Below are 69,921 nucleotides of genomic sequence, written 5' to 3'. Positions count from 1 at the left end.
CTGCTTTGGGGATGGTTCTGGGGGAAGGTTTATGGAGCATTCTCACACCAGGCTGGGGTTAGACTGGATCTGAGTTTCACAGCAAATTAACATTGTGAACAAATAGTCTAGCTTCTTCCCTGTGGACTCTGCAGTGAGTGGGTGCGGGGGGAAAAGAGGAAAGGGGCTGAGACCTCACCTGTACCTGTGAGGAGGGTCGGAGTCAGGGGTGATTAGAGTCTCTTGATTGACCCTGGTGTGGGTCTCTGGGAAACAAGGCACCTTCCAACATCAAGGTTTTGATTTGGGCAAAGAGTTTGCAGAGAACTTAAAGGACGCTGGGGTGTAGCGGGAAGCACACTGCCCTCAGGACTCAGGAGATTGGGGTCTGCTCCTCCTGGGCCCTGGGGTTTCCTTGACTGTCAATTTGTGAGAGTGGGTTAGCTGGCTTTTAGGGCCCCTTCCAGTGCTAAAATTTTGAGCTTCTGTTTTGTGTGTGTTCTGAAGCATGTGGTAATCCTTGCTCTCATGGAGCTTGCAGTCCTGTGTTACTGGACTGTTGATCTCTGCTCATTCCTTCCCACTGCAGGCTGAGGATACTATCTGATAAGCACAAGAAGGTAAATATAAGAGATGGCAGCAACTCAGTCCCTTTTACAGTGGCACATCTCAGTGGCTGGGATGGAAACCACCACCCAGAGAGAATCTTTGCCATGACCACTGTTACTTTCCCTTTGAGTGGTGGAACCACCGCTGATTTCTCATTTGCTACATGCTTTGTGTATGAAATCAGCCTTTCATAATCTCTGGTTTTTCTTCCAGGTTGATTCCAAAGATAGTTCTCGTAATTCCATGAACTCTGAATTTGCAGCTGAAGCTGAGGGCCAGAATGAGGTGACTGAGGAACCTAACAAGGTCCAGAAAAGGAAGAGGGATAGACTTCGAGACCAAGGCTCTACCGTGATCTACCTGAAGGCTATCCAGGGCATTCTGGGAAAGTCGATGCCAAAAAGGAAGGGAGAGGCTGCCACTAGGGCAAAACCAGGCCCCGGAGAGCGTCCCAGCTGTGGAGAAGGACCAGCCAGGAGTGTCAGTGTGTCTGCTCCTCAGAAAGAGAGGGAGTCAGCCCCAGACATCAGAGCGGAGGAGGAAAAGCCTGTGCTGGAGGGGAGCAGCTTCCGCGACAGGAGAGTGGTGATAGACCCTCAGGAGACCCCCAGTGAGGAGCCACTTGGGGACCGAAGGACAGTCATTGACAAGCGCTCTCCACCCCTAGAGTTTTTGGATGACTCTGACACTCATTTAGAAAGCCAAAAGGTGAGTCAAGCTCATGCCAGGCATGGGGTTTTTAGTTTTCTTGATTACATGTATTTGGTCTTTCTCATTTGATCCTAAGTGGTACTCATACAAAGCAGTACTTTACTTACCCAGGACTCAAGGAGACAGGTTGATCGTTCTCTTCTAACATATCTTTCAGAGTTAAGAAACCTCAATTCACTGCTCTTTTTTGGGGGGGAATTATATGTTTTTAGGATATGGATTTGATTGCCATAACAAAGGCCAAAATAACAGTGGCTTAAAGGAAATAGAAGTTTGGCTTAAGGAGGATGGCTCCACAGTGTCAGGGACCCTGATGCCTTCCGTCTTGAACCTCTGCTGCCCCTCAGCACAGCGTCCATCTTGTGGTCTGAGATGGCTGCTCTCATGGGGCTCAGAGTACATGACATTGACACTCCAGCCAGCAGGAAGAGGAGAGGAAAGTGTACTCCCTCCCTTTTAAGAGCTTGGCTCAGAAGCTGTCCACATCGTATCTGCTCGTATCTGTTGACAAGAATCTAGAAACCTGGCCAAAACCTAGCTGCAAGAGAGTCTGGAAGATTAACTTCCATCTGGGCAGACTTCCACCCAGATCGACTTCTGCTATAGAAGGAGACAGTGATCTTGGAGGGAAGCTAGCAGTTTTTAACATAGCTTATAATTGTGCCTCAGAGGCAGCCCCTTTATCTCTTTTAGCCCTTTCTTCTGGTACTGCCTCCATATTTCTAAGTAATTTTGCCGTGTATTGATTTTTCAGTTTTAGACATTTGTGGACTTCCTACTCAGGAAGATGAGAATTTAGTTCTCTTCACTTGCTTTGGCAGGACCCACACCCATAAACATATCTTCCTGCAGCTCCCTGTGTCGTTGTAATGCAGTTTTTGACTAAATCTGTTTAAGATTTATCATCACCATGTTCAGAGCTGAGTCACCTGGTATACTCATTACATTTTTTCTTTTAAAAGATTGGCGCCTAAGCCAGCATCTGTTGCCAATCTTTTTTTTTTGCCTTATTCTTCTCTCCAAAGCCCCCCCAGTACATAGTTGTATCTTCTAGTTGTAGGTCCTTCTGGCTCTGCTGTGTGGGACGCCACCTCAGCATGGCCTGACGAACAGTGCCATGTCCATGCTTAGGATCTGAACCAGTGAAACCCTGGGCTGCTGAAGTGGAGTGTGTGAACTTAACCACTCGGCCACGGGGCCAGCCCTACTCATTACATTTTCTTTCTTGTAAAAGTTTATTTTCCTTGGAATTCATCATTACAGAAGACTGAGGACAGACTTCTCAACAACAGTGATAGAAACCAGAGGACAAGGGGAGAATTTCGTCAAGGTCCTGAGAGAAAAACACTCTCAACTTAGTATTCTGCTCACATGAAGGAGAAGACATATTTTCCACAAAGCTTGAGAGCGCTTGTTTTTTTCTTTAGTTTTCTCTGTACCTGTCTCTAATTTATCCCCAAACTGCTAGTGCCATAAAATATTCCTCAATACTGTCAAAATAAGTAATCTGTCCCATTTTTTACTTGAAAGTGTACATCCCTTAATTGTTTCTTTAAGATTCTTTTTTCCCTGTTTCTTTTCATCTCTGCTTTCTTTATGAGTAATTAAGATAAGTGTGTGTAATGATACGTACTTTTTTTCATTTTTGACATACTTAATTTCTAAGAACCCTGGTTTAGGGTTTTGAGTATTCCTTTCTTAGAACATCCACTTCTTGTTTTGAGCTTACAATACCTTCTCTTTTTTCTCTGAGAATATTAATTATATAGGTTTGTTTTGAAGTTTTCTTCTGCTTTCTGCACTGCTTTCTCTGAGTTTCCTTCTGATTCTTTTTTTGCTTTTTCCCCTGAACATTTTGGTCTCTATCATTTGTGGTCGGGCTCTCCTCAGATGTCTTGGCTGTCTGTCTGTATTTAAAGGTGAAGCATTAGAAAGCCGATTGGAAGTTCTGAGTGGTGGATGGGCCGATCAACTGCTAGGGTTAGCACAGGGCGCTGCCTTTGGCTGATTCTGCTCCCCATCGGGGTCTGTAGCTCGATCCTCAGAGGCTGCTCCTTGTCCCCTGGGAGAACCCTCCACTCCTCTGCCTAGGAGGCACACACGTGGCCGCCAGTGTTCTGGGAGTCAGATTGAAGGAGGTGCCTGGGCTCTCACTGTCCAACATGTGATGGTCCCTCACCCTCGACTGTGTGTCCCTGATTATTCCACAGCCTCCCTGGTTCAACTTTTCCAAATGTGAACCTTAGTCTCTTGCTGGGGGGAGGGGCAGACCCGTCTGCACAGGGTGGGAGCAGGGGTCTGGCATCTGACTTCGCAGACTTCCAGCTCAGTCTTCTATTTTCATCACCAACTTCACCTTCTTTTTAAGAGGTCTGGAACTTCCAATTCCTAAGTCTTTCTGGGGTCCTTTAGTGTGATTCAGCCTGTTTCTGGGTTTTTCGCACTGTAGCCTTAGGTTTGGCCGTCTGTGATCTGCTTATCCAATAACTATTCATCTGTCTGCTCTCTGGCATCTAATTTTTATTTAATTTGCTTTGCTGTTTATTCTGTATACTTTCTCTGTGTGGGTTTATGCTTTTTCAAGTCCATTTCCTATAATTTTCAAAAGGTTTTTTGACAGGAAGGACAGAAACTACGTGTGCTATATTTAGTTGGAAATCCCAAGAACATATGTTTTGTAACCTACGTTGCCCCTTCAATATTTAATGGCCGTGTTTCCTGTCTAGCGTGGATCACCATCCTGTTTGGCTACCTAGAATTCTGTTGTATGGACAAACTTTCCAAACCTCTATACCTCAACTCCTGTTTGTGAGACTGGATGTTCAGATTGTCTCTGTCAGTTGTAGGTTTGGAGGCAGCATGATATAGTAGGTAAGCACATGAGAGTTGAGATCAGACAGTTTGGGTTCAAATCCTGGCTCTGCCACCTGAACTGTGATCATGAGAAAGTCACTTAACCTCTTGGAGCCCCAGTTTCTTCCTCTGGTAAAAAGGCATGGTTCTTCAAATGTTATCACAGTTAAACTCAGAGAGAGATCAGCTAACCTTTTCTATAAAGAGTCAGATAACATTTCAGGCTTAGTGGGCCATAGGCACTGTTGCAGCTGTCCAGCTCTCCTGTGGTAGCATGGAAGCCTCTGTAGACAGTATTGAGTGAGTGGGCCTGTGTCCCAGTAAAACTGTACTTACAACAACAGGCAGTGCGTTGGATTTGGCTTGTGGGTCTCAGTTTCCTGAACCTTCAATTAATACATGAAAACACTTTGTTCAGTGCCTGGTATATAGTAGGCCCTCAATAAATGTAACTTTCAGTTTTACCATGGGTGTCAACCTAGGCAATCTTGAATATAGGTAATCTTCCATTTTCCCAGAAAGAAAATCCCAAAACCTTTTGTTGGCCCACTTGTATATAAGCCTTTCAAGGACGTAGATAACATAATCCTAAGTCTGTTTATGGTGTGATATGGTATGTTTATGGTAATTTCCAGTTACATGTGCATTTTTGAAATCACTTTTTTTCCCCCCGCTCTGCCATTTTTTCCCACTTGCACATTTTATTAAATAATTTTATTAAGCCTTTTCAGTGTGTCTTTGACATGGGCTTTGTTGTCACTAGAGTTACTTTTTGAGTCGTGTAATGTGATTTCCTGACTTCCCTCTTGATAAGAATGAGAGAGTGACTCAGGTCTGAGCTGGCACCTGGGAATTGGTGTTTTTTAAGAAATACCCGTGGATGGTAGAGAAGTTTGGGAAGCAGCCAGCGGACATCATCTGCCCTTCCATCTGAGTTGGATTTCTATTCCAATTTTTGTTATTTTTATTTTAACTTTTTATTATGAACATTTTAAAACATTTATGAAAATTACCCACTTACCCATCACTCATCTTCAACAATTTCTGCCTCACTGCCAGTCTTGTCTTGTTTTGTCTCTGTTTCTCTTTTCTCTCCATGAATTTTGAAGCAAATCCCAGCTAACAAATCATTTCATCCAGAAATATTTCAGTGTGTATCTCTAAAAAATATAGGATCTTTAGGAAAAAACCCAAATATAACTACGATTTTATTATCTCATAGACACAAAATCCTTAATGTCAACTAGCCAGTCAGTGATTAAATTTCCCTGTTTGTTTCGTGATTGTTTTAATTTGAAACAGGATCCAAATAAGAGCCGTAAGATGCTATTTCTAAATAGGTTCTCTCTCAGTGTCTAGATTGCTCCCCTTGCCCCTCAGCTATAATTTATTTGTTGTAAAAAACAGCATCTTTTGTAGCTTCCTGCGGCTGAGATTTTGCTCTCAAGATGTACCACTTTCTGAATCTTTGTGTGATTCTGTCCCTGGAAATTTTATCCCAGGTTGCAAATAGCTGTTCCCATCACATTCAGGCAGTTTGTTCATTTTTTCTAGAGGTGTATTTTTGGGATTGCCACAATGTAACCACCTTCACTTATTTTTTAGATTGCTTTTTGAGTAAACATATTTTGATGGTTCAAAAATTAAAAATAAGAGGTATTTAGTGAAAAGTAGCTTTCTAGTCTGACCCTGTCTTGCTCTGTTCCTTCACCTAGATACCACTTTATAAGTTTCTTGAGTATTTTTTCAGTGTATCTTTATGCATAACCACTGAAAGAAAAGTGGTCTTCAAAAAAACCTGGGGCTGGCCCTGTGGCCGAGTGGTTAAGTTCTTGTGCTCCGCTGCAGGCGGCTCAGTGTTTCGTTGGTTCGAATCCTGGGCGCGGACATGGCACTGCTCATCAAACCATGCTGAGGCAGCGTCCCACATGCCACAACTAGAAGGACCCACAACGAAGAATATACAGCTATGTACTGGGGGGCTTTGGGGAGAAACAGGAAAAAATAAAATCTTTAAAAAAAAAAAAAAAACCCAAAAGTGATCTTTAAAACAAGTTTCTTAAAATTGACATCCACACAGAACTGTGAGGTCATGTCCCCAGGAATAAATATTAAATCTGTTATATTTCTTTGCCTCTTCTCTCCCCTCCTGTTTTAAAAAATGAATTTAGGGAACCTCTGTAAGCATCCAAAATTAGCTTGGTTGAGGTCTGTTTGGGGTCATTTGTCTTCCTCAAATAAAAGAGAGTGCATCTTTTTCTTTTTTTTTTTTTTGAGGAAGATTAGCCCTGAGCTACATCTGCTGCCAATCCTCCTCTTTTTGCTGAGGAAGACTGGCCCTGAGCTAACATCCATGCCCATCTTCCTCTATGTGTGGGACACCTGCCACAGCATGGCTTGCCAAGTGGTGCCATGTCCACACCCTGGACCTGAACCTGCAAACCCTGGGCTGCCGAAGAGGAATGTACGAACTTAACTGTTGCGCCACCCGGCTGGCCCTGAGATTAACTTTTGTTTTAATCTTCAGCTGCTCTTTTGAAGGAAGTATTGCTTTTTTTTTTTTCCCCAAGATTGGCCCTGAGCTAACATCTGTTCCCAATCATCCTCGTTTTTTGTTTTTTTCCTCTCCAAAGCCCCCCAGAGCACAGTTGTGTATCCTGGTTGTAGGTCATTCTAGTTCTTCTTTGTGGGACACCATCTCAGCATGGCTTGATGAGCAGCGCCAGGTCCACCCAGGATCCATACCCGTGAATCCCTGGGCCGCTGAAGCAGAGCGTGTGAACTTCACCACTCGGCCACCAGGCCTGCCCCCTGAAATTAACTTCTAAAAACCGTTCTATGGGAAGTTTCAAACATATTCAAAGTAAACAGACTAGTGTAACGAGTGCCCCAGGTCCCCATTACCCAGCTTCAGGGCTTCAGATTAAATTTTAAATGTGCTGCAATTGAAGTTGTATTGCATTTTAGAAAAGGCTCTTGCTTGGATATTTCTGTTATTCAGGAAGGGAGCAGTATTAGGAAAAGTCTACAGTGGGGAAGGTGTCAAATGGGAAATTTATCATTCATTGGAAGTTTTGTTACCAGTATTTGTTTCCTTTTGGAATGTTGACAGAGGTGTGGAACATTAGTATAAGCAATAGAAACAGAAATTTTTTGTTTCATTTTAAGGAGGTAATCATTATATCCATAATGCTCTTTCATAGTGAGTTTTTTGTTATATTGTATGAATTGTGTTTGCTTATAAAAATATTAAGAAAAGAGATCTGTAGGGTCTCTGGGTCAAGTCATCTGGTGCTGGTCGACCAGATGGCTTCGTTAACCAGAAGAAAGAAGGGCACTAAAGCACAGTTTGGTTTTTTTGTGTGTTTTTTTTTAAGATTTTATTTTTTTCCTTTTTCTCCCCAAAGCCCCCCGGTACATAGTTGTATATTCTTCGTTGTGGTATGTGAGACGCTGCCTCAGTGTGGTGTGATGAGCAGTGCCATGTCCGCGCCCAGGATTCAAACCAACGAAACACTGGGCCGCCTGCAGCGGAGCACGCGAACTTAACCACTCGGCCACGGGGCCAGCCCCGCACAGTTTGTTTTCTTTCATGAGTTGAAGTCTCTGTGTTTACTGTATTCTTAAACCTGATCTGTATCAAAATTATATGGAGAATTAAATACAGATTCCCTGGCCCCGCTCTGGACCTACTGAGTTATAATACCTCAGGGTGGAGTGGGCCTTAAAAAGCTGTTTTTCAAAGGCGCTCTAGTGGTTCTGATATGGAGCTAATAAGTTCAGGAACCATTGCATCATTTATTCTGGAAATTAATTCCAACATTTATGAGCACGTGGTATGTGCCTGGCATCATTCTCGGTGTTTGGGAGACATTGGTGAGGAAAAGAAAAGTTCCTGACCTTGTGGAACTGAGGTTCCGGCAGGGCTACATCGATTTAACACGATGTGTAGGTGCTTCTGGTTACTGTTGCTGCCTAGTGGCATAAAATAGCTGTTCTGTTTTCTCTCAATTTTGTGAGTCAGGAATTCAGAAAGGTCCCGACTGGGCAGGTCCTGCCTGGGGGTCTCATGTGTTTCCAGTAGATGTTGGGAGGCTGCAGTCTGAAAGCTCAGCAAGCCTGCATGTCCAGGATGTTCACTCACACGTTGGGTAGTTGCTGCTGGCACCTACACGTGGCCTCTCCAGCCTGACGTCTGGGGTGGTCTGACTTCTTATATTTGGTGGTTGGCTTCCCCCAGAGGAGCAAGCTGAGAGAACCAGAGGAAGCTATAAGGCTGTTCTGACCTAGCCTTGAAAGTTGCACAGTATCACTTCTTCGTTCTCTTGGGTACAAGTAAGTGACTAGGTTTGCCAGATTCAAGGGGAGGGATCACAGATTCCACCTTTCAACGGGAAGTAGTGTCAAAGAATTTGTGAACATATCTTAAAACTGCCACAATTGTGTTGTTTTACATTTTGAATGTATTAGAGACATGTCAGCAATGAGATGCTTGGCCCTGCTTTTCTCGAAAATCCCAAATACACAGTGTGTTTTAGGGAGCAGTTTTTCTCGAGAGGGCTCACTAGAAAGGGCGGGCGGGCGTAGCATCCCCTTTAGGGACAGAGTTGTAAAACCATGGTCACAAGTTGTTCCCTGAACCTGATATGACTGTTCATAGCTGTAACCTTTCTGGAAATTATAAGGAAACCAGGTGCAAAGTGAGCCAGTGGGCCAATGCAAAGCCTTCACCATGGCCAGAAAAAACAGCCAGGGCTTCCGTTCCACAGACGACTGAGTGTGGGAGGCCGTCTTTACATAGGTAGGATCACCCTGTCCTCTTTTCCTTTCTGCAGCCTAAAGAAAGGGAGGTGGTGCTAGAGCACACCTCTTCAGGAAGTGACTGGTCCGATGTGGACGAGATCTCCACAGTCAGATTCTCTCAGGAGGAGCCTGTCTCGCTGAAACTCCCAGCAGTTCCAGAGCCTTCTGCCTTCCCCACTGACTATGTCATGTACCCGGCTCATTTGTACAGTAGTCCTTGGTGTGACTATGCCAGCTATTGGACCAGCAGTCCCAAGCCTTCCAGCTACCCCTCTGTGGGCAGCGGCAGCGGTAATGACACATCGCAGGCTGGGAGGGGCAGCCGGGGCCTCCTGAGTGATTATCCTGCCAACTCCACAGTGAGCTCCCACAACGCCTCCCGAGACTTGGTGGCCACAGAGGAGGGCAGATCCCAGAATTCGCGTTCATCGCGCTTCTCCAGAAGCTCGGAAGAAGAAGAGCTGAAGGAGAGACGGACATTCCAGGAGGAGACGCCACTGCGTCCTTGTGGAGGACATGGGTCTAGCTCCCTGCCAAGGAGCCATCGGGAGCCCATCCCAGAGGAGGGTTTCATCGATACCCATTGTCACTTGGACATGCTCTATTCCAAGTTGTCTTTCAAAGGGACCTTTACCAAGTTCAGAAAAATTTATAGCAGCTCCTTCCCTAAGGAATTTCAGGGCTGCATCTCTGACTTCTGCGATCCTCGGACTCTGACAGACTGCCTGTGGGAGGAGCTGTTGAAAGAGGATCTGGTTTGGGGGGCCTTTGGCTGTCACCCTCATTTTGCACGTTACTACAGTGATATTCAAGAAAGAAATCTTTTGCAAGCCTTAAGGCACCCCAAAGCTGTGGCATTCGGGGAGATGGGCCTGGATTACTCTCACAAGTGCACCACGCCTGTGCCCGAGCAGCACAAGGTAATGAGCTTCTCTTTACTTTCTTATGGTTTTAATTCCTCTTAGTTGTTGAAACCTCACAATGCGCGTTTCTCTACTTTTGGAACTAAAGACTTTAGAATCTGTAAAAATTCAGTTGCTCTTATCCAGACCAGCTAGAGGTTGTTTGTCCCATGCTTCACAAGCTGTATCCCTTTCAGTTTTATTATGTGGGAGAGGGGCGTACTGTGTGACTTCTTATGGCTAATGATATGAATGTCAAAACATTTGTCTTCCTTCCTTCTTGGGAAGCAACAAATTTTGTTTTTGATTAACCAATTTATTTTTATTCTGATTTTAAAGTTAAGTATGCCCATTGTAGAATGTTTAGAAAATACAAAAATGTGTAACGAAGATAATTTTCCATTCCACCAGAGATAACAACTCTTACCATCTTAATATTTTTCCCTCCCCATATTTTTTGAGCCTGGAGATCTGGCAGTGTGAGAGTAGTTGTGGCATTTCAGTGGAAGTTTCTGATTTGGGAAGGAGCAGGACAAGGAGAAAGACCCTCCCACTCCATCACTGTCCATGGTGCCAGGTTGAATTTCTTGTATGCTGTCCTCCTGTGTGCACGTTAGGTCTGGATCTGCATGGCCGGTATGCTCCAGGTCTTGGTGAGCAGCTGCGTGGATTCCAGCCTGGGCAGAGCCGGGCACACCAGCTTACCCTTTTGGTGCTGTCCTCCACTCAGCTGGGTCAACCTCCACAGTACACTGATGCTGTGCCCCATTGACACTTGCATCTGTGGTTAACTTTATGAATGTTTAAGACAAGGAATCTTTCAGAGCCAGTGGTTTCTTATTTTTCCTTTGACCAAAAAGAGAAAGTTCAAAGGTATCAGTGCTCTTCTGCTGGAGCAGGCAACTCCAGATTTATAGGAGGTACAGATTCCAATTTGAATACAGCTGTCCAAGACAGTCCATAAGCATGCGAAGCTTGACCGTTAATTTACTCAAGAAATAAGCTCGGCTGTTCCAACCTTTCAGATGAGTTTGCTGGGACCTGTCAAGCTTGCTAAATCCAGAGCACGGTGGTTTCCACTTGAGTGTCTGCACTCAGACAGGCAAGTGGGATGTTGTTTGGTGGGTGTTTTCAGTTTTCAGCTGGGTCTAGAGAGTTTCTGGTAGAAGGAGTGTTTCTGTTCAGAATTAGGTTTGTCCTGCACATTCAGACAGCCTCTTGCCTGTGCAGACTTCCTTTCCACTATCAGGACTAGGACACTTGGAATTTCTAGCTTGGGGTGGTGATTTGTTAGCCAGAAGTGAATGGAAAAATAGCTAAATCTGAAGACATAGGAAGAAATAGGTTTTTAAGAAAGTGAAACAAATATTTATTCTGCTTTGCCAGCTGGTTTCCATGGCACAGGGCAGGCGTGGTGTGGAAAGGGGACAGTTCCGGAATGTGTCTCCTGAGGCGACTGGACGGAGGGAGCCGGGGATTCTCTGTAGAGCTGGTGCTGTGGAATGCCCGTTCTGTGCCAGGAGGTAGCTAGGTATTTCACAGTGACTTTTTCCTTTCTGGTTGTTTCCTTTTTCCTTTCCTTTCTGATCGTTATGGTATCAGATCTGCAGTTAGAGGTGGGTGGGCCCTGCTGCACAACAGACTGAACTTGTGATGGCACACGGTGATAAAATCTTGCGGGCGTGATTTGGCTTGGTGAGATGGAACTCAGATAGATGGGAAAATGACACTTTAGAGGAAATAAATTGCTGGCAGGGGGAGGGCACATAGCAGGGGGGAAGACAAAATATTTCTGTAGAACACTGGAGACTCCTCGCCTGGGCAGAGAGAGCAGCTGCCACGTTCTTGTAAATCTAAACTTCAGCACCCAAATGAGAAGTGGTGGTGGCCTGCGGAGAAGAGGTGGTGGCCGCTGGCCGCGCTGGGTGGACAGCTGCGCCGAGGTGCGTTTGCCTAAGAGCAGAGTGGCTGGCAGGTGTGGATGTGTCCTGCGGAACATTTTATCTCGCGAAGGGAAGAAGAGCCTGTGGAAGGACCGTATCTGGTCAGATGATTGAGTGCCGGCTCTGGCTTGTTCTGAGAGAGAGCTCGGGTTCTGTTACCGCATATTTTCTGGAAGGATTGCAAAATAGAGAAAAGCAAAAGAATTGGGCGGAAAAATCAGTAATTATCCTGCCACCCAGAGCAAACCACTGTTAGCCTTCTCCTTGCTGATCTGTGTGTTCATGGGTTTAACCATTGAACTTCCTGTTTAACTCCTAAGAGTCGTGGGTAGTTCGTGTGTGAGTCGCTCACATCGACCAGTGTATTAACAGAATCTCTTGGTATCTGGGGTTCGGAAGCCAGGGAGAATGGACTGTCCTTCCCCACCTGGGCTAGTTGAACCAGGCTACTTCTGCCTCTCTTTGTGTTTGACTGGAATTAATTATTGAGGTAATGAGCATGCAAGAGCCTCCGGGGCCACCCCCTGGAGAGACTGGTTAACTCTGGAGTCCCTGGAAATAATGCATCCGGGAAGCAAGCTTCTGCTGGGTGCATAACGGTCTGCACTTCATTCACTCTGTTCTTTTCCAGCTGGGTTCCTGGGGAGGGCAGGTGCTCTGGATAGCCCTAACCTAGCCGCTGCTTCCAGCGAATTCTTCTTCCATCTTAACATTTTTGAAGTTTGGATGCGTTTTACAAAATATTGTATTTTTAATGTTACTGTCCCTTGGAGAATTACAAGGGACACTTGGTGGCTTGTCCTGTCATAGAATTAAGGAAATTTGTGTTTTATATACATGCTTTTTAAAAAAGAAATTAAGGAAATTTAAAAAAAGAAAGTAATAGTTTTGAATGTTTTTTTCCACTGGTGAAAATATTCCTGTTTCATTAAGTACACTTTGAAAAATATGCTTTTAAACAGCTGTGTAATAGTCCACCTTAAGGCTATCGTGATTTAACTACCCTAAGGAATTCTTTTTTAGAAGCAGGAATTAAATGTTGGAATTAGACTCTCTTGCAATCTCCTGCCTCCGTGGGGTCCAAGGAGGGCAGGTGTGTTAGACGGGGGGTCGAGCCAGCTGTAGACATGGGGACTAGCCTGTCTTTAAAGCCCCTGGCAAGAATTCTGATTCTGGTTCCTAGGGTAATTTTCCTTTAGTTGAAAACACGGGTTAAACAAGAGTTCTGTCAGAATTGGCATTGGCACAGGACTGCTATTTTGCGAGGAGGTAGCATGAGCGTTAGAAGTGAAAATGTCACTCTTAGGTGAGGATCGCCTGCCTCAGGTCACCAAGAGCATCTTATGGTTTGATGTTAAAAATGCAAAGATGAATTATGTTCCACGGTTGAAAAAACCACTCATGGAAACATTAAGTTTAAGATGAAGTAATTTGTTTATAATGGATTAGTACTTTTGTTTTTGTTCTAAACCTGAACTTGTTAGAGAAAAGAATGAGTTCTAGCCCTACTTTTTTCATTTAAATTATAGCAACATGTGTATTTTACTAATGAAGATTTAGAAGTGGCTAGAGTTAGAAAAAAAGAAAGAAAGAAAGAAAGAAAAAGAATGTAGTACATGTGTAGGTCTTCACCTAGAAGGATATCCGATTTTGGTTGAGTAAAGACAGCAAGTTACAGAAAATATATATAATATTTGTTCTTTCCACAAAAATTTGAGCACCTTCTGAGCGCCAGGCGTTGTGCAGGGGTGTGTGTGCACCCCTTTGCATAGGAAGAGGTGGGAAGGTGGGTACCTCTTGGGAGTGGGAGTAGAGGGGGGCAATGAAGGGAAGGACATTTAACTTGTACTCTACGTTCCGGGCCCTGCCCTGCTCCTGGCCCCCAGACGAGCATTGTGTAGTAGTTGCTGTGTGGACTGCCAGATTTGAATCGTAGCGCTGTGCTTCCCAGCTGCAAGTTCCTTGACCTCACTCGGGCCCTCAGTTTCTCCGACTGCACGATGGGCCGGCAGCCGTGCTCCCTCAGGGTGCTTGTGAGGATTACACTGCCTGGCTCCGTCATAAGCACTCAGTAAGCGTTAGCTGTGACGCATTATATAGTCTAAGAATACAGAATTAGAAACAGTGGGGGTGCCCATTGGACTGGATGCTCTGGAGGTGACAGACTTCTGCAGTGGCCCCAGTCCATTGGCGTGTCACTTTGTCTTCTTCCAGGTGTTTGAGAGACAGCTGCAGCTGGCCGTGTCTCTGAAGAAGCCCTTGGTGATCCACTGCCGAGAAGCTGACGAAGATCTGCTGAGCATCATGAAAAAATTTGTGCCCTCAGACTACAAGATCCATAGGTTAGAAGGCGAGCAGTTCAGCGGGCAAATGAAATGAACACTTCCCTTTGTTGTGGACATAGCTGGAAAAAGGAAAACTCGGGAGAACATTGATAATGTTGTGTCTTTATGTAGTATCTTTTCTAAATATTAAGTATTAGATTGAACCATATGAAATTTCTGATATTTGACCATTTTTTACTTATAAAACGGCAACTTCATATGGTCTGAGCTAATACCCTAAATCTCCAGTGAGCGAGAAGGGGCTTTGGTGCCTCCTGTCCCAGGAGGCAAGCTGAAATGGAGTCTCGGTTCTCAGGGTGAGGACTCTTGATCCTGGGAGAGGCTGCTGGCACTCCGGTGACTTAGCGCACAGAGAACGTTCCAGGGCACCTAAAAAGAAATTTTCTTCCTTTTTGAATTTGAAAGCCCACATCCCCCCATTAAAGTTTGGGGTGTGTTTTATCTGAGTGCTATCTGGAGGTTCTTCAGTTCGGTTTGAATTCTGATCTCCTTCCATGTGCCTGTCTTGGGCCTTGGCCTGGCTCAGGAGCACCCGGGAGGAGCTGTGGGAGCCGGAGGAGAGGGGCCGTTAGCTTAGCCTGGCTAGAACTGGGTCAGAAGGTGTCGCCTGGCTGGCTCTTTCAAGGTGAGTGAGATGAGTTAACTGAAAAAACAAGGAGTCTAGAGCCCAGTCCAGGTCTTGACAGGTAGCAGAAGTGGATGCAGCCTTTCAGATCAGAGGATCTGACCTGTGACTGGGGAGCTCACCCCAGAGAGGAAGCACAGTCTCCAGGCCCTTCTGGGTGGGTGGGTTTGATTCTGAGCTGACTTTAAAGGAAATCTAATGGGTAAGATTTCCTAAATCTAGGCTAAGATGGCTTCACGAAGTGTTGTGGCTGGAGGAAGCGCTCAGTTTCAGATCGGTTTACAACGCATGTGCACTAAGAACATGAACAGCTATCAAATTAAGAGAAAAAATTCACCTGAAGTCCCGCTGTCTAGTATTTTTCTTTTTTGTTTCCTTCCGGTTCATTTAACTACATGGACATAATTTTTACCTATTGTGGTCATAATCTTAAAGGGGCCACAGTTTTTAATTCTGCTTCCCTTTCTGTGTTATAAGTACCGTATCCGTGTCTTGTTGCTGTGTGTTCCTCCTGGTGACCGTTTCAAGTGGCTGTGTAGTCTTCTGAGTGTTGGGGGTTGATGGGTGAGCAGCACTCACCAAGAGCCATTGTGGGTCTTACCAGGTCTGTGGTTATTGTGGAGCCCTTCCTTTGGTTGCAGCCTTTCCGTTTCTGGGGATTTATCCACAGAAAATAATTTAAAAGGGCTAGTATGTCTAGAGGGGCTTGGGGGCTGCCGCGAGGGGCTTGAGAGCGCCCTGATCCGGACTTCTCCTCCTCCAGGCACTGCTTCACCGGCAGCTACCCGGTCATCGAACCCCTGCTGAAGCACTTCCCCAACATGTCTGTGGGCTTCACGGCGGTGCTGACGTACTCCTCTGCCTGGGAGGCCCGGGAGGCCCTGAAGCAGATCCCGCTGGAGAGGATCATCGTGGAAACTGACGCGCCCTACTTCTTGCCTCGACAGGTGGGGGTGTCTTCAGGCTGAGTTGAGGCACTGAGGAGAGAGGGTGGGGAGGTGGGCGGTGTCCCCTACAAGGATGGCAGGGCCAGAGCCCCAGTGACTTCCAGGTCCCACCCTTGGCTGTGTAGATGTCTCCTCATTGTTTCTCTGCAGAACCAAAAGTCTAGGGGGCTGAGAAGCTGAAGGGTAACCACTCTCTTCCAGGCAGTGCAAAGCCCTACCCTGTAGAGGGTAGTCCAAGGAAGCGTGGGACCCTGCTCACCCAGAGCCCCCCATGACTAGGACTCTTCCTGCACCCGCAGGTAAAGGGGTCTCTACAGGGCAGCCCCAAAGAGGTCCTTGCCGGGGAAGGGCCGGGGAGGGAGTTCTGACTAGTGGCTATGCACAGAAGGCTCAGTGATGTCCTGAATGCTTGATGTCTTCCAGGTTCCCAGAAGCGTCTGCCAGTATGCCCACCCAGGCCTGGCTTTGCATACAGTTCGAGAGATTGCCAGGGTCAAAGATCAGCCACTCTCCCATACTTTGGCCACTCTGCGTGAGAACACCAGTCGCCTCTACAACCTTTAATCAGAGAGGGTGCCATCAGGAGTCTCCCAGAAAAGGTCAGAAAATTCACATTACATGTTTTTTAAAAAATCAAGACAAAAATGTCTTTTGCTGCATTTTCTTAATATAGAGAAGGTAAATACAGGGTGAGCATTAAGCCTGACTTGTCTTAAGTGAACTTGGTTTGGAGCTTTCTTCCTCTTCTCTTCCCAACCCTCCAGGACGACCAGCAGCCTGACAGAACATAGGCTGGGTTTGAACTCTGCCTGTGTCCCGGGTCAAGGATGTGTTTGGAGAGCCCATTGGAGTGGAGAAAACCAGGCAGGATGTTTTCCTTGAAACCTCATCATAAGGCTTCTACTTCTGGCTGGTGGGGGGGGCAGGGGGAGGGGCGCACGATAGAGGCGGATAAGGGGTGGGTTTTGCCTCCTGGCCACAGAGCTCCAGGGCATTCAGTGAAGAAGAAAGCGGCTGATGGAAGGGTGCAACAGGTTTGCCAGTCCACATCCCTGTTTTCTGCAGCCTGTGTTTTTGAGCAGTCTGTGAATAAAGTCCCTTCCTACTGTCTGAGTACATGTGGGCGTGTAACTTCGTTCCTGGTTCTCAGTGCTAAAAATGAACTCCCAAGTGGGAAAGCTCCTCTGTGGGACAGTCACTGGAGACCTGCCTCAGAGGTTTATTTTCCTGCAACCCGTGGAGTCATCCCCCTTCCTTCCCTGGATAACTCTGCAGTGTGGCTGTCACTGTTGCTGCATCAGCTCTGCGTTGGCACAGGCGAAAGGACCTCAGCTGCTGGTCTCACTGGTTCCACTGCCATCAACACGGAGGGGCAGAGGGGTGTTCGCTGACCAGGGAAAGTCCTGGCAGATGGCGATCCAGACAGATTTGGGGAGTCAAGGAAGAGGCTTCTTGAGGAAGAGGACCCCAAAAAAGGTGTTCCCACTTCCTGATGCCCCCAGGGCTGCAGCTTGGGTGTGTTAAACTGATAAAGGTCCAGGGTGCAGCAGAAGCTACCTCTGGTCTGCTGTCAGGGGGTCCTAGCCGCCCTTTGCTCCATTTTTGCCCCCTTCTGGAGCACTGGACCAAAAATACTCCTCCCGTTTGATCCTATATAACCGCCCCTTGTTTGCCCCCATCTAGGTTTAGAGGTAAACAATTTAATTCTCTGAAGCTCTGCTGGGGCTGCTCAGCCATGTTCTCTTGCCTCTGCAGGAGAAGGAGGCCTGGTGTCTATACATTTCTCCCCTTCCTGGGCTCTCCTTTGCCTTTGCCTCCTCTCTGTCCTTGCTCCATGCTGGAGGTGAGAGCCTCTTCTTTGACTTTCGAGCAGCTGGGTCATCTCAAGTTCTGAGTGTTTGCTCCCTGCTGGTGCCTTGTAAAGGTGTATTCATTACCGGCCCTGGAAGGTTACAGTGGTCAAGGGTCAAGTGTGAGGACACCGGACTTTGTCCAAAAGGGTCCTTTACCCCAACCTCCCACGGTGAGAAGGCCACCCTGAGTCCCTTGTCTGTTTCTTGGAGGCCAGCAGCTTAAGGTGTATAATCCGTCACTCAGGCTGGACTCCTCTAGGTGTTTTTGGAAGGCCCACTTGAGCCTTGTAAAGTAAGAGGGAGTGCACTGAACGTGTCGTATCTGATACTTCCGTCTTGCCCTGGCACACAAGTCGTTGGCCTGGGAAGGAGGCCTTGATTCACTGTCGGCCTTCCATGGATCAGCTGTTTGTGCCTCAAGTTTGCCAGTGTGGGGAATTGGGCCTAGTTCTCCTGCTTGGAAGATTTGGGGGACTGCTGAGTATTTCAGGGTGCTTTATTGACACCCAGGTGAACATCAGCATATCCATCTCCTTCACAACAAGCCCTACAAGTCAATACTGCCTCTTCGGGAAACCAGCTAGTCCTGTTAGAGGATTGAAAGCAGTGACAGCGGATGTCTCTGAGCCTGTGCGGACTCCCTGCCAAGGTAAAGCACAAGGTGCTATAGACTTTCCTCGAGGATTTGGGAGTATCCTGTCTTTGCTGGTACACAGTGACACCTGTGTGGGCATGGAAGCTGGCCGGCATGGCTTTGATTCAGTTTTTGGATGGCTGACATGATTGTTTTTGCTGTGCTGCTGGAATGCCTCTGTATCCCCCCGGGCCATCTCTTTCTGAAAATAAAGTGATGGATCTTCAGCCAACTCCATGCTCTCCATGTGTGTTTGTATTTCTCGTAGTGATGACAATGGTTTAGTTGTCAGCCAGCTTTATAACCTCAGAATCCAAAGGTCTGGAGACATTCTCGAGGATATACATGCCTCTTGGCAAAACTAAACTGGAAATGAGAATGCATGGTACCTTCTTTAAAGTCCTGCTGCCTTTGAACTTGGCTTTCATTATACTGCCTGGGAACTCAGGTACTCCTGCTTCTTAGCCTTTGAAAAGTACGTAGATACCTTTTCTTTGTTTTCCAGAGCAGTGCAGTAGGAGGAAGAAAAATGGAGTACGAGGGGGTGTTGGGGACTCAGTCGTACTGTAGGCTTTGGATGTGAACTCCTCGATGCCTTTGTGTAGACTTGGCAGGAAATTCTGTTTCACTATTTGGAGTCAGTCCTCTTAATTTTGGACTAAGGTGTTCTTGAACACAAGTGCACGAGCCAAAAGTAAACCCGTAAGAAGGAGGGCTGTGTTCCAGGAATGCTAAACAAATCTGAAATCTCTGTGGATTCTTCATCTTTGAGACACAGTCGTTGACTCTAAATTTGCAGCATGTTCATTCACTTCCTCTCAGTTCCTTCCCAGTTCAAAACACAGTTGGCCGCGTCCGTTCAGTGACAGTCTCTTTGTGGCTGGAGATCTGCTGCTCTTGGCTTTTCTGGTGTTTGCATCTTCCTGTATTAAGTTTGAGACCAACATTAATTATTTACTGTCAGCATTTTCATTTTTACTTCACTCATTTTTATAAAGTAAGGGCAAATGGCCACTGAAATACACAGTGATTGAACAAACTCTGTCAAAAAAAGATGGCAGAGAACGGTTGATAGTGGTCGGCCAGCCCCCACGATCACTCTAAAATGCTTGTTTGTCGGTGACATTTGGAAGTGTATTCAGATTAGGAAAGCTGGCCAGGCGTGGGCCTGTGTCTTCTGTTTGCACAGCATCATAAGAGAATTTCTTAGCACACCCCTGTAAGTGTATAATGAGTTAAATACATGTGTGCTGCTATCCTAATGTACTAGATATGTTAAAGCATAAAATAAAAGTGGTTTTGAAGAGAAGTATTTTCTCCAGCAAATATGTCACTCGCCCCAGGGGTAAATACACTTTACTTCAGAGAACCTTAATTTAGTGGTATCCCTAAATGATGCGCGGAGGAGGAGTTTTCAGAAAGCTGACGTGGCACTGTGTTTGAAATGTTAAATTTTCTCAAGTGTGTCCTGGTTCTTGGATAAATTTTATTTCTGCCAATTGTTGACTTGAAATTGTCTTCAGCCCACTCCAGGTTGACCCAACGTATTATGAAGGAAAATGAAAAACAGAAGCAAAAGAAATCCCTTGTATCCTAGGCAGCAGGGCAAGAGAAGTGACATTGATTGAGAGAGTAGAAGATGAAAAAGCAGCCTGAGTACTGCAGTCTGAATATGAGTAGTCAGCGTGTTTGCTATGTGACCTTGCAAAGTTACTTAATTTCTCTGAGCTTTAGTTTTCTCCCTCTTACGTGGGCTTGTTGTGAAAATTAACTGGAATTACATTAATTACATGTAAGTCTAGAACTCAGTGCGTGGTGCACAGCAGGAATGCGGTGCATGATGGCTGTTAGAATGGCTACTATATGCCAGGCGTCCTCATGGGAGATGCTGTGTTCAGTCTTGACAGTAACCCACGTAGGTGTTTTACGTGTGAGGAGCCTGAGAAATTCAATGACTTGGTCTGGATCACAGAGCTGGTATTGAAATTGGAGTCTGAGCCTGAAGCCCATAGCTTTCCAGCACACCATGCTGCCTGGTCCAGAGGGTGCTCAACATCTGTTGAGTGAAGGACCTAGGCAAGTAGGAGAGAATGCTGTGAGTCCTTTGAGAGAGGAGTAAGCCCTTGTCTTTGTTGGAGGAAGCATCAGGTGACCAGCATTCCCCCCAGGGCCTGGCACCCATCCTCCCCCGAGCCCATTGGTGGCTTCTGCTTCACTGAGTCAGGAGCTGGTTTCCTGGGCCGCTTTGACCACGTGTGGGTGTTGGATCCCTCTCTCTAGCTATTGAGAAGAGGCCTGTGGGCATGGTTAGAGATGAGCCATAAAGCTGGGGCGTAGCTAAGCTCCAGGACAGCATGTTAGTCTCTGCACCGGTGCTTAGGGGGCTGAGTAAGTTGGGGGCTGGCTATCTGGAGGCTGGAGAAGGTCATTTCCCTCCACTTCTACTTCCTTTCTCCTTCCCCCCTCTCTCTGCTTAGTTCACCTGCTCTCTAACACCTTACATTCCTTTAATGGTGATAACACCTTCCAATCTGATTATTACTGAGGCTTAAAGGCAGATGCTTTTGGAAGCAAAGACTTGGTGGACTAAGTCACTGTGTGGTCCTATGTTAGGTATGTGTATATAGTCATCTGAGAGATGGAAGAGTGTGTGTGTGTGTGTGTGTGTGTGTGTGGTCTGCCCAAGGGATGGACATGGAGTTGACAACAGCTGGGGCTAGAGAGGTGGGGGATGGTATGTTAAAGAGGAAACAGGACACCTTTTCCATGTGTTCTCAGTTTTGTGAGGGCCCCATCTGGCCAGGTCTGAATTTTCTAAAGAGTTCTACATGAGAGTCAACACTTGCTCTATGCCAGGTAGGGTAATGTGGCTCTGCAGTGTGCTGTGCTGCCTAATAGGATCCTTGCCTCTAAGCCACTTTATACAAGCCATTTAATAGCCTGATGATCTCGTTAAAATGCAGATCCTGATATAATAGGGTTGGGGCCGGAGAGTCTGCATTTCTAAGAGGCTCCCAGAAGATGGTGACGTTTCACAGGCCACGTGCAGCTCCTCCGTTAGGGATGGCAGTTGGGTTTTGGTGTGCCTGCCAAGTCTGATCAATGGTTAGTGCCCATAGGGCTGTGCCTTGAGTGCCAAGTGGCCAGAATTTTACTCGAGAAGATACTTGGCTCCTAGAGCCCTCCGTGATAGAGGCTTTTCCAGAGTGTGGATGTTACTACCCTAACTCTCTGCAGAGGAGTGTCCTACAGATCTCTAGTAGGTATTCATATGTCTGAATGGGCAGGTCAGCAGTGCTTATCTTTGGAGCCTCCTGGTTCTTTGCCTTTCCCTTCCCTTACTGATTCACCCATCTGTCATCACCAGCTCTCAGAAATCAGTTCACTTGTTTACGCTGAAGTGTAAATGACTGATAAGTGACATTCCCCCTAGAAAGACTGGTGTCTTCACTGAATTAAGTTGTAGAACTTAAGGACCAAGGCTCACTTCAGGTGTGAGCTGGAGTTGGACATATTTTGGGACGCCTACCTGTATCACTGAAGTAGCCAAGGCAATGGCCAGCCTTGCCCACATGAGGCAGCATTTGCTTTGCCAGGCCGTGTCGGTGGTGTTGTTGGTGGTGGACAAGGTAAGGAGAAGCAGTTACTTCAGCTGTGTCCAGCAGTGGCTGGTAGCCATTGTTAGCGCCCACCTGTGTATAGCCTCAGACTCATGCCTTGGCATTGCCAGCATCCCCTTCTGATCTTTTTTTTTTTTTTTGAGGAAGATTAGCCCTGAGCTAACATCCATGCCCATCTTCCTCTACTTTATATGTGGGACGCCTGCTACAGCATGGCGTGCCATGCGGTGCCATGTCTGCACCCGGGATCCGAACCGGTAAACCCTGGGCCGCCGAGAAGTAGAATGTGCGCATTTAACCGCTGTGCCACTGGGCCGGCCCCGTCCTGCTGTGATCTTGAGTGTCAATTCAAGGCATGTTGGCTCTGGTAATGTCACCTGGGGTTTCTTTGTCCACACAGTCCTTGCTGATTGTTAGTAAGCTCTCAGTGCAATTTCGATGCACTCAGGAATCTCTGATATTTAAAGGAACATCTGTCTTTCTGCCTTCCTTTCCTCGCTCCCTCCCCTCTTTCCCCCTTCCTCTCCCCCTCCCCCTCCTGTCATACATTCCACCAGTGGTCTATCTGCTTGTAGGCGTTGGTCTAATTTGGTTTTCTAAGCATGCACACCTGCCTTGCTGCATATCCTTTTCTATTCCCATTGACCATGGGCCCCAGACCAAGAATTGTTTGTTTTCAGAGAAATGTAATATTTGCCTCTTTGGTGAAATAAATTCCCATTTTGAACATTCAGCATACAGTTTGAACATTTATTGACATCCTAAGCTAGTGCCACTCAGAGCTGGGAGTTGTTGCAGAAGCCATCTAAAAGCCGGGTGAGCGCTTCTAAGGTTGGGAGGAAAAGAGGTGGGCCAGTCATGTGGGTGATCACCTGTCAGCCGGGGCCTCTGAAAAAAGCAAGAGGTCAAATCAAAATTCGGAGTCTGCCATCCTGCCAGTGGCATCAAGGATGGCTTTTCTTCCACCGCGGTGACATTGGAGGTGCTGTGTTGTAATGGGTGGAAAGCATTGACCTTGGTGTGTGGACTGTGTGCTTTGGGCAAGTCCCCTAAAACTCTGAGTCTTGGTGTCCTTATCTGCACCGCAGGGCACTGTCCCCCCACCCCCCTGCCCTGGTTGATGGGGGAGAAGCGGTGTTGGGGAGGGAGCCTTGCAGATGGCAGTGGGCTTCCGAAGGGCTGTTCGCCTCCTGGCCCGGGAACCTGTTGGGTGGTTTCTTTTTACAAGGCCGGAGGGGCTTCCAAACAAAACCCAACCCTGTCCTTACCTGGCTGCGGAGCCATTTTGAATGCAATTGTGGCACTAATTCCTTTTGTTTGTGAAGTGATTACAGTAAAGGAGCTGTGACACCAAATAATTTTATGTTCTCACAGTGGCTGTTGGCTCCATTTTATGGTTGAGGAAATTGGGGTTCACTGGGGCCCCAAAGCTAGTTAACGTGCTAGTCCGCGGAACATGGTGCCCCTTGAATACGAAGACTGAGCTCAGACCCGCACAGATACCGCCTCCCCCCCGGGCCCCCCCCCCCCCCCCCCCGCCCCCCCTCCCCCACCGGCTCCTGCAGCTGCTGGGAAAGGATTGAAGCTCCATCTGAGAGTCAGGGTGTGGGAAGAAAGCTTCTCTTGTGTCACCCGGGGGATGGGCTCACAGTTGGGACTCCGAGGACACTCTGAATTGACCTGACCCAGGCAAGGACTCACCGTTGGCCTCCTCCCAGAGGATGTCCTGAAGAAATGTCCCCAGGGCCTGGCTGTGCTGGTGGTACTGAGCCCCTGACAGCTTGATTCCAACATCAAAGGGGGTGTTGAACTAGGAGGAGGGGCAGGGAGGACCAGGAGGTGTCAGGTCACACTCTCCCACTGCTCCCCCAAACGCACCCCCATCCCAAAGGAGGGCCCTCAGGGTCTCACCCGAGGGGCAGGGAGGGAGAGGCCGCAGGCACCAGTGAGGGACAGCTCAGCCAGTTTCCTCGGCCTTTCTAGACCCCTTTTTCCCACCCCCACCATCTTTAGAGACTTACCTTGCACTCTTTCCTTAGCTCTAAGGAGGTTGCTGTAAAAAAAAAAAGTGAGGTCCCCTAGATCAAGTTTTGGCCCTCTTGCAATTCGGGGACACATAAGGTCGAAGTGCCAGTGGTAGAATTTCGTGCCTGGCAGGGAGACTTGGGGGCAGTGGTCTACCCTGCGTGCACAGCCTGGGGGATGGCCTCGGTCCCCTCTGCAACCGCCGCTTCCTCCTTTCCCCGGTGTTCTTCCTCTTGTGTGCCTTTCCTGGTTCCATGGGAAATCCAACAGGAAGCTGACCTTCTAGAGATGCTCCGAACCGAGTCCTTTCTTCTTTTTCTGCCTCCGCCTCTTCCCTTCTACGGGGGCAGTGCCCATTTCCTTACTTTCTCGGCCTTCTATGAGGTGGTTATTGGCGCTAGAGCTTTGGGTGGATGGGAAAGAGCCGTGATGGCAGCCACAGCGTTGTTCCTGCCCCTTGAGAGCAGAGATGGGTCTCGGTTCATCCTGCAGCTGCCTTCATTCCTGGCTGTGTCGGTCATTAAGACAAATGAAGGAACCTTGGTGCTGAAGGGAGCCTTAAGTCATTGGTCCTTCTGTCCCCTGCCCTCCAGCAGCAGAGGTCCAGAGTAGTTCAGTGACTAGACCGAGGCCGCAGAGGGGGCTGGCGGCCAAGCACCAGAGTGCAGGGCCCCGAGTCCACAGCCCTGGGACCCCGTCTAGTCCGGGTGCTGCAGCAGCGCCCGGTGTGCAGCCCTCACCCTGGTCAGCCCGCGCTGAGTGCCCTTCCTCTGCGTTGTGTCAGTCCTCTGTGCCTCCCCACCGGCCGGTACCACTATGACTCCTGTTTTCCAAGTGGGCAAACGTGCCTGGAGAAGTTAGTGAAGCAGCAAACCGCTGCTTGTTCCCCTTCACAGTTTACCTCCCGCCTTGTCTCTGCTGTGAAGGTGGAGTGAGTGGGGAATGACGTGCTCGATTCTTTAGAGAACTTGGGCCCTCCTGTTCCCTCCCTTCAGCACCTCCTCGTTTTTCCTCCACCCCTGTGGCTACCTTGGGGTGGTCAGATCCCCCGGGCAGACTTCTTAGGGACCACATGAGCACCAATCTGGGGAGCTGCTGGCTCGTCTGGCAGCCTGGAACTGGTGGCAGGGGCAGTTGAGAGGCGGCATGGTGGCTGTGGGTTGGGAGATCTGCTCTGAGTGACCTGAGAAGGCCCCCTTGGCCTCAGGGTCTCACCTCCTCAGTGGGGGATGAGCGGGGTGCGGGGGGAATGGAGAATGGATAGGACTTGGTCTCAAGTCTTCCAGCTCTGAAGCTCAATTTTAGGAGCAGGTGTTTGGGGGTGGGGGGGCCTGCGATGAGAGCGGGGGGACCCCGGCACCGGAGAGGTCGGGGAGCAGGTGCCGCGCTCCCGGCCGTGCTGCAGGCCTCCTGCCCCACCCGCTTCGGGCCGCCCCAGCACGTCCAGGCTTTTCAGACTTCTGCTTCTAGCTGAGGCAGTGCGGCTGTTTCATCCAAGGCCAACCTTCATGGAAACTGGAACCTTCCAGTTGTCCCAGCCCTGCCTTGAGTCACCAGCCACAGAAACCTCTTCCCCATCTCAGCTAATTTAGAGCTACTCTGGCTGCGGCGGGCACCGCGGGCGGGAGCCGGCGTCTCACGGGGACAGCTCCCGGTCTTAGTTGGAGGCTTTGCAGCCCATGGGGCGGGCGTGTGCTGGGCTGGGAGTCCACACGTGCTGTGGACGAGGTGCCTGAGCGCCTTGAGGTCCTGGTGAGGGTCGGAGGGAGGTGGGTTCCTCCTTGACGGGAGAAGAGGCTGGTGGGTAGGGAGGGGAGGCCACGGCGGGACACGCTTCAGCTTCTTCCCTCCCAGCCTCGACCAGGAGGGGGCGAGCGGGAGTGCCCCGACTCTGTGTGCCAGGCGGTGAGGGCTTGGGGCCTGGAGTCAGGCCCGACCCCAGCCCCCTCTGCCGCGCCGGCTCTGGCCCCTCGGGCCGTGAGTCCCCCGTCTGCACCGCTGTTCCTGGTCTATGAAAGAAGGGCAGAAACCTCAGCTGCCTTACCCCCCAGGTGTTGTAGACATAAACGGTAGGCAGCAAGGGGAGAAGCTTCGTAAGCGAAGGCTCGGGACACAGGCCCCGCAGTCCCGTCGCCACGTGAGTGCCGCCCCAGGGCGGTTCTGGTTTCGCGCTTGGAGCTGGCTCACTGCCCAGCTTGTCGGAACCTCCCCGGAGCCACCGCCGGCCCTTCAGGGAGGCTGCGTAGATAACCCGTACGGTCCCCTCGCCCCCTCCTCTCGTTTGTCTGCGTTTAATGAATCCTCCATTCCTCTCTGCCCCACGCACCATGTGTCAGAGCCCAAACCAGCCTGATTGGCCCCGTCCTCCTTGACAGGACCAGGGCCAGGCCGCCGGAGCTCGCCTGTCCAGGGAGCTGTCTCGGAATGCCCCAGCCGCAGCGAAGGCCCGCGAGGCCCCTGAGCCAACCAGAAAGTTCCTGTGGGGAAGCATCTTCCATCTACGACCAGCTGTTTCTCCCTGGGTGCCTTTGTCTCTTGGTGCCATATTTGCTGGCTCCACTGGCGTCTGCTAGCGCCCCCCTCCTCTGCTCAGGGCTCCCGTCATTCCTATTCAGTTGTAGCAAAGTGACTTCTCTCAGACATTTGCCTCTTGATGGGCAAAGACCTTGCAGAGCCCGGGGCAGAGTCAACTATTGTCGTGCGATTTGATATTTGTTGAGTAGCTAGTAAGTAGGTCCCTGTTCATAGCCATTCCCCTGCCTTCCCCTCCCACAGCCCCTCCAGTGCCACAGAAGCGTAAAACTTAGAGAGCGGGACCCACCCGGATCTCCAGCTCCTCCTCTGCCCCTTGCGCCTGACCTCCATCTTCAGAGGGGAGCCAGTCTTCTAGAGCTCGGGGCTTCAGTTTGGCTGGCGGCTTCTTGGACTCCTTTCTGTGCTGGAAAGGAGGCGTTCTCTTTAGGGCCCTGAGCCCCATATCCTTCCAGAAGCAGAGTGAGGCATGGCCCTATGGTCAGACCCACAGTCCTCCTTTGTGCTCTGGGAGAAGGCTGAGGCCCAGAGAGGTTGGGCCGCTGCCCAGGTTGCACAGCCGGCTGCCATGTGGCAGGGCTGGGACGAGACACCCCAGTCAGGATGTGAGGCTGTGTGGAGACACGTCTCACCTGCACTTTGTGGTGTTCGGGGCTCAGGAAGCTGGAGCCCGCCATGGTCAAGTCCACCCAGAGCACACTGAGGAGCAGCAGGCTGCAGATGGTCCCCCAGGAGGGCATGGCCTTAGCCGACTGGGGACAGATGGGCCTGGAGGAGAGAGGGTCTTTAGGCAGCGTGCCCTCCCTGCTCCCTGTGCCTCAGAACTCACGTGGGTAGGAGCCCAGCAGACAGGGTGCGGGGGCTCCGTCCGACCTGGGATCCTGACTACTGAAGAAGCTCTTCCCACCCCTCGAGAGGAGTTCCCTCTGCCCCTCCCCAAGGTACCAGTAAATTGAAGGCTCTTGGTTTAGGGCAGAATGCTTGGCATTGGCACTCCCCATGTTGTTTGTCCCAGGCCCCAAGGAGTTTGTGCCAAGTTTCTCAACAGGGATGATGAAGCTGAACCAGCAAGGGACGCAGGGGGACTGGGGCAGCTCCTGACCCCGCTGCGTCTCTGCAGCCGGGTGGCCCGAGGCTGCGCAGCCTTCCCTTTGTTCAGATGGGCCAGCGAGCACAGTGAGTTAAACCTGGAGACAAGCCCACACGTGAAGAGTCGAGAGAGAGAGCCTACCTGGGATTCCTGGCGGAGGTGGTACCTGGTGGTTGGGCGGCTCTTATATAGGAAGCCGCATGTTTGTTTTAAAACAGCATCCCCATTTCAGGCAGCCCGCTTCCGGGGGCTGATCTACATTCCTGAGGCACTAAAAACGCTCACTTCTCTGAGTAGAAATCAACAATAGAGGTCAAATGTCTTGGGAGATTGCTGGGTTGCCCTGGGGTGGTGTATTTGCTCCAGCTGTCCCTAAGTGGGCCTGGCCTGATTTAGGTGGGGGGCCGGGGTAGGGGTTCAGGGGTCCAGCCGGCTTTGCTGCTCTGTGACTTGCTTGCTTCCCTTTCTGAAACTCCCTTGCTCCCCGGTAGAAGGAGCTTATCCACACCAGATCTCCCAGCACTTGCTGTTCTCTGTGAGCAGTGCTGTGCTGGCTCCCCAAACCTCTGGAGCACAGGGAGAGCCCAGCTCCTGCAATTCTCACGCCTCCCCAGTTGGGGGAGTCCTGTGTACAGCTGAGGAAGCTGCTGAGGGGCCGGCAGTGCAAGCTCCGAACCCTCCTCTCCCAGGAGCAGGCGTAGGGACTGTTTCAGACGTCTTCTGGCTGGTGCATCATGACTGCTTGGCATGGTGTTTCTTTGACATGTGGGTTTGCCGCCCCTTCTCCCAGCCAGGTTCTGAGGGAACAGATGGGACCTGGGCAGAAGAGCTGTGGCCTAGTACTGGCACAGGTGGCTGCTCATAAATTGATTGGCCCTAGGCGGGTCACTAATAATGCCGCTTGCTTCAGGGCTGCCTCTCACAGTGCTTTGAGGATTCAATGAGGCGAAGGGTGTCTGTGTAACCTGTACAGTGTCATGCAGGTGACACTATTTTTGTACCAGGCCCATAGGGCTTGCAAGCATACGCCACGGTCACGTGTTCCCGGAGCAAGAGTTAATTAACACGGGGATGCCTTACCTGTCCGCAGTGCTGCGTCTAATTGGATGGCCAGGCAGTGACTCTTGAGGGCTCAGGGAGTTGTCTACAAAGAAATGCTAGCATTTCAGAGGAGGGACTCGCTTCAGGTTGGCACCCTGGGCTGGGAGGTCAGGAAGGGCCTGGGTGTAGAATGTCTGGACAATAATGAGAAGGCGGGGTGGCTTGGAGGAGAGTGGCAGTGATGGGGGTCATAAGGAAAGGCCTAGAAGGAGGTTCGGGGTCAGGTTATGCACAGCCTTAAAGCTCCAACCCAAGGATTATTATTTCACTGGAGGAAAACCTGAACACCGAAAGGGCCACACTTGCCCCAACGCCGCCCAACCTTCCGCGGCAATGCTGGGACTGCCCAGGTTCCTGACCCCAGTGCGGGCTCTCTGCCGTGCCACCCTACTTTCACAGTGAACGGGTGCTCCAGGAAAATCAGCCTGCTCTGCGGCCTGGGCTTGGGGCAGGGCGGCCGGTTAGGATGATGCTGAGGCGGTAGACAGCTGGCTGTAACGTGACCACCCAACTGAAAGGTGGATCCAGGGGCACCGGAGCCTTCTAGAGACTCCAGGGACGCTGGAGGCACCGGGGGGCTGGACAAGCCCTCCGTGGAGTGTGGGGGACTCCTTCCTGCTGGAAACCATCACCAGCCTGCTGTGGGGCCGGAATCCCTCCTTCAGTCCCAGCAGAATGTAAGCATGTCCCCAGGACGCCTTCACCCTTGTCGGCCGCCTGATCTTAGACCTCTTGGCCCCAGGCCCGGAAGGGCTGAAGCGGGAGAAGGGTGCGGAGAAATCTCAAGTCCTCAGAGAAGACTTGCAGCTTTTTCAGAGCCCACCCCCCACCCCGCCACCGCAAAAAAGATGACCCAGAAAACCCCAACTGTGGTGACCAAGGCATCTACTGAGACACAAAGCCTCCTGACCCTGGAGGCCTCTGGAGGCAGGAGCCGCCAGTGTTGATCTTAGATAACAGTACCAGCGAGCAAACACCCAGTGCTCGCTGTGCTATCTCTGCGGAACAGAGAGGTCGCCTGTGAGTTGGAAACCACCCTAACCACATGCCACAGAGTCCAGGCTGGTCAGGGGAGGAAGGAAGCTCTGATGGGAGTCAGAGCTGTGGAGGCGACGCCCAGAAAGTACCACACTGCCCACTCGCAGCTGTGGAAGGTGGGAAATGTATGCAAATCTGAGCCAAGAGGAGTTTGGAGGAAGGCCGTGTGACTTGGGGAAAGGACTGACTTTCCCCTGGCTCCTTTTCTTCCTCATTCCTTTTGAGTGTGGATACTGCCAAGGCCAGTTGGGCGCCTCCCTGTTCTGCATCCTCAGAGCTGAGCAGGTGCTCAGTACGCACGCTTCCTCTGGATGGCCTGCTGGCGGGTGATCTCCTTCCCATTTCGGGGCCTCGAGGGCCTGCCTTAGTGAGCGGATGAAAAAGACTCATCATGACGGAATTGACTGTTATATGTAAATGGTATCTGGAAACAAATCATCTTCATACACTTTCCACTGTAATTTCACTTGTACTGATAATTAGTTGGCTTAGCAAGCAGGTTTTTTTAATCAATTTGGCTAAACCTCAGTGTGAATGAGGCAGATTTTGGGGTTGCAGAAAGAGGTTTTATCTTTTGAGATAGGGCTTTTTGGTGGGGTTCCTTTTTTCTCCTAGTTCTGGCTTCTGTAACTTCTAGATCAGCACTGTTCGACAGAAATATCATGCCAGTCTCAAGAGCCTCATGTATAATTTTAAATTTCCTAGGAGTCTATTAAAAAATGCAAAAAGAAACAGATGAAATCAATTTTAATATACTTTATTTAATCTATCCAAAATATTATCAGTTTGACATGTAATTAGTATAAAAAATGATTGAGATATTTGACCTTGGTCTTCTTTTTATTAAATCTTCAAAATCCAATGTGTATGTTATTTTTACAGCACATTTCAATTCAGACTAGCCACATTTCAGGGACTCAGTAGCTGCATGTGGCTCGTGGCCACCACACTGGTGGCACAGTTCTCCATGATCCTGAGCGTCACTCTGAAAACTCCCATGACCTGAGCCACGCTCTCTCGTCTCTCCTGCCGTCCAAACCCAGCCTCTCCCACCGTCGCTTCCCTCTTCTCCTGCCATCATGGCGCTGGAGCCCCAAAAGTTTGTCTCTTTCCTCTCTTCAGTCTTTCTCTCCAACAGCTTCTGCTCTCAGCCTTAAAATACGCCCAGGTCTTGAATGCTGGAAAGGTCTATTTTGCACCAATCCCGCCTTCCCCTCGTGCATAGTTTCCTTTCCCTTTCCCTGTATCCCATTCCTTGCTGTATTCTGGCCCCTCAAAACTCTCTAGCTTGGCTTCCATCTCCACCACGGTGTTGCAACTGTTCTCAGAGCTGCAGGCAGTGTGGCCTTGGTCTAGGGACCACTGAGAACCAGAGGAGCTCGGAGGGAGGCCTTTAGCGCCATCTAACCTCAACTGCTGGGAGCAGACCTCGCTGAGCTGCACTGGATTCATGAGGGAAGCATGTTAGAATGCAGATGTTGGGGCTGGACCTGTGGCCTAGTGGTTTGCGCATTCCGCTTTGGCGGCCCAGGGTTTCTCTGGTTCAGATCCTGGGCGTGGACATGGCACCGCTCGTCAGGCCACTCTGAGGTGGTGTCCCACATCCCACAACTGGAAGGACTCAACTAGAATATACAACTATGTACTGGGGGGCTTTGGGGAGAAGACGAAGAAGAAAAAAAAAGATTGGCAACAGTTGTTAGCTCAGGTGCCAATTTTTAAAACAAATAAAAAAGAAAAGTAGGTGGTTGTCAATTGTTCAATAAAAAAAGAATGCAGATGTTTGTGCCTCATCCTCTGATTCTGACCCAGTAGGTCTGGAGTGGGGCCCCAGAATCTGAAACTTAACAAGCATCTTAGGCAATTCCTTTCTGATTATAAAATGCTTGCTTCCAGCAGAAAATTTGGCCATATGGAAGATAAACTCTCTCTCTCCATGTATATTTTAATTTCTTTTTCTGGAAAATCTCAAACGATTTGAAATTAATTTCAAAATTAATATGAGGTTAATATGAGTCTCCAAGCACCCATCATCAGCTCCCACATTTATTAACATGTTGCTTCATAGATTTATCCCTCACACTGTTTTTTCCTTTTGGGGAATATCTTAAAAGCAAATCCCATCAATCATGTACATTCAGCCTTAAAATCTTCAGGATGTACCTTTAACAGATAAAACTCATAGTTGGTTTGTTTCCGTCAGGATCCACGGAAAGTCCACTTTGGCCGATGCGTCTCTTAGGTCTTCGTCTGCAACAGTGCCCTCACCTGCTGCTCCTCTTTCATCCCAGGTCGTTTATTTTACAGACAGGTTATTTGTCCTCTATAGTTTCCCACTTTCTGGACTTGGCTGGTTGCTTCCTTGTGGTGGTGTTTAACTTGTTCCTCTCTCCCCCGTGCTTTTTGGAAACTGGTAATTACACCTGGAGACGTAGTTTTATTTAGATTCAACTTTTACTTTTATTTTATTTTTTGGTAGGGAAGATTCACCCTGAGCTAACATCCATGCCAATCCTCCTCTTTTTCTTGTATGTGGGATGCCTCCACAGCATGGCTGATGAGTAGGTTTGCGCCCAGGCCCCGAACCCGCAAACCCAGGCCACCAAAGCGGAGTGGGGGGAACTTTAACCACTCGGACATGGGGCCGGCCCCTCAACTTTTACCTTTTGGCAAGAATACTTCATTGTTGGTATTTTTTACTCACTACTGCATCCCATTACAAGGCATACAGTGTCCATTGGGTCCGCTTTTACTGTTGTTTTAAGAATAAGACTTATCCATGGGTTCAGTGTTACTACATGAGCCCATTTATTTTAAAGTTCTCCTGTTAACTTTTCACTTAATGAACTTATCAGTAACATTGATAATTGTTGTCTACATCCATTATTAGGGATTACAAATGGCAATTTTCTATTCTATTGTTCCTTTCTACATTTATTAACATTTTTTCCTCCAGCAGTTATTTTATTACCTTGATATACAGGTTTGTACAGGAAAGGCAACATAAATACATGATTTTTTCTGTTTATTTGCTAATTTTCAAAATAAGCCTGGTGTCCTAGCAACCTCCAGTTTTTTCCTATTATAAACTCATCGATTTTTTATATGTGTTTCAGTCAATTATAGTCCTCATTCTTTTTGAGGCTTCCGTGTTTGATGAGCTCATTCCTGTGTGCTTTTGACACGACCCTATAGTTTTTAGTAGCTTCCTTGTTTTCTGTCCCAATAAGAGATCTGGGCTCATCTTGTGCATGTCCTTCCTGTCTCAACCTGAATCAACCATCTTTCTAAGAAATCTTGGTTTCTTTTAGTGGGAAATAGGTTTTAGAGACTACAGTCTGGATTCTAACCAATACCATTATTGCTTCTGGGCCTTTTCAGTGCACAGAGATGGAAATACCTACTTTGTAGGAGAAAAATAAGTCATGAGTTCATACTGTTATTTCCAAGTGAAATTTAAGGTCACAGTATTTTCACTTTTTGGGTTTTATACTTAGATTTCTTTCCTTTATCCTAATAACTTTGTTTCTAATTATATTAACAAATCTTGCTCTATCTTACAATACTAACATAATACTTTCAGAATAAGAGTACTATAATTAGTACTAACCATAAAACTATCAAATGCCGCCGACTAGGGATGGACAGTCCAAACACTTGAATATGCATTTTCTCAGTATGGTTATGCCATGGGCTTGATATATTTGTTTGATTGATTGTTTTCAGTTTTTAGGGATTTTTTCCTTTATGACTTCATTTTATTTGTTAACTATTAAATATTACTTGGTTCCAAAGTCAATGGTATAAAACAAGGTACCTGCAGAGAGCATATCTTTCATCCCTGTCCTCTCCACTCTGTTCCTTCTTTTCCCCTGTAGGGGACTATTTGTATTGTGAATTTTTTCTTTGACTTCCCCACCCACCCCCGTTATTTAGATGTGTATTGCTTAAATTTCCAAATATCTTTCTATTATTGATTTCTAGTTTACTTCTATTATGGTCAGAGAACATGTTCTCTATGATTTCAATTCTTTTATATTTGTTAAAGTTTGTTTTAGGGTCCAGAAATTGGTCTGTTTTGGTGAGTGTTTCAGATGCAATTGAAAAGCATGTGTTGAAGTATTGTTGGGCAGAATGTTCTGTACGTGCCAGTTATGTCAGACTGAGTGATAGGCTTGTTTATGTATTCTAGAACCTTACTGATTTTCGGGGTCTCCTTGTTCTGTTACTGGAAGAGGAGTGTTGAGAGCTCCAACTGCAGTTGTAGGAGTCCCGTCAGTCCTTGTTTCCCATATCTTGTGCTGCTCTCTTTGCTGTGTGGACATATTTAGGACTGTTAGTCTTCTTGATGAATTGTAATCCTTTTATTAAGTCCCTCTTTATCCTTGTTTTGAAGTCTAGTTTATATGTATATTAATATAGGCAATTTGGCTTTCTTTTGATTAGTGTTTATATAGTATATCTTTTTAAAAAAATCATTTCCAGGGGCTGGCCTGGTGGCTTAGCGGTTAAGTTTGCCTGCTCCACGTCAGTGGCCTGGGGTTCGCCAGTTCAGATCCTGGGCACAGACCTATGCACTGTTTATCAAGCCACACTGTGGCAGGCATCCCATATATAAAGTAGAGAAAGATGGGCACAGATATTAGCTCAGGGCCAGTCTTCCTCAGCAAAAAGAGGAGGATTGGTGGTGGATGTTAGCTCAGGGCTAATCTTCCTCCCCAAAAAATCATTTCCATTGTTTTACTCTGTGTGTTTCCATTTAAATTGGGTTTCATATAAACAGCATATGGTTGGGTCTTGTTTTTTTAAATCCATTCTGATAATCTCTTACCAGGCGCCTCTTATTTGGAGTGTTTAGACCATTTATATTTATTGTAATGACCTGTGTAGTCTGGTTTAAATCTACCCTCTGGCTATTTGTTTTCTATTTGCCTCATCTGTTCTTTGTTCCTTTTTTGGTTCTCTTTTCATGCCCACTTTTGTATTGTGTATTTTTTATGATATCATGTTATCTTCAGTACTGGCTTATTAGCTATAGTCTCTGCTTTATTCTTTTAGTGGTTGACCTAGGATTTACAAATACAAGTTCAACGTATCACAGTAGACATTCAACAAATATGATACCCCTTCATATATACTCTAAGACCCTTACAACAGACTTTCATTCTCTCACTTCCATTATTTGTGCTATTGTTGTCACACAGTTTATTTCTATGTAAATTATAAGCCCCACAATACACTTTAGTCAATATTTTTAGAGTGATTAAAGAAATGAAAAACAGAAGTCTTATATCTACTCGGATATTTGCTCTTTCTGATGCTCCTTATTCCTTGGTGTAGATACAAATTTTCACCTGGATTATTTTCCTTCTGCCTGAAGAACTTCCTTTGACATTTCTTGTAATGCAGCTCTGCTGGTGATCCATTCTTCTGTGTTTTATTTGGAAAAGTCTTTTTTTCACCTTCAGTTTTTAAAAGATATTTTCAGTAGGTACAGGATCCTAGGCTGGCGTTTTGTCCTCTCAGCCCTTCAGAGGTGTCCATTTCCTTGTGGTTTGCACAATTCGGATAAATGGCTGCCATTCTCGTATTTGTTCTTCTATGTGTAACATCTCTTTTTCTTTGGCTAATTTTATAATTTTTTTTATTTCACCAGTTTTATTGTGGGATATGTGTCTGTTTTAGTGTTTCTTATGCTTGGGGTTCTCTGATTTTCTTGGATCTGTAGGGTTATAGTTTTAATGCAATTTGGAGAAATCTTGGCTGTTGTTTTTCATGTATTTTTTCAGTCCCCTTTCTCCCTTAAAAGTTTTCTCCTTGGGACTCCAACTTACACACGTTTTACACTGAGACTGCCCCACAGGTCACAGCTGTTTGGCTAATTTTTTAGTCCTTTCTCCCTGTTTTAGTTTGTGTAGTTCCTATGTCTTCAGACTAACAGGTCTTTCTTACGCAGTGTCTAATCTGCTCTTACTCCCATCCAGTGTATTTTCCACTTCAGATATTGAATTCATTCCTAGAAATTCCATTTGCAACTTTTTTGTACCTCCCATTTTTCTTATGTTCATTTTCCTTTACATTCTTGAATATAACAGCTGTTTTTAAGGTCCTCATCTGCTAATTCCATGACCTCTCTCATTTCTGGGTCTGTGTCTATTAATTTTTTTCTCTCCTGGTTATGGGTCATATTTTCCTGCTTCTTTGCATGCCTGGTAAATTTGGGCTGGATGCTGGACATTGTGAATTTTATATTGTCAAGTGATGAATTTTGTTATTCCTTTAGAGTGTTAGGCTCTTATCTGGCACAAAGTGAAATTATTTGTGGGTCAGTTTGATCCTTTCAAAGCTTGCTTTTGAACCCCAGCGTAGCCTTTGCTCTAGACCTACTTTAAGATGTACTATTAAGGCACGATGGCATAATCTTTCTTAGGACTCTTCCCAATGCCCAGTGTGATTTTAGGTTGTTGCACTCTAGTTCTTGGGAACATGAACTACTTCCACGCCCCTCTGTGAGTTCCAGAAATTTTTTGTCTATTGCTTTCCAGGCACAGAGTTTCACCTTTCACATATGCAGGTTACTATTGTCAGACTCCAGGAGACCCTTCTGCAGATCTCAGGTGATTGCTCTCTCTGAGCAGCTCCCTCTTCTCTCTCTTCTTCATTCTAAGTTCTAGCTTAGCTTTCCTGCACTCTGTCGCTTTAACTCAGTGAGATCACTAGACTCTAGATTCTGTCTCCCTGCCCTTTGGCCTGGAAACTGCCTCTAGGCAGTAAGCTGGGGCAATTGCAGTCCTCCTCTCACTTGTTTCCCTCCTCCCAAACACTGCCTGCTGTCATATGTCTGAAAGCAGTTATTTCAGGTATTTTCTGTGGTTTTCTAGTTGTTTATGGTGTGAGGGAAACTCTTATAGCTCTTAATTCTTCATATGTGGAAGTGGAAATCTCCCTCTTAGTCTTTTTGTACTCACTTATAAATGAAAGCCTGTGAATCTTCTGATTTTGTCAGTTGTTCTCAACATTGGCTTGCTGAGTTTTCTATTCAGATGGTTATTCTTGGGTTACCTGGCTCATAGAACCCCCGAAACTCCTCATTTTCTTCCCAATGCTGATTCCACACAGGTTGTATGGCTATGGATGGTTTGGCCCTACTCCTTCATGTTCTAGGGTTCTAGGTAGTCCTGAGTGTCGTCCAGGGGTTCCTTTTGCTATCCTAGTTGCTTTGTTTTTGTGAAAGGATTAAAAAATTTTGTGGCTGCTACTTCCATCTTGCCCTAATGAGAACTTTCTATGCCTTTTAAATTATCCTTACATTTCATTTACCTCCAGAATATTTTAACTGATCCTCGGTGGTATCAGCTACAAAGAGAGCATGTAGGCAGGATCGTACTGACCTATCACCAACCCACTGTGTGACCCGGGACTAGTCCCTCCTCATTATTCATCCGTTGACAGTAGCAGGCACCGTAAAGCAGACCAGGCCTGTCCTTGGGGAGCACAGAGTTTGTCAGGGAAGGCAGACATGTATGCAGAGCGAACCAGAATTCATTGTAGTCCGTGTCCACTGAGAAGTATATGCAGAGGTGCCTTTCTGTTCTCATCTGAGTAACGGCAGGAAGTAAGCAGCAGTTTTCATACCGTTGTCTGAGAGCTTGGATCTTGCAGAATGACTTGGGAGGCTGGGTGGGCCGGGCCCTGGTCTCTCTATCCTCACTTCAACCAAAGCACTTCTACCTTTTCCCATTTTATGTATTACGATCTAAGATTTATTTCAAAACGGGTGTTGCTGGTGAAAACCAAAGAAAGGGTGGAGAGCAGGTAGAATAGGGGCCCACACTTACCTGTGCACAGTCCTGAGGTGAGTGGCCTGACCTTTCACCTAAGTGTGTTCCTGTAAAGGTCTGGTGTGAGCACCACCCCAGATGATGCCTCCTCCCTGATGCTACCTTGCACAGTACCAACTTCTGGGTTGAGATGGATCAGGACTCAAACACTGGCTTTTACCATGTGGCAGGGGACAACCCTGGGCAGGTCTTGTATCTTCTGGGCCAGTGTCCTCCTTGGTAAATTGGGTATATAGATCTACAGACGTTTGTTGTGTTGCTTAATGTGTGACAGACCCAAGTGTAGTGTTGAATCATAGCAAGTCTTAGTAAGTGGCAGCTCTTGTGACTGCTGAGTCGGGGGCGGGGGGCCAGCGCTGCTGCTGAGAGGTGACCCTTGGTTCAGGGTCCATGAGGACCAGAACCGTGTTCCTCAGCACAGGTCCCTCCTTTCACAGACAAGGTCAATAAACAATGAATCGTGCCCACTTTCCTGGCCCGTCTCTGAGCTACTGGTCTTTGGTTAATACTACCCTGCATTTTCATGGCGTTTTGTGGGTCGCCCCCATGCATCAGCTTACCTGAGTGGGGCAGTCTTTGAGTCTCATTCTCTAGAAGAGGATGTATACTCTGAGGATAAGTAGCAGAGCCAGGGCCACAGTTCCCGTCACTAAGGGCCAAGGCTAGTGCTCCGTGTACAGTGCTCTGGATAGTGCCTTCAGGATAAACTGGATCACAGGGATGCTTACACAGTGACAGGCCGGCTTTGTGTGGGGGGTTCTGCCAGGCCACCGAGGACCTGGGTCTTGGCGAATGTTGTTCTAGTATGTTGACGAGCAAGAGTCAAAATGAGCTTTTTAGGGAGGGCTTAGGATAATGTAGGAAGAATTATAAGCAATATGAGTTTATTTAATTACTTTGGAAACGAAACCCCGCAGATAATGCCTGAACCCAAAAGGTACATAAAAATGGCCAAAAAACAATAGACTTGAAGATCATTTTAAGTTTTTTCCTCATAACATGAACGCTTTCAGCTGGACAGTAAATTACAAACCTTATCAAGTCACGTTAAGGCAGATGATTAATCTGGTCACGTTTGTAACTATTCCTGGGCAGGTCATCTTGGTGGAGTTGGGAGCTCCTCCTCCTAGCTGTTTGGTTGGTTGGCCCAGGAAGGGGCAGTCCTGCAGTCAGCAGGTGAGGTGCCAGGCCCCACCTGTCTTGTCACTGCTCATTCTGCTGGCCCTCTGTGACTGAAGTGGACACAGAACCCTGGCCCTTGTTGACATCACTGATGCATACCCACTGCCCGTCGACAGACTCTTTCCACAGGGTCACCTGCAAGCCAGCACACACACAGCCTGTTATAGGTTTGTGCCCCTTACCTCTGCGGTCCTCATCTCACTGGGTCCTCTAATGAGGGCCAAGATCCCCATCAAGAACCACGGCCCACAGGCCTTATGGATAAACAGAGCACTGACCCTGGTTTCCCCACTGAAATCCCATCAAAACGGAAGGAATAAAAACCCACACAAAGGAGAGGAAAAGTAACATCATCAAGATGGTGACACAGGTTGTCCCTGATTTCACTCCTCCTCACAAGAACGACTAACAACTCTTCCTGGACACGACACCACTGAGAGAATCCTAGGACACGGGAGTGAGGCTGAAGCACCCCCTGCGCCATAGAGACCAAGACTGACTGCCTTAGAAGGTAAGAGGAACAGCTACACACTGACCACGCTGCCCTGTCCCTAGGCTGGCCCACCCGCTGAACCTGCGGTTCCTCCAGAGGGAAGAGAGCCCAGGGGTGACATCCAGCCCCATGGCATCGTGCGTCCTCACTTCGTGGGAGCCCCCACGATGACTTCACCCCAAGGGGATCACAGGCGGATCTGCAGGGCTCAACCACTGGGAATCTGATTGTGATGGGGAGGTGGGAGGGGCTTCCAACAACCAGTGCTCGGACCTTGTCAGGTGGAGTTCTGACTGCACAGCTCAAGTGCTAGTCCCAAGCAGCAGCCCTGCTCATCTGCAGAACCAAGTATGGGGCACAGTCTGACCGGGGAACTTGGCAGGGTGCAGGTCTGCCTAGTGTGTATCCACACATGCGGAGTTCTGCTGGCTCTGGAGCCCGCTCTGTTCATGCCTAGGCAGCAGAGCTGAGTCACAGCCCCACCTGCTGCCAAGTGTGGCCCTGGCCGCCTCTGACAAGAAGGGCCAGCAAGAACCCCTGCAAGCTGCATGACTCAGCAACTCTTGAGCTCAGAGGCAGGAAGGTGGGCAGAGCTGATGGCCTCCAGAGCAAAGCCAGTGGCCCTGATCAGCCAGGGAACGTGGGGCATGAGTTGGCTTGAGTCAAGAGCTCAAACAAAAAGCATTAGCCGCCTTAGAGCTGCTTCTCCCATGGTGCCTGGGAAGGGAAACTAATTCATAGCCCCACTTACTGCTGAACACTGCCTTCAGCCTGCCTGACCTGGGAACCTTACCAGAGCACATGGGAAGCTGCAGAGCCCCTCTGACAGCCCTGGTGCCAGTAGCACTGGAACAGAAAGCACAAACCTGTGGCTTCCCCTGCCTGCAGAGCAAAGCCAGTGGTGTCACCTGACCAGGATATTCAGTGTACACTCTTGCCTGATATGGGTCCCCAAATGAGCCGTGCAGGCTCTGGGTCCCTTCCCTGCCAGGGCAGGGAAAATAACTCATAGCCCCGCCTACTGCTGAGTAGAGTACTCAGTCCTGACCATCTAGTAAGCCTCACCAGAGAATCCGGGCAACCACAAGGCCCATCCTACAGCCACACTTGGGCAGGGAATCAAGCCAGCAGCCTTATCCAGCTGTTCTCAGCCAGTGGCACATCCCCCCACTCCTGACTTCAGAGCCCATCAGTTGCCTTGCCCCAAAACAGACCCTAACAGCAGGCCCACCTGCCGAAGGACATTATCAGCAGACATGTTCAGAAACCACACTGAGCTGACTGGTGAAGATCTGTCTCTGCCAAAGTGAGCCTGTGAAGTTGGGGAGAGGAGCCCACTGACTCCAGTGTGCAGACACCAGCACGAGGAGACAAGGGCCACAAAGAACCAGGTAAATGTGACACCACTAAAGACACTGACAAAGCTCTAATACCCGATCCCAAAGAAACAGAGATCTACAACTATCAGACAAAGAATTCATGATAATCTTCTTAAAGAAGTCTAGTGAACTACAAGGACACACAGATAGCTAAATGAAATTAGGAGAACAATGCATGAACGAAAAGTTTGACAAAGCAATACACCATAAGAAAAAATAAACAAATCTGAGAGCTGAAAAATACAAAAACTGAACTGAAGAATTCAACAGAGAGCTTCAAAAGCAGACTCGACCATGTAGAAAAAAGAATCAGCAACCTGAAAGATAGGACATTTGAAATTATCCAGTCAGAGGAACAAAAAGAAAAAAAGACTGAAAAAGGATGAAGAAAGCACACAGGGCTTATGGGACACAATGAAAAGAGACAATATTTGCATTATGGGAATTCCAGAAGGAGAAGAAAGGGCCAGAAAGTATATTTAAAGCAATAAAGGCTGAAAACTTCCCAAACCTGGGGAGAAAAATAGATATCCAGATCCAAGAGGCCAAAGGACCCCAAATAGGTTCAGTCCGAATAGGGCTACACCGAGACACATTATACAGGCAAACCTCAGAGATATTGCCAGCTTAGTTCCAGACCCGCTGCAATAAAGCAAATATCACAATAGAGCAAGTCATGTGAATTTTCTGGTTTCCTGGTGCACATAAAAGTTGTCTACACTATACTGCAATCTAAGTATGCAACAGCATCATGTCTAAAACACAATGTACATACATTAATTAAAAAATACTTTATTGCTAAAAAAATGCTAATCATCATCTGAGCCTTCAGTGAATGATAATCATTTTGCTGGTGGAGGGTCTTATAAAAAATGCAACATCTGGGGCCAGCCCAGTGGCACAGCAGTTGAGTTTGCATGTTTTGCTTCGGTGGCCCGGGGTTCACCAGTTTGGATCCCAGATGCAGACCTATGCACCACTTATCAAGCCATGCTGTGGCAGGCATCCCAAATATAAAATAGATGAAAATGGGCAGGGATTTTAGCTCAGGGCCAGTGTTCCTCAGCAAAAAGAGGAGGATTTCCTCAAGAAAAGGAGGGGGATTGGCAGCAGATGTTACCTCAGGGCTAATCTTCCTCAAAAAAAAAAAAAAAAAGCAGTATCTGTGATGCAAAATAAAGCAAAGAGCAATAAAATGAGGTCTACTTGTAATTAAACTGTCAAAAGTCACGGAAAGAATTTTAAAAGAAGCAAGTGAAAAGACTGAAGGGACATACATGAACCCCCCATGTATGTATATTTGAAATACTGAAAGAAAAGAACTGTCAACCAAAAATACTATACCTGGCAAAGCTGTCCTTCAGAAATGAAGGAGGGATAAAGCCTTTCCAAACACACAAAAGCTGAGGGAGTTCATTACCAACCAACCTACCTCACAAGAGATGCTAAAGGGAGTGCTTTGAGTGGAAGTAAAAGGACGCTAATTAACATCATAAAACATAAGAAGGCAGTGTAAAACTCACTGGTAATGACAAAAATATAGTCAAAATTGGATTCTGGAAAATGGTAATGTGGTGCATATAATTCACTTACATCTCTAGTTTAAAAATTAAAAAACAAATGTAAAAAACAACCATAACTACAATAATCTATTAGTTACACAATATAAAAAATATGTAAATTGTAATATCAATGACCTAAAAAAGTGAGGGGGAGGAGAAATAGAAGTGTAAAGCTTAGGAATTGTATTGACGTTAAGTTGTTATTAGTTTAAGATAGAATTATAATTTTAAGATGTTTTATGTAAGCCTCATGATAACCACAAGGGAAAAACTGTAATAATTACACAAAAGAACATGATAAAGAAGTCAAAGCAGGGGCTGTCCTGGTGGCACAGCAGTTAAGTTTGCATGTTCTGCTTCAGCAGCCAGGAGTTCACCGGTTCAGATCCTGGGCACGGACCTACACACTGCTTATCAAGCCATGCTGTGGTATGCATCCCACATATAAAATAGAGGAAGATGGGCACAGATGTTAAGATGGCCAATCTTCCTTAGCAAAAAGAAGAGGATTGGCGGTGGATGTTAGCTCAGGGCTAATCTTCCTCAAAAAAAAGGAAAAAAAAGAGACAACAGGGCAAAAATGGAGTCACTTGTGCTAAGCCCCACATCAGCCAATCAAGACTTAATACTTAACTGCAGCTTCAGTCTCCCCCAGGAATGAAATCTTAACCAGTCAGTCTAGAATTTCCTGGTCAGCACCAGTGAAGTCATCTGCCTGACAGACCCTTTTTGTCCCCTAAAGGAAGGTGACCTTGCCTGAAACAACGCACTCTTTCCCCCTCCTGCCTATGAAAGCCTTCCATTTTGTAGGCTCCTTGGAGCTCCTTTCTATTTGCTAGATGGGATACTGCCTGATTCATGGATCACTGAATAAAAATTAAATCTTCAAATTTACACAGTTGAATTTTGTTTTTTTTAACATATCACATTAATAGAATAAAAAAATCATATGATCATCTCAATAGATGCAGAAAAAGCATTGACAAAATTCAACATCTGTTCATGATAAAAACTCAACAAATGAGGTACAGAAGAAACATATCTCAACATAATAAAGGCCATGTATGACAAGTCTACAGCCAACATCACACTTAATGGTGAAAGGCTGAAAGCTTTTCCTCTAAGATCGGGAACAAGACAAGGGTACCCACTCCTGTTCAACGCAGCACAGGCAGTCCTAGCCGAAGCAATCAGACAAGAAAAATAAAAGACATCAGAATTGGAAAGGAAGAAGTAAAACTGTCTCTATTTGCTCATGACATGGTTTTATATACAGAAAATCCTAAAGACTCCTCCAAAAAAACTGTTAAATCTAATCAATGAATCCAGCAAAGTTGCAGGATACAAAATTAACATACAAAAATCAGTAGCATTTCTATACGCTAACAACAAATCATCTGAAAAGGAAATAAAGAAAATGATCCCATTTACAATAGCATCAAAAACAACAAAATACTTGGGAATAAACTTAACCAAGGAGGTGAACGATCTCTACTCTGAAAACTACAAGACATTGATGAAAGAAATCAAAGAAGGCACAAATAAATGGAAAGGGGTCCCATGTTCATGAACTGGGAGAATATTGTTAAAATGTCCACACTACCCAAAGCCATCTATAGATTCAAGGCAATCACGATCAAGATTCCAATGGCATTTTTTACGGAAGTAGGAAAAACAATCCTAAAATTTATATGAAACCAAAAAAGACTGTGAATAGCCTAAGCAATCCTGATAAAGAAGAACAAAATGGGAGGTATCACACTTCCCAATTTCAGGCTATACTATAAAGGTATAGTAACCAAAACAATATGGTACTGGCATGAAAACAGACAAATGGATCAATGGAACAGAACTGAAAGCCTAGAAATAAACTCAAGCATATATGGCCAACTGACATTTGTCAAGGAAGCCAAGAATACTCAATGGACAAAAGACAGTCTCTTCAATAAATGGTGCTGGGAAAACTGGATATTCACATGTAAAAGAATGGGACTAGACCTCTATCTTACACCATTCACAAAAATTAATTTGAAATACACTAAAGTCTTAAATGTTAAGACCTGAAACCATGAAACTCCTAAAAGAAAACAGGAAAAGGCTCTTTGATATGGGTCTTGGCAATGATTTTTTGGATATGACACCTAAAGCGCATACATCAAACTAAAAAATGAACAAGTGGGACCACGTCAAACTAAAAAACTTCTGCACAGCAAAAAAAAAAAGAAGAAACAAAACAAAACACCTACAGAATGGAAAAATATTTGCAAACGATGTATCTCATAAGTGGCTAATATCAAAATATATAAAAAAACTCATACAACTCAACAGCAAAAAAATAAGCAATCCAATTAAAAAATATGCAAAAGACCTGAAGAGACAATTTTCCAAAGAAGATACATGAAAGGTCAATAGGTCCATGAAAATATGCTCAACATCACTAGTCATCAGTGAAATGCAAATCAAACCCACAATGAGGTATCACCTCACAGCTGCTAGAATGGCCATCATCAAAAAGATAAGAGAGAACAAATGCTGATGAGGATGTGGAGAAAAGGGAACCCCTGTGCACTGTTGGTGGCATTGTAAACTGGTACAGCTGCTATGGAAAACGGTATGGAGGATGTCAAAAAATTAAAAATAGAACTTCCATATGGTCCAGCAACTCCACTTCTGGTAATATAGTCAAAGAAAATGAAAACACTAACTTGAAAAGATATCTGTACCCCCACGTTCACAACAGCATTACAATAGCCAAGACATGGCAACAACCTAAGTGTCCATCAATGGATGAATGGATAAAGAAGTTGTGGGGTGTGTGTAATGGAATACTATTTAGCCATAAAAAATGAGGAAATCCTGGGGCTGGCCCCGTGGCCGAGTGGTTAAGTTCGCGCACTCCGCAGCAGGCGGCCCAGTGTTTCGTTGGTTCGAATCCTGGGCGCGGACATGGCACTGCTCATCAGACCACGCTGAGGCAGCGTCCCACATGCCACAACTAGAAGAACCCACAACGAAGAATACACAACTATGTACCGGGGGGCTTTGGGGAGAAAAAGGAAAAAATAAAATCTTTAAAAAAAAAAAAAAATGAGGAAATCCTGACATTTGTGACATGAATGGACCTCAAGGGTATTATGCTAAGTGAAATGAGTCTGACAGAGAAAGACAAATACTGTATGATCTCACTTATATGTGGAATCTAAAGAAAAACAAAAAACAAAACACCCAAAAAACCAAACTCATAAAAAAAGGGATCAGACTTATGGTTACCAGACGTGAGGAGTCTGGGGAGGGAGAACAGGAAAAAGGTGCAAACTTCCAGTTACAAGAGAAATAAACATTAGGGATGTAATGTGCAGCATGTGACTATAGCTAGCACTGCTGTACAATATATGAAACTCACTCAGTAAATCCTGAGAGTTCTCATCACAAGGAAAAAAAGTTTTTTTCTTTTTTTGCTTTCTCTTTATTTTATCTATATGAGATGATGGATCATTTCACAATTTATGTAAGTCAAAGCACTATGTTTGTACACTTTAAACTATACAGTGATGTATGTCAACTATATCCCAACAAAACTGGGAAAAAAACACAAAAAAGGAATATGAGTAAGAGCAGCTGAGAGATGGCAAGGCTGTGACTAATAGTGACGTAACACAATAATAATGACGTAAACACGGATGCTGTTTTAACCAAGCTGACACAGCTTCAGTGAGAGGACATGGGGTGGCACAGAGCAGTGGTTCTCCAAGTGTGCTCCCTACACCGGCACATCCACATCCCCTGTGAGCTTATCAAAACTGCACATTTCGGGTCCCAGCCCAGACCCACTGATTCACAAGCTCTGCGGGCAGAGTTGGCAATCTGTATTTTAACAAGTTTAACAATGCTAAAGTTGAGAATTGTGGTGGAGGTGGGCAAGAGATCAATAAGTATGCTGTTTCTCCAGTGAAGTTAACAGTGAAAGAAACAGCTAAGAGTTGAAAAGGTCTGCCCCTGGAGAGTGAAAATTAGGAGACTGCATTAAAAAAAATTATAATAAAAACTACCTAAAGCTATGTACATATATTAATTTGACAAAAAACCACAAATATGGATTTTAAGAACTCCTGCTTCAGGGACAGATTTTTTCACTAAACATGCACTGTGCAGAATGCTCTGGACTGAAAACATACTAAGTCCGTTAGCAAAGAAATGCTATGGAGAAAGCACAAGTTCCTTTGTAGGAAACAGGCTTGTAAAGAAGAATAAGAAACATAAAGGCATAGTGACAGCAGAGCCCGAACGTGGCATGTACAACCTGGCACTTGCTCACAAGTTAGTAAACATTACTGCAGGGCAACCTCAGGCAAGTCAGGTCCCTTGGCCTGTCCTGGGTGCCACCAAACCTGAGTTCTAGTCCTCACCCTGGCACTCACTAGAAATAAAGAAGGCTGGATTAGCTGTCCTCTGAAGGTCATTCCAGCTCCAAAATTCTATGGTTTTGAGATGGGGTCTGCTGGATCTTTCTAGGACCACTGTACATGAAAGGGCCCCTAGGCTGGATAAAAGTGGCCTGCGGAGGGTCTCAAAGAGATTATTACTTGTACACCCATGTGCATAGAAGCATTTTTCACAACAGCCAAAAGGTGGAAGCACCCCAGTATCCATCAATGGAGGAATGGATAAGCAGAATGTAGTATAATGGAGTATCATTCAGCCTTAAAAAGGAAGGAAACTATGACACATGTTACAACATAAATGACCTACAACACAGATGAGGACACTATGCTGAGTGAAATAAGCCAGTCACAAAAAGACGAATACTGTATGAATACATGAGCTCCCTAGAGTAGTCAGATTCCTAGAGACAGAAATTGGCATGGTGGCTGCCAGGGGGGAGGGGAGGGGGCACGAGCAGTTGTTGTTTAAGGGGTAGAGAGTTTCAGTTGGGGCAGATGAAAAAGTTCTGGAGATGGATGGTGGGATGGCTGCACAACAGTGTGAACGTGCTTAATGCCACTGAACTGTGCACTTAAAAACGGCGATGAGGGTACATTTTATGTCAGGTGTATTTACCACAGTTAAAAACCCCACAAAGCTGCCTACAGAAAGGAAGAAGTAACAAGCCACCACCATCTGCCCTGCTGACTCCACTAAGGCAGAGGGCCCCTAACTTTCAAAGGCAGTGGTCACGATGAGTTTTCAAGTACATCTGGCTCTGTTGCTATCGCCCTGTGCTGGTCTTTGTTTTACTAAGTTTTCCAGCAGCCACTTGGGCTCCATGTTCCTTCCTTTGTATCGTTCATAGCATAACAGGAAGAGGTACACAGTTGGTGTATAATAAGTACTCACGAATTGTACTGAGTTTTAAAAATATGCTGCTTAGGTGTTTTGGACCCCCCCGTCCCCCCTCTTTTTGCTTTTGTTTGAGTTTTCCTGTTGACTTACTTTTTGGGCAGAGCTAATTGATGTCATCAAGATGAGGTCGTCAAATGGCTAGTGGGATGGGCTAAGCGGCTTTGGATTTAACTTGGGCCTGATTATTGGCTCTGCCACCTAACAGCTTTGTGACCCCTATGCAAGTCTCATCGCCTCTGTGTGCTTCTTTCCTATCTGTAAAAGGGGGACATGCATCTCTCAGGGAACTGTAAGATTTAATGATGTAACTGAGACATGCTCTAAACGCAGTCCTCGTTAGGGTTCCTTCCAAGCCCCCCATTAGATGGGAAATTCAACTGAACTCGCTACTTGGCAAGGTAAAGACAAACAGGGCCCTGTCCACCAGGTCATGGAAATGGGGTGTACCTTATTGTCTCCGCCCGAGACGGCCAGGATGTTGGCTGTGATGGACCAGCTCACGTGCCACACAACATCGTTGAACTTGTGTAGCAGTTTGGGGGACCACGTATTGCCCGAGGCATCGTCACAGGTCCAAATGAACACACGACCATCCTGGGAAAAGACAGACTCGAGTCAGGAGACGGGGGCAGGGATCCTGCACTGGTGATAGCCTCTCAATCCGGAGCCGTACTGGACCTCTGCAGGAACAGGGTGGGGCTTCAGTGCAAAGCACAGCCTGTGTGTCCACAGCACTGACGACCAATTTCCAGCCCAGAACCCTTGCTTTTATCCCTTTACCCTGGGAACACACTCCTTGGTTCCTTTCCTCAAATTGGTTTCAGGCATGGACTTTGTCTGCATTGCTACCTCTCAAATTTTCTCTGGCGCTTCCCTCATGTCTGCTAAGTCACTTCCTTGTTTTGGCTCCCTGTGGCTGTGTCTATACTTTCTCAGCTGAATGGGTACAGCTGTCTAAAAACGAAGCTTGGAGAATGAGAAGGGACAAGTTAAAAAAAAAAAAAAACCCTCTCAAATTTAGGACCAAACAAAACAGGCTCAAATGATGTAAAAGGCCTGGCTTCCCCTTGTCTAGGGTGGTGATAGCATATAACTGAAGGCTTGTCCTTGGTCTTACTTCTGTGATCTGTCTGGGAAGAGCAGATAGTAGATGAGTGCAAGGTCTTAGAGCGTCCCATTGCCCTGGTCCTTGCTTGTGAATACTCTCAGAATTGCACCTGGGCACCTCCATTCTCTACCCAAACAAGGGTCAGGAGGGGAAATCGGTCCTGACCGTGGCCCTGGTCTTGGCCTAGTGGAGGCAAGCCACTTGTGGTTTCTGACGGAGACTTCACTGTGTGATGACCCAGCCCCACACGCCCCCCATTCTGCACTGGTCTAAAAGCACCTGTTCCCTGCCCTTACCTTTCAAGGACTTTTCCCCAGGGGGACTGGCAGGGCTGATGGGACTCACTCAGAGATTAAATAACACGGGATGCTGTCATGGGTCTGAGCTGACCTGGGAGCAGCTGGCGATGGTGCTGGTGGGCAGGCCAATGGAGGGGGCCCAGGCCACGTCTCGAACCCAGTCACTGTGTGCTTCCAGCTTCTGCTCCTCCTTCCACTGGCCATCCTCCTCCTCCCTAACAGAGGAGATCAAAGAGAGAATCCAGCAGGTAGTAGCCAGGTGCCTTTCCCATACCTCCACTCCTCCCCCACCCTCTAGGCTCCACAGGGGCCAAGAAGCTACTCCATCTTTCTGATTTCATTCACTGAGCCTGTAGAATTTTATTCAGTTCACCAGCTCCAATCCTCCAAGGGGCCAGCCCTGTGGTGAGTGGTTAAGTTCATGTGCACTGCTTTGGTGGCCCAGGGTTTCCCTGGTTCAGATCCTGGGTGTGGACCTAGCACTGCTCATCAAGCCATGCTGAGGCAGCATCCCAAATAACAGAGCCAGAAGGACCTACAACCAGAATATACAACTACATGCTGGGGGGCTTTGGGGAGGAGAAGAAAAAGAGGACTGGCAACAGATGTTAGCTCAGGTGCCAATCTTTAAAAAAAAAAAAAGAAAGAAAGAAAGAAAGAAATCCTCCAGGAAATACTTGGTTCCTCCACAGCCAACAAGTCGGCTTCAGCAGTTGGGAATCAGGTGAAGAGTAAAAGTGCTTGAGCAAAGGGCAAGTTCACTTTTAAAGGATGTCCTCTGAGAGACTGAAAACAGTATTCCACGGAAAGAAAGGTGATCCTGTTTCTCGAGAGCTGGGCTGAGTCATGGCAGGTGGAGGAGAAGGTTAAGAAGCGTCCCCTTGAACCCCACTTACTTCCACAGCTTGACGAGGTTGTCACAGCCGCCCGACGCAAACTTCTTGATGTAGTTGGGCTTCTGCCCCGATGGCTGGTCTATGAGGCTTCCAGGCACAACAGCAGGGGCCCAGCTGACGGCATTGCAGCCAATCTGCAGGGAGGGGAACTTGTGGTGACTCGGCCCTGTGCCCTGCAACAGAGCGCTGCTTCTGCAGACCCAAGGCTGCTGCTCATTCTCCCTCAGTTCTCAGGACTGGATTATGTAGGACAGCTGTTCTGATGAACTAAGGATTAGCCACGCGTAATTCTCCTTCAAGGATTCCTAATGGCGCATGTGTTCTTCAGCAATAAGCATTTAAAGTAGGAATTAGGGACTCTCAGGAATTTAAGCAACAGAACATTTTCCAAACATTCAAACATATGAAGGGAGGGCACAGATTCAGAAAACCACACAAAGTAAATATATAGCTTAATGAATTACTCTTGTAACCACCACCAGATCAAGGAATAAAACTGCCATTTACCCAAGAAGCCCTGTCGTATGTCCTATCCGAATCACCGCCCCCCTTTTCCCCTGTAACCATTATCCTGACATTTCTCTTTTGTCAGCCAAATGTGCATCCCTAGACACTATAGTTTAGTCTTGCCAATTAAACATTTTTGATTTTCTTACATTTCCTAATTTATAGATTCCTCCTCTGATCCTGTTTTTCCTTACAATGTTTCTGTTGAAGAAAATTGACCTGTAGTCTCTCAGGCTGACTTTTGCTCTTGCATACTCAGTTCAACACATTCTGAATTTCTGAAAATTGTCAGCTGGATCCAAGACTGGTTCAGACCCAGGTTTGGTCCCTTTGCCAAGACCACAGGTGGTCGTATATTCTTTCATCAGGAGGCACATGGTGTCAGATTGCCTAGCTTTATATTATTTGCACCTGTCAATAATTTAGGCTCCTCTTAATTCACTAGGCCTAAGTTACAAAATGGTGACACTGTAATTCTGTTCATTTCTTTGTCATTTATTACATGGAATACTGTAGACAGGCGCAACTCCTCTCATTAATATTTTGTTCCCCAGGGGTACAGATCAGATAGGAAAGGCAGGATAAAGGCATGATTATGAACTGGTTCCACGTCACTTCCCAAAGGTCAGTGACTCTTTCTCTTTAGTATCATTATGAACTCGTGGATTTAAGCATATTTAATGGGTTTCAGTTCATTGCAATTATTCCCATTTTTGGCACTCAAACTGCCCATCTGTGGCAGTGTGAGCTTGTTCAAGTTGGCCCCTTTGACATAACTCTAGCGTGTCAAAGTACGTCTTTATTTCCTTTCTATCTGGGGTGACAGTGTTCCAGGCTCATCTTATACCCTTCCTGCCTCCGACCTGGGATCAGCCGTTTCCTCGAGAGCTCTGGTTTCTTTTAGTGAAACTGTATTTCAAGACTATCGTCTACTGCTAGGGATGCTCACTGCCACGGCACTATTTATTTTCTTTCATTTCACAACAGTGTCAGAATAGTAATATTGCCAATACGACTACTAAAAACATTTAAGAAAGTGTTTGCAATGCTCTCCCATTCTCTCCCAGTTTTGTTTTTTTTGGGGGAGGGGAGTGGTTTGTATGAATGGTGCCAATATTAAAAAATCTGGGGGCTGGCCCCGTGGCCGAGTGGTTAAGTTCTCGCGCTCCGCTGCAGGCGGCCCAGTGTTTTGTCAGTTCGAATCCTGGGCGCGGACATGGCACTGCTCATCAGACCACGCTGAGGCAGCGTCCCACATGCCACAACTAGAGGAACCCACAACGAAGAATACACAACTATGTACCGGGGGGCTTTGGGGAGAAAAAGGAAAAAATAAAATCTTTAAAAAAAAAAAAAAAAAATCTGGCTCTCCGGCTGCTTGTGCCCCACACTGTTTTCACAGCTGTGCTCTATCTACCTTAGCAGAGCACACGCCGCTACTTCCTAGAGGCTGCCTTTTAACCCTCGTTTCATCCTAGTTCTCTACAATTAACTGTATATTTATATGGATGTCTTTCTAGTTATTTTGTTGTTTGAAGCTTATACTTTAATAGATACCTCAGAAAGGGCTCATGGAAACAACAGGCCTTGACTTCTTGCATACTGATAATAGTTTGTGTCCTTTATATTCCAAAATCAAATTTTAAAAACAGCTTTGAGGTATAATTGAGATTAACTACACATAAAGTCTACAATTTGAGGAACTTTGACATAGGTATACCCTGTAAAACCATCACTACAATCCAGATAACAAACATATCTCAAAGTGCTGAAGGAAAAACTTCCAACTAAGACCACTCTACGTGGCAAAGCTGTCATTGAGAATTGAAGGAGAGAGTGAGTTTTCCAGACAGTGAGCTGGAAGGAGCTGAAGGAGCTCATCACCACTCAACTGGCCTACAAGAATTGTTAAAGGGACTTCGTTAAGCTAACAAGAAGAGTTATGAAAGTATAAACGTCACTGGTAAATGTAAATATATAGTAAAAGTAGAGGATTAATCACTTATAAAGCTAGTATGAAGGTTAAAAGACAAAAGTAGTAAAAATAGCTGTAACTACAATAATTAAAGGATACACAAGAAAGAGATGTACAATGTGACATCAAAAACATAAAACATGGGTAGGGAGAAAGTAAAAATACAGAGCTTTAGAATGTGTCCAAACTTAAGTTGTTATCAACTTAAAATAGACTTATGAATATAGGTGGTTATAGGTGAGCCTCATAACCACAAAGCAAAAACCTATAGTAGATACACAAAAGATAAAGAGAAAGGAATCTAGCACACCACTAACGAAGGTCATCAAACCACAAAGGAAGAGAGCAAGAGCAGAAGGAACAGAGAAGAACTACAAAACAGTCAGAAAACAATTAAACAAAATGGCAATACAACATACCAAAATTTATGGGATGCTGCAAAAGGAGTTCTAAGGGGAAGTTTATAGTGATAAATGCTGACTTTAAAAACAAGAAAAATCTCAAACAACCTAACTTTAGAGCTCAAACTAGAAAAAGAACAGCAAATGGAGCCCAACGTTAGTAGAAGGAAGGATATAACAAAGATCAGAGCAGAAATAAATGAAATAGAGACTAAAAAGACGACAGAAAAGATCAAGGAAACTAAGAGCTGGTTCCTTAAAAGGATAAACAAATTGACAAATTTTTAGCTAGACTCACTAAGAAAAAAAGGGATGGCATTTTTCACAGAAATAGAACAAACCATCCTAAAATTTGTATGGAACCATAAAAGACCCCAAATAGCCAAATCAATCTTGAGGAAGAACAAAAAAGCTGGAGGCATCACGCTCCCTGATTTTAAACTACATCACAAAGCTCTGGTGATCAAAATAGTATGGTATTGGCATACAAACAAACAACTACATCAGTGGAACAGAATAGAGAGCCCAGAAATAAACACATGCATATATGGTCAATTAATTTATGATGAAGGAGCCAAGAATATACAATGGGGAAATGACAGTCTCTTCAATAAATGGTGTTGGGGAAACTGGACAGCCACGTGCAAAAGAATGAAACTGGACCACTATCTTACACCACACACAAAAATTAACTCAAAGTGGATTAAAGACTTGACTGTTAAGACCTGAAACCATAAAACTCCTAGAAGAAAGCACAGGCAGTAAGTGCCTTGACATCAGTCTTGGCGATAATTTTCTGGATTTGACTCCAAAAGCGAAGGGAACAAAATAAAAAATAAACAAGTGGGACTACATCCAACTAAAAAGCTTCTGCACAGCAAAGAAAATCATCAACAAAAGGGAAAGGCAACCTACTAAATGGGAGAAAATATTTGCAAATCATATATCTATAAGGCGTTAATATCTAAAATATAAAAGAACTCATATAACTCAATAGCAAAAGAAACCAAACAATCCAATTAGAAAATGCAGAGGATCTGAATATCCATTTCTCCAAAGAAGACACACAGACGGTCAACAGGCACATGAAAATATGCTCATCACCACTAATCATCAGGGAAATGCCAATCAAAATCACAATATCACCTCATGCTCGTTAGAATAACTATCAAAAGACGAGAGATAACAAACACTGGTGAGGATGTGGAGAAAAGGGAGCCCTGGTGCACTGTTGGTGGGCATGTAAATCGGTGCAGCCACTATGAACAACAGTATGGAGGTTCCTCAAAAAATTAAAAACAGAACTACCATATGATCCAGTAATTTCATTTCTGGGTATTTATCTGAGGAAAATGAAAACACTAATTCGAAAATATACATATACCCCATGTTCACTGCAGATTTATTTACAAAAGCCAAGATATGGAAACAATTTAAGTGTCCATTGATTGAGGAATGGCTAAAGATGTGGTATATATATATATATATATATATATATATATATATATCTACGATGGAATATGATTCAGCCATAAAGAATAAAATCTTGCCATTTGTGACAATGTGGATGGAACTTGAGGGCATTATGCTAAATGAAGTAAGTCAGTCAGAAAGATAAATACCGTATGAGCTCAATTCTGTGGAATCTAAAAAAAAGAAAGAACAAGCCTCCCTCACCAAAGGCATAGATACAAAGAACAGATTGGTGGTTGCCAGAGGCAGGAGGAGGGAGATGGCAAAATGTGTGAAGGGGGTCAAAAGGTACCTACTTCCAGCTATAAAACAGATTAGTCATGTGGATGTAATATACAGCATGGTGACTATAGTTAATACTGTATTGCACATTTGAGAGTTGCTAAGAGAGTAGATCCTAAAAGTCCCCATCACAAGAAAAAAAATTTTTTTTGGTAACTATGTATGGTGACAGACGTTAACTAGACTTATCGTGGTGATCACTTTGCAATGTATACAAATACTGAATCATTATGTGGAACACCTGAGACTTATATAATGTTGCATGCCAATTATACCTCCATTAAAAAAATAAAAGAGGTGGGGCCGGCCCTGTGGCCGAGTGATTAAGTTCGCGCACTCTGCTTCGGTGGCCCAGGGTTTCGCCGGTTCGGATCCTGGGCGCAGATACGGCACCGCTAGTCAGGCCACGCTGAGGTGGCGTCCCACATAGCACAATCAGAAGGACCCACAACTAAAATATACAACTATATACTGGGGTGATTTGGGGAGAAAAAGCAGAAAAAAAAAAGAGAAGATTGACAACAGTTGTTAGCTCAGGTGCCAATCTTAAAAAAAAAATAAATAAAAGAGGTAATAAAAACATAGTGTTTTATTGGGAAAAAAAAGGATAATGACTACATCCATCATTCCCCAGTTTTCTCAGGTCCCTTTGTAATCCATCTCCCCACATCTCCACCCCCCTTAGCAACCACTGATCTGTTACTGTAGATTAGTTTGCTTTTTCTGGAATTTTAGATCAATGGAATCATAGTATGTATTTTTTTGTCTGATTTTTTTCACCCAGCATAATTATTTTAAAGTTCTTCATCTTGTGTGTGTATCAGTAGTTGTTCCTTTTTATTGCTAAGTAGCATTTCTATTGTGTGGATATACCACCATTTGTCGATCCATTCACCTGCTGATGCACATGTGGATTAGTTCCAGTTTTGGGCTATTAGGGCTGCTATGAACTTCTGAGTATGAGACTTTGTGTGAACTTGAAAGTCAGCGTTGCTGGCTATAAATCCTTGGCTCACACGTTCTACCCTTGAGTTTTGTAAATGGGTTCTTTTTTCTTATGCGTGAATCATTGCTGTTGAAAAGTCTGATGATAATCTATTTTCCTTATTAGTCACATGGCTTTTTCCTAGATGCGTAAAGGATTTTTTTCTTTTTCTTTAAAAGCCAGTAATCCTACTAGAATTATGTCCTTTTGCTGGTGAATTCTGGGTTGATATCCTTAAATGTAGGGTATGCTCTTTCAATATGTAGTTTTAAATCTTTTTTAAAAAATTTTAAGATAGTTTTCTTGAATTAGTTTTTAGTATTTGTTCTTTCTTCTTCTTCAGGGATTCCTATTATTCATACATTTGATCTTTGCCTGTCTCTACTTTCTCTCTCTTTTTTTTTTTTTCGAGGAAGATTGGCCCTGAGCTAACATCTGTGCCCACCTTCCTCTATTTTATATGTGGGACGCCTGCCACAGCATGGCCTGATAAGCAGTGCTAGGTCTGTGCCTGGAATCGGAACTGGCGCACCCTGGGCCACTGAAGTGGAGTGCGCAAACTTAACTGCTGCACCACTGAGCCAGCCCCTCTCTCTTCATTTTTTTGATTTAAAAAATTTTCTGCTTTTCACACTCTGTTTCTCTTAAGGCATTATCTGTTGTGTTTATTTGCTCTTGTGTTCCTTCTAATTCAGACTTTATTTCTGAGAAAAAATTTATTTCTAATGCTTCCCTGAGTGCTGTCACCTCACTTCTGAGTTTGTTAATTTTGATTTATGCTGTTTTTTGTTGTCTCACATCATTTAAAAGTGCCTCTGAGCTTGATTTGAAAGAGTGGGTGACAGTTGTTCTGTTTCGTGGGCATGTCTTTCTTTCATTGCTTATAGGGATGTTATTCTGCAGATCTTTTTCTTTCTTACAAGGAAGACTTTGTATGTGGCTTCACTCAAACACTTTTCTGTTATTTTTATGTAAGATTAGTTTTTCTGATAAAGTGAGGCTCAGGAAAGCCGTTCTAAGTTCAGAAGTCTCTGTTTTGTGTAAACAAACGTGCCGGCTTGCTCTGGGGCTTTCCAGGCTCTGTTCCCCTCCCTGACTGTGGTCTCCATCCTCTCTGTGTCCCTGTGTGGCTCCGTTTTGATCTCACTCCCAGCAGTTCCTCCCCCGCGAGGCCCTGTTGTGGACGCAAGTCCTGGTGGGTCCTAAAGGTCAGGTTTCCCCAAGCCTCTTCAGTCTCCCTTACAGTGGGCTCCTTGATGCAGTACAAAACCCCTCCCAGCCAGTTCTCCACAGAAGACACACAAATGGCCAATAAGCACGTGAAAAGATGCTCAACCTCATGACTCATTAGAGAAATGCAAATCAAAACCACAATGAAATACTACTCCACACCCACTTGGATGGCTATAATGAGAAAGACGGATGACAACATGTGTTGGCAAGGATGTGGACAAACTGAAACCCTCATACATTCCTGGTAAGATTGTAACATGGTGCAGTTAATTTGGAAAACAGTTTGGGGCCAGCCCTGTGGCTCAGTGGTTAAGTTCATGCACTCCGCTTCAGTGGCCTGGGGTTTCACCAGTTCGGATCCTGTGCGCGGACATGGCACTGCTCATCAGGCCATGCTGAGGCGGCGCCCCACATGCCATAACTAGAAGGACCCACGACTAAAATATACAACTATGTACTGGGGGGATTTAGGGAGAAAAAGCAAAAAAAAAAGAAAAAAGAAACTAATGAATGGAAAAAAAAAAAAGAAAACAGTTTAGCAGCATCTTGAAAAGTTAAACATGAAGTTTCCATGACTCAGCAATTGTACTCCCAGGTATATACCCAAGAAAACTGAAAACATATGTTCACACAAAACTTAGACTTGAATGTGTAAACAGCATTATTTATAATAGCTGAAAATGTCCATCAACTGAAGGATGGCTAAACAAAATGTGTATATTCACACAATGGAATACTATTCAGCCATTAAAAGGAATGAAACACTGATATATGCTATGATATCGATGCATCTTGAAAACATGCTAACGGAAAGAAGCCAGTCACAAAAGACCACATATTGTATGATTCCATTTACAGGAAATGTCCCACATAGGAAAACCCATAGACACAGAAGGCAGATTAGCAGTTGCCTAGGGCTGGGGGTAGGGTAGGGTGAAGAGTGACTGCTAATTGGGTTTCTTTTTGGGGTGATGAAAAAGTTCTGGAAATTAGATAGTGGTGATAGTTGCAGAACTTTGTGAATATACTAAAAATTATGGAACTATGTACTTTAAAAAAGAATGAATTTTATGATATGCGAATTGTATCTTAATTTATAAAAAGTTAAAAACAAAAACACAAAACTTCTCCCAGTTTCAGCTATTCTCAAACTGGCCAGCTATGCTTTCCAGTGAGTATTTGCCAGCCATTTTGGGGGCACTCCTCTTCTCAGGCTGAGAAGGAACCCACTGCTTCCTTCTTCCTCTGCTTGGACACCAATGCCATGCAGTCCTGTGGCTGTTGCTGGTTCATTCCTTTCTGCTTGTATTTTGGAGTTTGTGGAAATACCCTGTTACATGGCTTCATTGTAAATGTTGTTCATGAGGTTTTGATTTTACCACCTAGTTGCTCTGTTGGTTTTTAGGAAGAGATGTGGAAAGAATGAAAAACTACAATGCCACTCCCTACCTTCTTCCCAGAAGCCTCCCAGCTTATTCCTTTTTGCAAATTAGTCAGCAAATGGGGACCACAGGGCCCAAGTAACAAGACCTTGAGCCAGGCTCCTGGGGCCTTGAGGGCTGGACAGGCTGTGGATCCCCTGAATTTGAGAACTGCAAAAGTACAGTGTCAAGCTTGGGGGTACCGCCTTTAAATTCCCACCTGGGTAAATTGCAGAAGCATTTGGAGCCATCAAAGCTGGAACTGCTGTGTAGAGAAGGCACACAGGTTCCAGGGTTCTGACCCCAGCACAGTACCTTCTCTAAGTCACTACTTTTTCTGAGCCTCATCATAAAAAGGGAATAAGACTGCTTACCTTGCAAATCTGTACATTTGTCAGTTTCTTTTTTCATTCACAAATGTTTGTGAGGATTACAGAACACACGGCAGGGGCTCAAGAAATGTGAGTTTTTCCTCCTGTCCACAGTGCTTTCTTGACTGTTTCAAACTTAACGCCCAATGACTAGAAGTACAGGGAAGTAAATTCCTATGATGCTTTTTATAACACCACTCAGTTCTCGCGGGTCCCAATGACCACTGCAAGGCATGTCAACTTGAGGTGTCCACAGCAAAGGTGGTAGGTAGGCAGACTGCTGCCTTCACCTTGCCAGTGCCCTGGCCCTCCCTGACATGGCAGCTTGCAATGAGGAACCAGTGCCAACTCCTGCCCTGGCCTGAATGAGGCTGGTGCAGCCTGGCCTCCCTGAATGCAGCTTCTGTCTGGCTTCAGAGCAAAGAGGCTCAGAGCTACTCCACCAAGCAAGTCTGACTGACTGCCCCCTCCCTGGCCCACTGCACAGCAGCGACACTATCCTGCCACTCTCTAGGGAGTCCACAGGAGACACACGGCAAGGCAGCAGAGCTACCCTCTCCGTGCAGGCAGGGTCTGGACTTACCGTGTGAGCATTGTTGATCTTCTTCACTTCCCACTGGCCCTCCCCAGTGTAGGTCAGCAGGGAGATGGCCCCGTCGGAGCTCCCACAGGCTAGGATCAGGCCGTAGTCATGGGGGGCCCAGCACACAGAGTTTACTGCAGGAAGGAGGGAGGCACAGTGAGCAGACTTTCATTTCCCAGATTTACCATTTTACTAAATTTCTGAAAAAAATTCCAGGGATCAGCAGGGGCAAATTGTAATTTTGTCAATTAGGGAGATCGAAAAAACCCATCACCTACCAATATCATCATTTCACAAACTGACATCTATCTTAACAAAAAGTAGGATGGGCAATAAACTGAGAATAAAGGCCAGTACTTAAAATGAGTAAGGCTTTAAAAAAACTCAGTGTGTTATTTTTGCTTTTCTCATTTTGCTTTGGACTGGCTTTAGATCTTAGGCCCTTCCCTCCATTGTGGACAGACTAGTAGAAAAGCCAACTAAAGCACAAGGGACAAACAAGGAGCATCACAAGGAGCAAGGAACCAGAGTGCTGGCCAAGACAGAGACCTTTCTCCCCAAAGGTTTCCCCCACCTTGTCCTGCCCCACTCAGTGTACCTGAGGAGTCGTGTCCCGTGTGCTCGTGCGTCTTCTCCCAGGTGCCATTTTCCTCTTTCCAGATAATGACTTTCCGGTCATAGGAGCAGGATGCCAGGATGTTGCCATACATGGGGTGGGCCCAGGCCACTTGCCACACAGGACCCTCATGACTGCAAGGGGAGAGGCTGCTCAGATGGGCCAGAGGAACTCACTGTGCTCTGCCAGCCACTACTCTGGAAAGAACTGAATAGCTTTCTTGGTTGGCAGAGCCAGTGTCTTAAGATGGAACTGCCTAAGAAGTTCAAAAGGGAGAGCCATAGAACGCCATTGCCAAAAGGGATCTTCATTGGGCAGTGAGGACCCTGAGGCCCAGGGAGGTCACAGAGGCTCTGGAAGTGAGTCAGGACTCTAAGTCAGCCTCTCTGTCCTGAGCCGGCAGAACTCTCACTTGCCCCAGACTGCAGCCATCACCATCTACATCTATTGCCATCAGCACTGTCACCGATCAGTCTAGGGTTTGCACCCGCAAGAGCTCAGTGAGCATCTGTAGAGAATCGCTGTTCTGCCTTCCAGATGGCCAGCTTTTTGAGGAGGCAGTATCTGTTTCATTTTGATACTTTCCAGGACTCTTGTATTTTGTTCCACAAGCATGTCTCCCTCTTTTCTGATCTTTGCGCATTCACCTATCAGTACTGTCTGAGCACGTACCCTGTGCTGGCTTCTGTACTGGAGATGTTTCTTGGTCCAGGGAAGGGTGGGCACCCAGCACACAGGAGGTGGCACGGTGCAGAGGTGATGGGCCAGGCTCTTTCACACCCCTCCCCATGCACTAGAGCTTGACTTTAGACAAGGACCACATCCTCTCTATGGCTTGGTCTCTTCATGGGGCTATAAACAAGACTGCTTCCACAGGGTGACCACGAGAGGAGATGTTTTGTGATAAATCATATCAAGAGCACGGAACAGTGCTTGGTACAAGAAAAGGAAAAAACCCCAACACAAAAGACGCTCAATGCCTCTTAGGTATTATTGCTGCTCCTTGTTCACTCTTTCACCCTCTGGCTGGGACAATAGTACATTTCCAGTCCCTACAAAAGGAGCTGCTAATGAAACTCTCAGTAGCCTCAAATGTCCTACAACTAGCACAGTTCTAACTGAGGCAAAAAAGAATAGGGGTGTGAATTTTTTCTCTCACCAATTCACATCCTTCGAGCGTAAGAAAAACACAGAGCAGAAAGGACTGTGTGACAGCAGACGTGACTGCCTCTGCCAGTGCTGGCAGCCAGGCCTCACCTTAGCAGCTCTCTGCTCAGCCAGGGGCTGCTGGACAGGGAAGGTGGCATTGGGCTCTTCAGTCACTTGATTCTTGACACTCAGGATGAGGGCAACTTCTAGGCCATCTGCCCAAACGGCTACCACTTTAGTTAGGTCTTCTTTAATTCAGTTAACAAACGTGTACTGAGCCCCTACTCATCCGGGGCTTTAGTCTCTTTTGTGCAGTCTGGGGAAGGTTACGGTCCCTTCTCAGAATAACAGATAAAATACTTAGATTATACTAGGATTATAAAGGAAACCCAGTTATATGGAAATACAGTCACTGAAACGCTAAAGAACACTTTATGATACAGTGACATGTGTGCTTCTTTAAGACATTTAGTAACAAACTCTAGTGGCAGGTCTAACAGCCACTCTGATTTCAAAGTAGTGATGAGCATACCTGCTATCGTGAGATGGCTACAACACCTGAAATGTGATAGGAAGATATCTCTGACTTCTGGTAAAAAAGTGACAAGCACTATGAATACTACTGTGGTTTCTGGCCTACATCCATAACTGAAGGAAATGCTAAATATCAGAGTCACTGAAAATAAAGATGTGACTTTTTTTCCCTGCTCCAGTTCCCCAACCCCTGAATTCTATCCACAGAACCCCTGCAGATCTGTGGATTAAGGTTAAGGTCAAGAGCCCCCATCTATTTGAAAGGAAGTGAACTGAAGAAGAGCAGCAGAGATGTGGCCATAAAAATGAGAGCCAGGATCTCAAGAATCTCAGGAGGGAGAAGGTATGTCAAACACTTGTAAATATTCACTGAATACCTGCCATGGGCAAACGGGCAGAATTACGGGATTTATATAATAACTAGGACATTCTACACTACCGCCCTTGAGTGACACTTTAGATCATCTGGCTAAACTTGTAAAAAAAAAAAAAAAAAAAAGAGGCAGTTTCCCAATTTTAAAAGTAGCAGTAGCTACCGAAGGCTTGCTGCGAGCGGCTCTATCGGGGAGGGGGCAGCACCAGCCTGTTCTGAGGGTGAGCAGGGGAAGGCTCCTAGAGGTAACCTCTCTGGCCTAAGGTCTTCCAGTGGGTACTTTGGTAGCAGAGCTGGGACCCTCTCCTGGATCATCAGCCCAGGACCTCTGCTCACTGCACTACGGGCTGCTCCAATGTGGGCTCTCAGCCTTTCCTGCCACATCCGAGAAGCCCAGCCATTCTCTGAGACCTTGCCCTGCACTTACCCCCTGAGGTCGGCGATGAGGATCTGCCCTCCGTTGCGCACGTCGAAGATTTTGACAGACCTGTCTGACGAGCAGGTGGCCAGGCGGGTGCCATAGTAGTCCATCTGTGCATCGTGCTGCAAAGGAAGGACAGCTCGGGAAGCCTGCAGGCGGGGTGGCGGGGGTGGGCGGGGGCAGCCACCAGGACAGAGTCTAGTTTGGACCAGAGTCTACAGAAATGGATCTACCCTCAAAGAATAATCACTATTAGGCAGGAAGCTAGCCTGTCAACATTCTCACTTCTCTGACAGGCAACGTCTTTCTGAAAGGGACAAGAAAAACCAGATCCAGCTGCTTTTAGACCCTTCACATACACAGGGGAAGTCCTCTCCAATCCTGTCCTGTAGGGTGGGTATAGAGGAGAAAAAGCTGGTCCAGCCTCTCTCTTCTTCCTCTTTCCTCAGGCTCCACCATGTTCTGAGGCTCCATGGGCTACTGGGGAAGATACCCGGGGGTTCAGCTCAGCCCCAGAATCCAGGGCTAATGCTGACCCAAAGGAGGTGGCCTCTGACTGTCTGTAGGTCCCAATCAGGTCCTCCATGATGCACATCTGGCCGGGACACGGGGTTCCATTCAGACACTTGGACTCCTTCTTCCACGCATGGCCCTGGATCCTTTGTGGACCTCTGGTCCTGGGTTTCTACTTGACCTTCTTCCTAGTAGTGTACCCAGTAAGCCAGACTCTCCACCCATGGCTTAAATGTCCCCTGTCCCACCACTGATGAACTGACTTCCTCGATGCTGATCGGCCATCCAGACCTAAGGTTGGCCCCCACCCTTAGCTCTTTGTCCAGCTGTGCGATGGCTTCTCTGAGCCACTATGCCTGCTACCCCACTGAACATATTGGTTGGTCCCTCCTGTTTGCTGGCCCTGCCTATTCCAACAGATGGCACTTTCCTCAGCTGTCCTACCCCAGGGGTTTAGGAACTATCAGCTGTCACTCTTGTGATTATCAGCAGCAATGATACTCTATCAACGGAAGCAATCATTCCATCTGCTTCAACATTCTCTCCTCCTCTCCCTACCTAAGGAAAGCAGCCCAATTCTTCTTCGGAAGTCAACTCCCTCCACTAGTCCAGGTCTTGGCTTCTTGGAAGGCAGGCAGTGCAGGTGTTAAGACAGCTCTTCTCTGCAAGTCTATTTCTGAAGCACTTCTCCTGCAGACTGCTATCCCATGCTTCGGGAGGAAGCAGGGCACAGTACCTAAGAGATTTAAATCCTATCTCTTTAGCTTATCTGCTGTGCAACCTTGAAACATTACCTAATCTCCTTGAACCTCACTTTTCTTATCTTTAAATGGAGCTAATGATGGCATCTGCCTAAAGTTGTCATGAAGGTTCACTGAGATACTGAGTGAACAGCATTTGGCATGGGGTCTGACACTCAGTGAGCATGCAGATGTTATTCCTTACTACTTTGCCTGATCTTTTCCTCAAACTGAACCCACACAAGTAGGTACATATCCATTATTTTCCCCATTTTAGCTATAAGGAAATCAAGGCTGGCTCACAGAAGTTAAGAGATTGGTTAGGGAGTCTCACATTGGATTTTCTTATCCATGGTGCCACACTATCTCCAAGGAGGTGTGGCCTCACAGCTAGACCGCACACGACTGCATCCAGGGAACGTATACAACTACGAGACAAGGCAAGCTCTCAGCAGCCCAAAAGCAACCAGTGGTGGGCAGCTTGTGAGGGCGGGAACTCTGGGACGAAATGCTGTAGGGCTGCCTGGACTGCTTGGCCTTGCATGACGCAGAGTTTGCATCGTTGCTGCTGGAGACTTCAACCTTGGGACCTTCTCCACAGCCCTGTCCTCTTACACTGAGCCCTGTGTTGGCCTCTCAGGAAATACCCGCGCTGACTGCCTTCTGGCTCAAAGAGCCTTGTGTGGCCGCTGTCTGTGGTGGTCCTACCTGGCTCTGCCTTGGGGCCTGGCCTCTGTCCTGGTAGTGAGTCATCTTCTCCTCGCCCTTCTTTTAACCCCCTTTCCAGTGGGGCCAAGAAGTGGCTGCAGGAGGAAGACAGGTGGGAACACTGCTGTCAAACCTCCATACCCACTTAGTCTCCATCCCGGAGCAGGTGACATTGTTGGCCAGAAGGCTGAGGGCCCTGAGCTACAAACCAGTCCCACGTTCTTCCCACCAGAGAGTGACCAGACTGCCACAGCCCTGCCAACATGCAGGACACTGCTGGCAGGCTGACCGCACCCGAGGCTACAGCCTAACAGGCAAAGGCTGCAAAGCCACACTGGATTCATACATTATCAATGGTAACGTTTCCCTCCCACAGAAATACCCATGTCCACAGCCCATGAGGGAGGGCTAAAGGAATACTTACAATCATGTCCTCATGGGAGGTGTCCACAGTGTTAATTACTGACACCTAGAACCAAAAGTATCATGGGTAAGTGAACTGATGGCAGTTCAAATGCAATCAAGTCATTATATTCACTGATCATTTCAAAAGCTCTTGATCTCATTTGTTCACTCACTCATTTAGTAAACATTCACTCTAAGTACCTTCTTTTTGAAAAGGGACTGGAGCCACAGACACAAATAAGAGGCATTTCTTGCCCCTGAGAAGCTTGTACATAAGTACCCTTAACATGGCAAGATAAATACTTTAATGCTGGTTTACAAGTGCTACAGCACCCTGGTTGTGGCCATGAACTGGGGCTTAGATGATGAGGAATTTCCAGGTGGCACAGGGAAAAAAGTACAGTCCAAGCAGAGGGGATAACATGAGCAAAGAGGAGGGATGTCAAGCAGTCCTGGCTACCTTTGAGGCGAAGGGGGTCCCTGAGGGAGCTATGGCTGGTTCCCTTCCCTCTATCAGACAGAGGCTCTGATGTTCCAGGCAGGTTTTTGCATAACAGAGTTAATATCTAAGACCTGGAGAACTGATTCAAGTTTCTCCTGAGTTTCAAGCTACTTCCTGGTCCACCCCCTTGATAGATCCTAGACTGTCACCTACTGATCCAACTCGAATTATGCCCCCCTTTTTGAAGATTCCCAGATCCCCCAAATAGCTGGACTCCTCTGAATATCTTCAGCACTTAATGTCTACAACACTTTATGCTGTTTCTTCTCCCAACTAGAAGGTGAGCTCCCTGGAGCCAGGGTCTGTGTCGGCCAGTTTTGAATCCTCTCAAATCACCCAGCGCAATGCTTTGCAACCAGAAGGAATGAATAAGCAAATGAACAAAAACAGACAGTTTTACTTTGCTCAACCACTATTCTTTTAAAACTCCTGGGATTGAAAAGGAGGTTTCAGTTTGGTATTTCTTACCATTTCCCCCCTTTCATCTTTTTCCAGCACAAGCCCTGCAGGTATAAAGTCTGACTTGACTTTTCAGAAAGGTGGACACTGGAAGAGGATGCAAAGCAGTTCAAGAGGCGTACATTAAGTAAGCACAGGTTCTCTCGTCAAATTCTACAGTCCTAAAAAGGCCCCCCCCCCGCCCCCCTCCAGTGTGCGAAGGCAAGTAAGGAAGAAAGAAGAAAAGAGTCTCTTAAGGGTGCCAAGCTCGAGGTGTCACCGCAAGGTGACAGAGTGCTTTCACACATGCACTGGGAAGGACGAAGAGCAGGGTTAATCAGAGCTGACTGGCAGATGAAAGAACTGAAGGCGCCCAAGGAAGAGACACGAGTCAAAGGTGGAGCTGGGAAGAGCCCCACCTGCTAACTCCCAGCCCACAGAGCTTTCCACTCCACCAGGCCGCTTCTCCAGAACATCAAGTAGTCATTACCTCCAACTCCCTAAATTGATGGCTGAGCGCTAAGCAGTCAGGAAGAAAGTTTACTGGTAGTTTCACACCAGGTCACCAAAGGACCTTAGAGACAACCAGCACTTATTTTTAACCACTCTTACCCACCAGCCAGAACTGCTGAACCACACTTCTGAATAACTGTTTTTTTTTCTTAAAACCTTTTTTCAAAAGTCTTTTCTCCCAAGCACTTCAAGTTGTCTGGTCCTTGTTAAGTAGTAGAAGGCAGCCCTCAAAAAAGTTCAGCTCTTCAGCGTCATTTAAGGAGCTAAAAATTCACTTAGAAAGAGCTGACTGTCAGAGCACAAGAGACCCCAACTCTACTCAGCAGCTGAAGAATCGGAGGCTAAAGGAGAGGAATAATGTAAAACCCAGCCCTCTGCAGAGCAAGAACTAAACCCAGTGTCTTGACTTCTGGGTTCAGCTAGGTTTCCTGAATACTCCAGGCACGCCCACTTTGCCGAGAGCACTGCTTAGCTGAAGCCCTACTCTGTGCCAGGCTCAGGCCAGACACCTTCATCCGTAAGTTCCCATCAGCCAGTCACCGCTCCCCGAGCAGGTGCGGAGTGATGGACACTGCGGATACCACCGAGATCCAGAACGCCTAGCCCCCGCCCTCAGAGTCCTCGCTCCGCCGGACCTCTGTGTGCTGATCCCCGGGGCCCTCGTCTGGCAAACGCTCCACGAACATCTCTGCTGAGAGAGGCGGGTGGGAGGCGGCAGAAGGGAAGGGCTGGGGGCTTCGAGTCTCGGCTCTGCCACTCAGCCCCTGTGCAGGAGGCCTGGCCTCTGTGATCCTCCAGCCCCCTTGTTCGTAAGGTGTGGACAACGACAGCTCCGGGTGCCCCTACGAGCAACGCTGGCAATGACCTAGGGGCTCAGGACACGGCAGCTCCGACGGTGTTCCTGGTTCCGTTTTCGATGCTGGGGGACGAGAAGCAAAGGCAGGAGCAGGAGGCACGGCCGCAGAACTCCGGGCGCTCCCAAGGCCGCCCTGCCCCAGGAAGGCGCGGGGGGCAGGCCCAGAGCTCCCACACCTCGCAGCGGCGGAAGGGGCAGAACGGCCCCGGCGCCTGGAGGAGCACGGAGGGCTGCGACCACGGCCCCGACACTCACCATGGCTGCTGCGCGGCGGCTCCCGGCCTCGGACGTGGCAGCTTCCCCGGCGCCTCCGACAGGCGTATTTCCGTTGCCGGGCCGGCGGGCCGTCGGGCCGCGGCGCAGGAGCCTCCGGGCAGCAACGCACGCCGCTCTCGCCCAGGTTCCGGGCCTTCCGAAGGCCGCGCCACGCCCTCCCACGGCCCCGCCCCTTCTCCGCGCAGAACCCGCGAGACGCACGGGGTGGAGCTCTCGTTTCCGCGGCTATCCTGACCCGGGGCTTTTGGAATGTGATGCTCTAGCCTGTCTTGTCTCCCGATCACCGGGAGATCCGTATATAAAAGAGAGGATTCATAGCTACAGCTTCACCCCCCTCTCTGCGGTTCTAGGTGCGACTGGCCTTATGATGTCCATCGTAGGATGATTAATTTTGGGGGGAGTGGTGCTTCCTTGTCGTTAGGACATCCTCAGGACCCAAGGCTGGGACCAGGGGCAGAGAAGTCCAGGGGATGCCCCCTACCAGAGGCTGAGCCCTCTCCCCCTGCCCTCTCCAAGCCATGGAACCCGCGCCTCCTAACTTCCCCTTCCCTACAGTCCTGGGATCCTGTGAGTTTGGGTCGTTGGGTAGGTGCCCCAGGCAAGGAGGGATCTCAGCCAGGCTCCTGCCGCTGGAGCCCAGGACCCAAGCCCCAGGGTTCCCAACCTCTGGGTCCCTGGCTTCCCACAAGCACAGTGAGAACGCTGCCCTGCTGGACAGAGCCGAGGGCTCCCTCAGCCACACCGGATGTGGCAGCCCTGGGCCCCTCGTGGCATCAAGGAGTCAGCTAGGGTGGAGCCTGGCTCTCCTTGGGTAGGTCACAGTCCCTCCGTTTCCTCTCTTGAAACTGAGGTGAGAACCCCAGCTGGAGATGTCGCTGCTTGAAGGAAGATGTTGAGGCTCAGAGGGCGTCACAGACCCTGACCATCAAGGAGCTTTGGAGGGGGGCCAAGGGAGTGGGGTCTCACAGAACTCAGGGCTGGGCCTCTGGGCAGCAACCCACCCTTCCACCCCCACCCCAGCTTTCAAGACTCCTTACTGCCCTCTAATGGAGAAATAGGGGAGAGGTGTGATCAGCGGATGTTAGGGTGGAGCACAGCAAAGGAGGCGGGGCACCTGAGTCTTCTGTTCTTCAAGGGGCAGGCCCTGCGCTTGGCTCTGTAGCTGCACCGCTGATTCTCTGGGTGATCAGGTCAAATCACTTCCCTCTGAGCCTGGTCTTCCTTGAGTGGAAAATGGGGACAGTGGCATGTTAGGTGTAATAGAACTATAATGCACGGGGCATAGTTGTTATTGAAGGAATTCCTTGGTGCTTTGAAGTTGGAGAGATTGGGGATTTGGGACAAACAATGCAACAGTATTTTCTTCAATAGGGTCTTTGCTGGTGGGACTGAAAGGCGTTATAATATAGTGGTTTTGAGTGCTGATTCTGGGCTCGACACTGCAAGGTATCAGCACTGAATCTCCTACTTACTGGGCGGCACACCTTTCACCTCTCTGAGCTGCTGTCTCCTCTTCTGTCAAGTGGGAATTATGATACCTCCTCTGAAGGTGGATGTTTGGATTATATGGACCCTTGGATGTGAAACTGTTTGGAATTTGGATGGGCCTATGGTGCTTGATCTGAGGATCGGTTCTCTCTGAAAAGGGATTTAGTGTGTGAGTGTGTGTGTTGTGTACTTGTGCAACCCTCAACCTTTGTACCAACATTGAGACGATCTCTTGGTCTGGGCACGTTCTCATTCTCTGCTGCTGCTCAGCAGAGGTTTGCAAAGTTCAGACTCTTAGGGTGCCGGGTTTCCCTCTGCCTTCTCCCTCCCCAAGAGGGGGTGCCACCTACATCCTGTGTCCATATCGCCCATCACCTTCCTTTGGTTAATCCCAGACCCCAACTCAGCCCATTCTTAGCTTTCTCCAATTTGTGCCTCTACCTTGCAGACCCTCTGCCGCTGAATCTCTTCTTCCTCCTCCTCCTCTTGAGGCCCCTTCCCCCGAAGTCTTGCTCCCTAGGACTGTCACCCATTCCCCGTGAAAGGTTAATGACTCACAGCAAGTTAAACGTGCGTCCCTCAAATCATAGGGTGTTCAAAAGGTGGGTCTTGGTGGAAGGAGAGAGACTGCCCACTGAGCTGTGCACCCTTGGGCAAAGTGCTTTTCCCTCCCAGGGACTGTTTCCCTTGAAGTTCAAATCCACGGAGGATGGGGACCCAGCTGTCCTGCGGAAAAAGGCCTTGTGATGTGTACCGTGTCTGTGTTTCCATGTGTGCATTTATTGTTATTGCTCAGTATAGTGTTGAAAAGGCAGACAAATCCCATTAATTACAAAGAGCACAAGCCAGAGATACAGAGAAATAGTGTACAATAAGAGCACAGTCACTTCCCAGCCCCAATTGTCCCAGAGCCCCCCAGAGCCTGGGCAGCTTGTGGAAGCTGGAGGCGGCACCATTTTCTCGCTACTCTGTTATAAAATATGTGCACACAAGAGTTAGCAAAGTGTGGCGACCCCCGAGAGGAAAGGTCCGGAGGGAGAGCACCACAGGCATTACAAAACAGACTCAGAGGGGTGAGAAGGGCGGTCCCAAAGCAGCCTCAAATCTCTTGTTTTTGGTGGAGGGGGTGATGGCTGATGCCCAGGGCCTGGGATCCCCTCCCCCAACTCGGGTGGGTGGGATCTCTATGTCAACGTCAGGAGAGCTTGCTTTGGAACTTAGAAGACTTGGGGATTTTCTGCTGTTGTCTCATTTAGGCCTTGGCTCTGCAAGACCCAAAAGCATTCAAGAAATGCACCCCTGCCCTGATCTTCCGATGGTGGGATCTCAGACAGTGTGGGGAGAGGTTTGGGCAGGAGGCATGCCATAGTGCCGCGGGGTGACAGCCTCCTGTAAGTGGAACAAGAAAGGGTAGGGGAGACAGGATGGTGAGAAAGGCCAGGCAGGGA

The 69,921-nt window shown here is 46.9% G+C and overlaps 3 protein-coding genes across 5 annotated transcripts in view; 1 reads left to right on the top strand and 2 right to left on the bottom strand.

Moving 5' to 3' along the window:
• The window catches only part of TATDN2 (TatD DNase domain containing 2), a 29,256-nt gene extending 9,700 nt beyond the window's left edge, over nucleotides 1-19,556 (top strand). Inside the window, exons 3-8 of one of the 2 annotated variants that reach the window (XR_006889892.1) lie at nucleotides 802-1,296; nucleotides 8,988-9,875; nucleotides 14,015-14,142; nucleotides 15,534-15,717; nucleotides 15,919-16,016; nucleotides 16,141-16,280. Coding sequence is in view for 1 of the 2 variants with exons in the window: in XM_046670496.1 (XP_046526452.1) it covers nucleotides 802-1,296; nucleotides 8,988-9,875; nucleotides 14,015-14,142; nucleotides 15,534-15,717; nucleotides 16,141-16,281 (1,836 nt within the window). In the remaining variant the exon portion in view is untranslated. Of the gene's footprint in view, nucleotides 1-801; nucleotides 1,297-8,987; nucleotides 9,876-14,014; nucleotides 14,143-15,533; nucleotides 15,718-15,918; nucleotides 16,017-16,140; nucleotides 16,317-16,481 lie in introns of those variants that run through there. The other variant, XM_046670496.1, reaches the window with a different exon arrangement.
• Nucleotides 19,557-22,600: 3,044 nt separating this feature from the next.
• GHRL (ghrelin and obestatin prepropeptide) lies at nucleotides 22,601-27,121 on the bottom strand. The gene is made up of 4 exons (XM_046684022.1): nucleotides 27,014-27,121; nucleotides 26,671-26,787; nucleotides 23,526-23,634; nucleotides 22,601-22,650 (listed from the first exon to the last, which is right to left on the bottom strand). The coding sequence occupies exons 1-4, from the start codon at nucleotides 27,119-27,121 to the stop codon at nucleotides 22,601-22,603; spliced, it is 384 nt and encodes a 127-aa protein (XP_046539978.1).
• Nucleotides 27,122-38,318: 11,197 nt separating this feature from the next.
• SEC13 (SEC13 homolog, nuclear pore and COPII coat complex component) lies at nucleotides 38,319-67,110 on the bottom strand. 2 transcript variants are annotated; one of them, XM_046639666.1, is made up of 9 exons: nucleotides 66,965-67,110; nucleotides 64,420-64,464; nucleotides 62,041-62,156; nucleotides 59,540-59,691; nucleotides 58,942-59,075; nucleotides 49,711-49,844; nucleotides 48,906-49,029; nucleotides 47,855-48,001; nucleotides 38,319-38,768 (listed from the first exon to the last, which is right to left on the bottom strand). In XM_046639666.1, exons 1-9 carry the CDS (start codon nucleotides 66,965-66,967, stop codon nucleotides 38,655-38,657), a joined length of 969 nt encoding a protein of 322 aa, XP_046495622.1. In that variant the 5' UTR covers nucleotides 66,968-67,110; the 3' UTR covers nucleotides 38,319-38,654. The 2 variants fall into 2 exon arrangements, with proteins under 2 accessions (XP_046495622.1, XP_046495614.1); XM_046639658.1 differs by lacking the exon at nucleotides 66,965-67,110 and adding an exon at nucleotides 66,489-66,772.
• Nucleotides 67,111-69,921: the final 2,811 nt, after the last annotated feature.

This window comes from Equus quagga, chromosome 1, assembly GCF_021613505.1.
Source record: "Equus quagga isolate Etosha38 chromosome 1, UCLA_HA_Equagga_1.0, whole genome shotgun sequence".
Classification (NCBI taxonomy): domain Eukaryota; kingdom Metazoa; phylum Chordata; class Mammalia; order Perissodactyla; family Equidae; genus Equus; species Equus quagga.
Note: the sequence above shows the minus strand (reverse complement) of the source record. Positions and strands in the feature narration are given on the sequence as shown.

Bases quoted from the DNA above. Each gene is read 5' to 3' on its own strand.
- GHRL (XM_046684022.1), bottom strand. From the start codon at position 27,121: ATGCCCTCCTGGGGGACCATCTGCAGCCTGCTGCTCCTCAGTGTGCTC. The intron at 26,788-27,013 runs GTGAGACGTGTC...CCTCCTTTCCAG, and splicing joins CCGAACACCACAAAGTGCAG to CACAGAAAGGAGTCCAAGAA. The intron at 22,651-23,525 runs GTGAGTCCTTGC...TCCCAACCTTAG, and splicing joins CCTCTGGGAGGAGGCCAACG to AAGCGCTCACCCGGCTTTTA.
- SEC13 (XM_046639658.1), bottom strand. From the start codon at position 66,539: ATGTTCGTGGAGCGTTTGCCAGACGAGGGCCCCGGGGATCAGCACACA. The intron at 59,076-59,539 runs GTACACTGAGTG...TCCTTCCTGCAG, and splicing joins CACGGGACACGACTCCTCAG to TAAACTCTGTGTGCTGGGCC. The intron at 48,002-48,905 runs GTCAGCTCAGAC...GTCTTTTCCCAG, and splicing joins CCATCGCCAGCTGCTCCCAG to GATGGTCGTGTGTTCATTTG.